The following is a 72,089-nucleotide window of genomic DNA, read 5'->3' as shown; positions in this document are numbered from 1 at the left end:
TAATTCATAATGTATTAAAAGATATGAAATGCAAATAATAATACTTGCAGAAAATTAGGAAGCCAGTCAAAGCCTTTTCAGTCCTGAAGCAGAAAACTCATATCTAAGCTGTCCACACCAGCTTCTGAGATGTTGTTAAAATGTATTTGCCTCAAAACTTCTATGTAGTCTTGCACTCTGCATTGCAGGCTAGAAAAAAATTAACTGTCCTATATGCCCAAATAGAGATATGAACATGAGCAGGTATGAAAATGTTTTCAGTCTTTGTCTGTGGAAGGGTGTTTTTAAAGCAAGCTGATTAAAGATTGCAGATTCCATTGATTTATCCCTTAAAATTACCGCTGTCGTTTCAGAACAGCTGTGGTGATTTTGTCAGCTATATATGCAAAATTTTCTAGGCTAATAGAAAAGTCTTTGGAACTCAAAGTCCTTTCAGGTGTTTCATGGCAACTATTTGGGAGACTTCAGTGCTTTGAGTGGTGGCTCTAGTTTGGAAGAAACTAGATAATGACAGTAATTTAAAATATCACAAAACATTACAGTACCTTGGGTGCATGGACATTCCAAAACTGTTGCCTGAAGTGCTTGTGCTCCTCTCCTTTCTGCACCCCTGCTTGCTGTAGAGGTAGATGGGACAGGAATGCAGTGCCTGCTCCCCTCCATCTTCTACAGCTTTTCACTTAACATTGGCTGTCTTGGGGTGCTTAAGTCAGGGAACTGGTGTGGGTGTTGGTTTGCATTTAAGATGTAAAGTGAAATAAAGTTGTATTATAATGAGTTACTGCCTCCCATGACAACTGTTTATTACCTTCAGTGGTGTGCTGACACTTCTCTTGCAGAGGCCACTTTAATCTTTGGGCATTTTAAGCAGCTTTTACTTTCCTTAGCCACTGGAGAGCTCTCCTGTTGCTGCCTACTCTCCTGACTTTTTTTTGTGTTTGAGGATACATTTTTGATTCAAGCAGTTCATTGTTTGTGGCTCCTTGAATATGCCTTATGGCTTTTCACTGGGGGACTGGCACTGACACATATTTTCTTCCAGTAGCATCCTGTTCAATTAGTGCTCTATGACAGGTTGCAGTCCCTACTCAGCAGCAGCTGGAGAGTTGAAACATAAGCCTGTTTTTTGCTTGGTAGCCCTACAGAGGCTTCTCCATCAAGATCTGAACCTCTGGTGAACAACTTCATCTCATTACCTGCTCATTTGTATTTTATGTGTAGTATCTTACTTCACATTCATCTATATTTATGATACATCACAGTATCACAAAAAGGCAAATCCTTTCAGAGCAATTTTTTTGATGTCATTAGCCTCACTGGCAACTTGCTAACTGAATAGCAAAAGGCTTTAGGAGGATTCAAATAACAAATAGATAATTATGCCTACAAGAATAACATGATATTTTGCAGCTAGACAAGGGAACAGAAAGTGGTTCCAGTGATATTAGCAGAAGCATGTTTTAGGTGAATACCCAGAAGTTTAAGAAATTCTCTAAACCAGCTGAAGTTCCATGAGTCTTCACAAACCCTTTATCTGCCCACAGGGTCCCATAACAGATTTTTTATTCCTTGCTCTCAATGTTTCTTACTTTTCCAATAGTTAAGGCCTTCCGAGATATCTGCTGGTACTCTGTCCTGAAGCTGCTCTCCCTTCCCAGCAAAACCCTCTAATACACTTGGCTGCAGTTTTGACAGATGTCAGAGGACAGGCTGCAAGGGGCCACAGGTCCTTACCAAAGCTCAAAGTGATCTCAAACATGTTGCTTTGTACTTGTTATGCACTTTATGTGATAGTCATTACCAGCTTACTTAAAACAAATTCAGTGGTAAGCAGGACAAGAGATCAGAGCCAGGCACTCCTTTTCAGACTGAGTTTAAACAGCTTTACAAGGAGGGCAGAGCTGCTTCTAATGAAGTCTACAGTGGAGTTGTACCCACAAAACTGTGACAAACTCCCTAGCAAAGTCACTGAATCATAAAATAATTTAGATTGGAAAAGACCTCTAATATCATCAAGTCCAAACATTAACCCAGCACTTTCAAGCCCACCACTGAAGTGTGTCCTTAGACACTACATGTGCACATCATTCTGAAGACTTTCTGGGGATGGTGCCTCCACCACTGCCCTGGGCAGGCTGTGCCAGGACTTGTCCACCGTTTTGGTGAGGGACCTTTTCCTAATATCCCAACTAAATCTCCACTGGATCAACTTGAGATTGTTTCTTTGTGTTCTATCATTTGCAACCTGGGAACAGATATCAACTCCCACCTGGCTACAGCCTCCTTTCAGGTGGTTGTAGAGAGTGAGGTGGTTTCTCCTGAGCTTCTTTTTCTCCAGGCTGAACACTCCCAACTTCTTCAGCAGCTCCTCGTAGTACCTGTGCTCCAGATTCTTCTCCAGTTCTATGTTAGTCCTTGCCCATATGTGCAGTTTAACCATTGGAACTACTCATGTTTTTATTCAGAAGGAAAAAAGAGTTTATTCCTCGAGTGGGAGGCTATTGCAAACTATATTTGTTTTTTAGAAATAGATAGATGAAAGATATGCAAATGCACTGTGGAGAGGTTGAATCTTCATCACATGAATATCTGATGTCAAATTCTAAGTGTCTATCATATTTTGGTTAAAAATTCCATGAAACAATTTAATCCTCAGATCGTAAAATAGATGGAAGATATAAATGGATAAGCCTGCTTCCAAGCTCATGTAGATTTCTCAAAGAGACCTTTTCACCACCAACCTGTTCTTGGAATTTAATTTCATGAAATAATGGGGGAAGTGATAGCCCATGCAGTGTAATACATATGTATGCAATTGTGCAAGTAACAGCACCAAGATCACCATGAAACATCCATAATGCAGCTTTGTGGACAAGGACAACAGAATGAGGATCCAAGTAAAGCATTCACCTTTGGACCTTTCCACTGGTGGAGATGAGGGACTAGATTTTTGGTAAAGATATTTAATCAGTTAAGATAGGAATTATTTCAAAGACAGAATTTCAGAAACATTTGACAAAGAACTCTTCAGAATCTCCTGAGATATTTGACTTAATATAAATACATATAAATATTTAAAGATATGGTGTTATATGGTTAAAGAAGTTGTCTCCCGTTACAGCAGTTTGTCTGGTTGGAACAGAATAATCAACAGGAAATGGCTCTTTAAAGGTGGTTGCTGGTTGCCCATCTGCTACAGTATAATCCATTCGACAGAAAAACTTGCCAAGTCAGCTTCTTCCTCATGCAAGGGTAATTTGGAAGCAAAGCTCTAAACTGTTTGTATGTGCTCAGGAAGGAAAAGGGGATGAAAATGATACCACCTGGAGTAATATCTCCTCTACTGCTTTTCAGAAGAACACAAGTAGGGATCAGATCCTTCTCTAGCAGGTGGCATAAAACCAAATAAAATAAGTCTCTACTTATAATATGGAGCCATGGTGCTACAGAAAGCTAGAAGTACACCAGAAAAAATTGCACAATCTATATTGGGTGGTCCTTCAGGCTATTCATCACACCACACTGCACTGATTACTGAAATAATAGAATAAAACTGTTTTTTTTGGTTTTTTGGTTTTTTTTTTTTTTTCATTTGGAGCAGTTAAAAATCTAATCAAGTATTCCTATAGTTTAATCTGACTGCTGCCAAACTCACCTGTCTATAGGATTTCCTCTAGCAACAAGTAAGGATGTGTTTGTGACACAACAACTATGTTCTAATGATGTTCCAAGAAACAATTCTTTTTCAGGTTATAGAAGAGAATCTCTTGCAGTTATTATGACACTTAGTATGGCTGGCCACATTCTGGAGGGTTTTCCAAAATGGAACAAATTAACATTGATGACAAAATATTCTTTCACTTAATTTTTGGGCAGAGAAAAGGAAAGAAAATGAGAATAAAGGTGTTTGTGGCAGTATTGAGAATACAATTCAGAACTTCTTTTTCATGTTCTTTAATCATTCAACTTTCATTTATTTTGTGATCCTCTGTATAGATATATAAAATTGTGGCATGTACGTATGACTTCTTTACTGACTCTGAAATCTCACTGAATTACACTATGGTTTCTTGGCACAAAGTTCATACCTTCCACTACTTTGTGAAAAAAGTGCCTTCCATCTTGTCGTACTGCTGCCAAAGTCACAAATCAAGCAATACGCAAGCTGCTCCAAGATTATCTAGGCTGAGTTTCTTAAATGATTGATTTTAAATTTAACTGTTAATTTAGGACATTTTCTAAATTTCTTTGTGCTATGATGCATGCTAAAAAGACGTTTATACTTAAAAAGCTTAACTATAAATTCTGACATGTTTTAAAATCTCCTGAAGCTGCAGCCTTAAGTAACACACCAAACAGTTTACTATGAACAATCACCTTGTAAACTGCCAATATTGCAAGTGATACCCAAACCTTAACAAAATATAACAGCCTAATTTTAAATTCTGGTAAAGAAGTTTCTTGTATCTGAGCAATGTTAGTTAAAGGTTAGACAGCTGTAAGTGTGATAAATGTGTCTGTTATAGGCAGTTGCATCAAAGGAATCTCACACAGGACCGAACATCTGCAAGTGCTGCAGCAAGTATCATTCATCTGACAGACCAACTAATTTGCTGCAGTTATCCCAGGAGGATTTTACATCCAGATAGCTGAAGTTTCTGTATAAAATGTAATTTACTGCTGAAATGCCCTAGGAGGAAACTTCACAATTCAGTTGTGCCTATTGAGCCTTTGCCAAATACCTCAGGTCCTTAAATAATAGGGCCAAATCTCCATCTGGTTTAAATTAGCACACCTCCACTGGTGTCAGTGGAATGATTACAATTTACACCAGCAGAGAGTATAAGCATCTGTGTTTATTCATGAAAAATAAATGATTTCATGGAATGATTATGAAAAAATTAAGCCTGGAATTTACTGGCATCATGTAATTGTATGTCATCCTGTGTACCTGCAAATACAGGGAGTTACATACAGAGAGTACTCAAGCTGAATATTGGGTTGAATTCATAGCAGATAACTAAAGAACCAGTGACACAATTCCCTGCTGTAATGAAATGTAATGAGGATGATGGAGAAAAAGAATTTTGCAGTCTACCTTTCTCTTCTCTTAATTTAATGCTCAGCGCAAAGTTACAGAAAATTAGTCAATTGATTGTGTCTCTTTCCACCTTTTTTCCATTAATAGTGAATGTAGAATCAGTTAATTCTTACAGATAGTGCACCGTAGACCTGCTTTTAGACAATGCAGACAGATGGACTCTCTCTTCCCTGAAGCCTTTTTAAACTAATAATATATAGTATTTATTTCTTAATTGTAAATAGCATTTTATCAGCTAGTGTCTCCTAGTTTACACTTCAGTTGTAAAGTACAGAATTCTATTAAATCTGTGTACAGGACTCCTCCTTTGAAAATCTCAGTAGGCTTTGGTTCTTCATCTGATTCAGCATGGCAGGGGTGAGCTCTTAGATGCCGCTGTTCTCCAGGGAATTGTTAGTGATGATTAAGCTGAGAATCCCAGCCCTGATAATTAGCTCAGAGATTCTGTATCTGGATATGTGCAGTGGAAAAAAAAAAAAGAGAGAGAGAGAGAGAGAGAGGAAAGGAAGTGACTTTCAGAGCTGGCTAACCAGCTGTCTCGGATTTTATACCTGCCAGCAGCTGGTTGGACAAAGTAATTATTTACTGTATGGGATGGGCATGTTTATTGTCTCCTGCTTGATTTACTGTTTAATAGGTTTCTTTCTGAAAGACAGAAAAAGAAGAAGGAGAGAGGGAAAGAAATGGTGGAGGGGAAGAAAGAAAGGTAAGAATAAAGATAAGAAAGAAAGAAAGAAAGAAAGAAAGAAAGAAAGAAAGAAAGAAAGAAAGAAAGAAAGAAAGAAAGAAAGAAAGAAAGAAAGAAAGAAGGAAAGAAAGAAAGAAAAAGAAAGAAAGAAAGAAAGAAAGAAAGAAAGAAAGAAAGAAAGAAAGAAAGAAAGAAAAGAAATAAAGAAAAGAAAGAAAGAAAAAAAGAAAGAAAAAGAAAAAGAAAGAAAGAAAGAAAAAAAAAAAGAAAGAGAAAGAAAAGGAAGGAAAGAAGGAAGGCGGGGAAGGAAGGAAGGAAGGAAGATAGAAAGAACAATAGTTTTCAGCTATGTTAATCAGTTCATAATGAGCTCCCCCAAAAATGATGAATAAAGCTCCACTGAAAGCAATAAAATTGCTCTGTCGTAGATAAGTCAATACTTTCTGTGTGTAATTTTTCTTCTTTTGTGCAGGTCATTTTTACATGTCTGGTTTTTTTAATAGATCACTACTGTTGTTGAATGGGGTATGAAATCCAACCTGCTGTCCTTACAGGATACTAAATTATAATGGAGCATTTTAAATCTATTTATGGACATGGAAAAAGCAGCAGTAATGTCTTGCATGTTGCAAGGCAAGAATTTACCTACAGTAAACAGGATTTACAGATGGGTTCTTTTATTTGGAACTGCAGATTAAGGGTAACATATATGGCTAACACCCCTTTAGCTATGATAGGCGCTCATTTTAAATGGTCAGTGGAACATTTTCTTAAACAACAGATATTGTGCTTCCATGCCAGCACAAGAGATACTCAAGCCTATTACCTAATTTTTGAGATTTTCCAATTTAGAAGGTGTTATGAAAATCCAGTTAAGAAATGTTTTTTTTAGAGAGGGCAACAGAATACTTTTGTACTGTAATGTATTCCTCCTACCTAAGTCCATATTTTCCCATTAAGTCCATTTGTTTATTCATTCTAAATCACAAAATAAAGTTTTTTATTGAAAGATTTGTTCTAAATGTGAATTATACAGCTCAGGAGTCAATAGAGATGGGTCAGTTACTCAGATGAGCCTACAGAGCGAAAGTTCAGCTAATACATGGACCTTAACAAATCCTGACTGCCAATATGTGGATGTGCAATTATTTAAGTTTTGTCAGCCAAGACAAAGTATCAGGGAAAAAATAATAATCTCACCTTTGGTGCTGCCTAAAAAAAATAGTTTCAAATATCCACTGTGAAATAGGAATCTGAAATGTCCATATGGCATCTTAAAGGTATATCTGGCTTTTTTCGTAGGTACTACAAAGGTCAAAGAGGTTAAAGGACTGTAATACTTTAAAAAACATTTGTCTGAATATTATCTATAAATATGCCAGTGACCCAGTTACAGTGTGTGTTTTCTTCTCTCTCTTCTAGACCTCATTCCAAAACAATAAAACTGCTGATACAAAAATACGTTGTGACACCTGATTAAAATATAAACAGTGGTAGTGGTGATTTTAGAATTAGTCTAGGTATTTTTGAGCATGGGACATCTGTCATTATTCTTCAAGAGCAAGGTCAGTCTGACATATATATTGCACAATGTGTAAATAGTCAGGAGCTGCTGTTGCTTTGTAAAAACCCCACAAAACCCCACGCACAATAACCCCAAAACCTAGACAAGAAACTACATGGTGCAATAGATCACAAGCTTCTTAGAAGCAAGACATATCATGCAAGTTGGAGGCACTCTGAGGGAAAATTTCAGATATGCCCCACTTCCAAAACAAGCCATGCTCTTTCCCAAACATCATTGTAGTGGAATAAAGTCTGTATGGGTCTATTTTCTGCTTTGGTAGCTTCAAAGTAACAAAAGCATATTAAATTAAGCTAGCAAAGGAAAATCTGTTATTCAGCAAGATCCATGAAAAACATGAATAGTTCAACAAAACTGAAATAGTGGTGAATTATACAGAGCAGCAGAACTAAATCATGGAGGTTGTTCTCATTGTGAAAATATGGAAGATCTAATAAAATCCTGTTAAAGCCACAAGTGAGAACAATCAGTGTTGCACATTCTGAGAACCAAAGAATGACACTGCCTTGTCATGCCTGGTTTCCTAAGTCTTCTCATTTACCCTTCCTGAATTGTGAAAGCAGAAAAACAATTGGTTCTGATTATGAAAGAAACATATATGTGGGACTTATATTCATTTCAGCAAGAATTAGTTTCATACAACTGACACCATAATATGGTCCTTGACTTTTAAAAGGCCACAAACCTCTATTTTTCCCTGCTAAAATCTGTGTTCTTTTAAATACTATGAAATATCTATCCATACATTTTAATGAGGAAAGGCACCATATAAATTCTGAGAAATAATTTCAATACATTTAAATTAATTTCTGGAACAAAAGAGAATTTTTCTGGATCAAGCTTCCACAATAATATGGAAAATTAATCTTTCATTCCAGAATTTCTCTGGGGAGAGTGGCAAATGGTTTTCATTTGTTACTTAATGTCAATCTTAAATGACTCTAAAGACTGTGCCTTTATTTGTCATGCAACATGTTGTATATTCTTAATCTGCTGACTGAGGACATTGCAAGCCATATCTTAAAATACATCAAGCAAGTGCCTCCTTTCAAAACAAAGTAGTAAGTGTATTCTTTCTCAATTCTGTACATCTTCCTAATACTAGATTTTTTTTATACTACTTTTATATCAGTGCTGTATTACAAAAAATTCTAACTCAAAATACTTTCCTTCTAACCAAATAATCACACAGCTGTCTTTGATCAGAGGGAAAGTTCTGGACTCTAATTTGATTTCTTTCTTTTATTTTCACTTTGTGATGTCACTCAGATTTTATTCTGAATCAGATCACATTTGGGGCTGAAAAAAAAGAGAACTAATCTTCCATGGCTTATTTGGCTAATATGCATTAAAAGTAAAATTGAGTAACACCCAACATGCAGAATGGTTTCTGAGAAAAGAGAAATAGCAAATGCTCAAATTGCAGCTTATATATTAATCCAGTCAGCACAGGTGAAACAGATAATCATGATTTTTTTCTCTGTCCTGGGTTGGGTTTGGCTAGAAAACGCTGGTTCTTTTGGTTTCAATAGAAACACGAAAATAAATGGAAGAGAACTCAGATTATTCTGCTAAAACAAAGATGTAAGTCAAGTTTATATCATGGGAAATTTATCCAGGTATGGACTGATCAATAGTACTAGCAGTTTTACATTAATACAGACAAGGAAGAATTTGAAGATTTTTTTTCCCAAAAAGTATGCAGTAACTCTGTCTCTTTTATCTTTAAGTAAGTCAACTCAAAGTACAATCCTTTGATGACTTTTTTTACAGCTGGCAATACTTTTCAGTGTGTTGTTACAACTTTTTCTCTTTTTTTTCTTTTCTTTTTTGTTGATGGATAGGGAAGTCATAGTTCTGAGTCACAGGTCCTTCACAGAGGACTCCGCAGAGCACTGTCAGAGAGCCAGAGACAAAAGATACCTCTTGTCTTACCTAGTCTCATCTCAAAGTCCAAAGCTGTATTTCTGAGAGGTGTCAGGCCTGCATAAATTATTGTCAAAATCAATATAGAATGGATCACACAGAATAATGGCAGTTAAAATATTCTAGAAGTGATTAAATAGCCTTGACTTGTTGTTCAGTCTTACACTGGACTGTACTCAGTTCACTTACAGAGGCTCAGTGTTGGTGCCACAAGTAGCATCCCAGTTCAGAATCCTGGTGATTAAAACTAATCTCTTGTCAGAGCTGCTAGTTTCTGCCTGCCAGTGTAATTGATGAAAAGAAGAGTAAGATGATTAAATGGGGGATTTTGAGTGGTAAGCTGTATATGTCCGATATGGATTGTCCAATTTACTAACGATTTTGGATGCTACATCTGTGGGTTTGTTGCCATTGTTGTACTACTGAATCTGAAAAGCCACCAAACACAATCCACATACCCCTGAAATAAAAAGTCATGATGAAGGCATTGGTGAGGTTGAGAGAATTTGTGTATTGGAGGAATTTGAGGGGGAAAAATGGGAAAGAGGGACTGAAAATAAAAAAAGAGTGTTTTTAAATACCAACCTGTTTTTCTCTGCAGCTTCAGAACTTTGCGATATTTTGAACTCAATGGCAATCATGAGGAAAAAAATACAGAGGAGAGAGAGAAAGAGAAAGATTTATGGAATCTATTCAAAATGCAGGTAGAAAATAAAACAAAAGGAGTGTTTGACATGTGGAGGTGCCATCCACAATGTGGACAGTATGAGAAGGAAACACCTCCCCTCCCATTCTCTCCTCCCCAAAGTATAATAGACCTGAGCCTTTGGAAAGCCTATGTCATACCTCAAGGCTAGATCACCTAAAGTTTCCTGAGAACAGTAATTTTCTGTGCTAGACTTTCCTGCATTCTTCTAAATTAAACACTGTGATACAGTAGAAATGTCTCTTAGAAACCTGAGTATAGAAATATATTTATCCATATCAGCAAAGGCCGACAGATCGATAACTGATGCTGTCTCTGCTGGAAGGAGCATTGGAGTATTGTTACTGCATCATGACTACTTCTCTGAGAGTCACAGACAATAGAGCAGTGGTGAAGGTAAAGGTGAAGAGAAACATTAAGCACAATAAAGTCTAGCAGAACATTTCCTGCATAGGACTGATGCTCATACATAAATGGAAATGCTTCTGCATGTTACTGTAATACCTCCCTTATTTTTATTGACATGTTTGTTCCCTGGTTGGCCCCTTTTTCCACCCCCTTCAAATCTCTGTAACACAGGAGAGATGCTTTCTGACAGAAAAAAGATAATCTTACACTTGACTTTCAATATCAAGGCATTTTAACTGGCACACTTTATATTGAATAATTCATGGCTATTCAAGCTTTACTTCATTTCACAAAGAAAGTGCTTTCTCTTAGCAGTGACTAGATATGAGCAGCTAATTTATTATTTAAAGAGATTAAGTATTAGCAACTGGTATGGGCTCTTCAGGGCTTTTTTTATTCCCTTTGCTCATGTTGTTCCCTGCCACTTCCCTGCCTAGTACAGATTTTAGATTGATTTACCATATGAAAATCTTTTTTAAACATATCTCTACCTTAAACCATCACCATTTCAAGTGCTGCATTGTCCCATTTCAAAATGTAAAATAATAGGTAAAAACTGCAATATACTGGTGAAATGTTTTAAATCCCTGTGAACTCATGGGAAAATGCACAGATAGAATGGTTTCACTCTTGTTTAAAAAACAGCCAATAAAATCTGGGAAGTGGTGATATGTATTTATAACAGTCTCCAGGTTCTCACATCTTGGAGTGAGGAAATAAGAATGGACATTTGATTGAAACAAAACAAATTCTTCATTGTTAAATTTTGAAGAACAGTAGTTGTATAGATCAACTCGGGGATTTCTCTCCTATGGGAAGCAGACCCTTAAATGCTGAAATGAGGTGTGATGTTTAAATGCTAAAAGTTCTGCCATTGGATACTACTTTAGAGACAAATTAATTACTTCGAACTGGAGAGAATTAAGATTTTTCTATTTTAGCAAAATTCTTATGAGCAAAATTTCTTGTAGCTTGAAATTAAAGAGACCTTTTTTCTGGGACTTGATCAGACTTTGAAGCAGCTTTTAGTCTGTCATACATTACTTTTGATGCAAATTTATGGGTGCATAGTAATATATTTTGGTAACAAAAAGTGCAAATTTTGGTATAACTGGGGAAGATTTTTCTCCTGATAGTCCCCAGCAAACATGCCCACTGTATAGTCTGTGACATGAATATCATCACTGTACCGTTCTGCTGTTGGGTCCAATATTTATGCTAGACTCCCTTGCCCATGGCAGGAGGATTGCAACTAGAAGGTCTTTAAGGTCCCTTCCAATCCAAACCACTCTATGAGTTTGTGTTTCTGTGATTCCATGCATGGCCAACTGTGCATGAACATGTTTTATCAGAAAGAGATCCTCATTTGGTTTCTTCACATGATGCCCCTGCATGCCAAGGGCACTGGCATGCAGAACATGCCTTCAAAGGCTGCCATTCCATGAAGCTCCTCTGCAGCTACACATTTAGTGCAATTTACAGAAAACAGACTTTTTGCATCTTTCTGCTGCCAGTGTTTTAAATGTAACATAACAGCCTTAGCAGTGGTATAACTTTACTCTGCAAAGGAACAATACATGCGTAGACCTAGAAAGAAGAGTAAACCTAGAAGCCTCAGACAGTAAAACATTTTAAGCCCATTATGTCAATGTGAGTAGCCCCTGTGAAATGGTTATCTCTCCAGATCTAAAGCTGAAAACTTTTGTAGGTTTGTGTGCATCTCTGCATGAACTCTGTGCCTCAGCAGCAAAAAGATGTCTTTTGCTCACAGAGGTGAACTAAGCTGAGCTAGGATTTTTTAGTGCATGGGAAGGGCTTCTACATCTACTGTTAATGTCAGAACAATGTTAGTGTAATTAAAAAATGTTAGAAAGTAACTGTGCCATCAAAATGTAGGTTTCTTGCAGTTTAGTAATTTTGCTGTGAATACCATGAATACAGGCTCCAGGCCTGTATATAAATAATAAAACAAGGTGGATCAATTTCCTTTCATTTCAGGCATGGGTACCTGGGGAAAGGCAGCCTATGTTCTGTTCTGTGCAGCTGAAGAAGAGACAATGCACCTGACCAAGTGTTTGGACCCCAGTTAGCTTTAGTACACCACCCCTGCACAATGCTGATATGTTTGGGATGTGTCCTAATGCTTTCTCTTTCATCACTTAAAGAGTCATGGGAAAATTAATTAAACCTATCCCGTATGGACATTCTGTTTTAGCATGCAATTTCTTTACCTTATTATACAAGTGTGCTCTCATTTGTGCTAAGTAAGTCGAAGAAAAAGATAAAGAACTGTTTCTCCTCATACCTCTCTTTGCTATGGCCTTTTACATGGTTTTACAGTTTTACCTGACTTCACACAACTATTTTTTTTCATGTACAAAATTATGAGTTAGAGAATCTGTTTTATTTAAGCTTTCACTGATTTTTTAGCCAAATAGGTTGCAGCTCTCAGGATTTACAAGGAAAAACAGCAATACCTGAGGTCACAACTAAAATTTAATTCATACCACTTGTCTTCTGCTCTATTTTAAAAAGTCTTTTTTTTTTTATTAAAGGAAAAGGTATGTTTTTATTCCAATGTTTGGACTGAATTGAAAGGGTTTTGATATGATTCTTACAACTTAAGCCAAGCTTAATCACTGTTTTCAACTCCAAATGGTTGCTCATTGAATCAAAGAACTGTTACTGAAGAAAGTGCAGAGATCACAAGACTCTTTTACCTTAAGCAAAGCCACAGGTCAGACAAGCAAAAACATTTCCCAGAATAATTTCAGATACAGGATTGGAACTTTACCTTAGAAATATTTTTGTAACTATTGGTACTACCTACAGGTGGAGAAAGCAGGGTCAAGAAAAGGAGATTACTACTTTCCTTAACCCTAAGAGCTTCCTACCCTGAAGGGCAATACAGATAAAACATTAATGTAGAGAAATAAAACTGTTGGATTTGAAATATGGATATGCATCAAGTTGTTGACTGCTTCTTCTCCTGGTATTTCTGTTGAAGCCAGTGGAACTTCCAGCAGATAAACATATTACATCTGATTCTGACTCTAACTACAGAGATTGTATTCTGAGCTTTTTGGATACATGCAAGTATTTTTCAACCAGATTTTTTGCCTGTTTTTGAAAAAGTCATAGAATCAGACAATATCCTGAGTTTAAAGGGGCCCACAGAATTCAGTTCTTGTCCCATATAGGGTAGCTCCAAGAGTCACCATGAACTGTCTTCAAATTATTAAGAAATTTCTTCACTCAATGGGTGGTCAGGCACTAGATCAGGTTGCTTAGGGTGGTGATAGTCGCCTCATTGCTGGAGGTGGTCAAAATACCTGTAGACCTAGTGCTTAGGGACATGATTTAGTGGTGAACCTAACAAAATTAGGTTAATGGCTGGACTTGAGGATCTTAGAGAATTTCTCCATACTTTATGATTCTGATTCACAAATAAAGCCTCTTTTGTTTAATGCTTTCTCCTTACTATCTAGGAAAACAGTCAAAGTCTCCTTTGAATTCAGGGTAAACTTTCCCCAGTGCCTTCAGGGCTTTTGGTTGAGAAACATTCTTGACTGAGGGAAACTGGTCTTGAATTCAACTCCCAGGCTGCCCCTCTCCTGGGGACATGAATGGGGGTGGATGGTACTTACCTTACACAGAATATGTCCTTTTTACCTCTTAAGCAAGAATTACATCCTGTGCAGTGCTGTGAGATTTTTCTTGCAGCAGTAGTCTCTAAAATCTGTGCTAAATATATTATTTATATACTTAGCAACTTATATATATATATATAAATTGAAGATAAGGCAGACAGTAGTTCTCAATTTTAGATAAAGAAAGAAAGAAAGACAGTTTCTAATAAGAAGCATAAAACACTTGCATATTTTTCTTTCAATAATCCTTTGCATCAAAGTGGATTTTGACTTGATATCATGTATTAAAATACATATACACCTCTAAAAATAGATGGTAATTTTTGCCTTCTAAACTAGAGGCCAGTTTTCAAATATATTGGATTGTATATTTGTACTGAAAATTAATTTTATATTTGTAAAAATAATTACTATATGATAGACGGGACAGAAGAGTGGGCTCAAAAATTCTAAATACTTCATAACCAGTTCAAAAAACAGTTGTTTTTATTAGACAATACAAGACACGTAAAAGGGCAAGAGTTTTTTAACATATTTTGGTTTAAGATTATTGGTTTCCCTAGCTTGCTGTGTGAGTGGTCTAAAGCTAGGTCAAAAGGTATTGCATTTTCCTTCAGAATTTATGCACTCTTCTATAAAAGATAATTATCTCTCCTAGGCACAGATAACCTAGCCTAATTTTGTACAGAAATAAAGCAGAAGGTATATTAAAATCTGCGTTTGTGGAGATAAAACATACATTCCACAGTCCTTAGAATCTCTCTGATCCCATCTCTGTCACCACCAATTTGTCTTCCTAATTTATCTATCCAATATCAGGAATTTCTAAATTACATTATGCAAAGGTGATTATCTATATGATGAAATAATGTTTTCCTTGGAAAATACCTCTCTACTCCCTGTTCTATTCTCTAATCATTGTAAAGAAGTAAATTGCTTTTCTCATGTGTGGAATGCCACATTTCCTTCTGTAAGAAGATTTTTGATTTTTGAGGTGTTTTCCAACAAACCTTCTTTCAGATATGATCTGCAGAAGTCATTGAAGATTATTCTGAACTCTAAATCTGGTCACTGAAGGGGCTTCCCATCATCTTGAGAAAAGAGCATAGAGATGAAAGTGTGAGTAAGCTGAGAATTCCCTGAAAGACTTTTGAAGTAGAGCATTCATCTTCTTTTGATCTTCCAGGTAAAACACACTAATTAGGTCTAGCACCCTGAAAATCATCTCTATGGTACTACCCACCTGCCAGGCAAACTCAGAAGTTGTCCATGACACTTTTCAACTCAATAACTTTAGCAGATTATTTTTCACTCACAAGTAAGTGCATTCCACATATTGCAGATTTTCCTGCTTCCCTTCCTTCAGTATTCAGCAGTGGTCAGTGGGAAACCTCCCTCCACCAGTGCATGTACCAGCATGGATTTGAAAATATCTAAGTGGGCCTCATCACTGAAGAAGGGTAATTTCACTGTTCTTGTGAAGTTTCAGGTCAAGTCATTGCTTCTGAGGAAGTAGGATGCTACCTAATATTTTCCTGGTTAAACTACATTTCAGGGATTTTTCTTTTCTCCTTCAGAAACTAGTGCATAGTCATCAGCCACTTCTTAAAACCCATTATTCCATCTAACATCTGGAACAGTGTTGTTAGGGGAAAGTAGGCTTGACACAATAACAGCATGCATGCTTCTTTACTCTCAAGAGCAGATAGGCTGTGAATGGAGCTTTTTTTTTTTGTTTGGAAAATACATTTTGGAAAATGAGAAAACTTTGGAAAATAAAGAAAAATTTTTCCGCCATTTGTTATACTTTATTTTATATATGAATGTATATGTGTTAAAAATATATATATAACGTATAAAAGACATATAAGGATCTCACTGAAGCAAAAGTGATGATTATTTAACCACAGACTGGAACTTGTTTAGGTGAATATTTAGGTATCCTTAACTGTTAACATACATATATACATTTATAAGTAATTGCCTACTAAAATGTCTGAAATTATTAAGATTTTTATTTTATGACAGCATTAGAAAATGTGACACATTAAGTAAAATACTGTATTAGAAAATAACAGATAAAGAGATAAAAATCTTAAAACAACAATTGATATTTAAAAAGAAGACATAGAGAACTCTGAAACAAATATATAGTAAATGTAGTGTTAATGGAAACTTTCTGCAATAAATAATGGTTCTTAAAATTTTATGCATGCTATACCTAGTGGGTTGTGGATTTTTTTCATTATAGGCAGACAAATATATTTGGCTTTGAGCAATGAGATTAAGGAGAATTACCTAAAATATTACTATTCACATCAGGTGAATATTTTAATTCACAGGTGGAAAAAAAGATATTTCTTCTTTTCAGTATACAAGATTATATTAACACAGATTATTGTTTTTCAGTCTATAAATGTAGAATTTGGGGACTGGGGAGTGCTTTTGTGTTTTAATGAATAAAATAAACTAAAACCAATCTACGTATGTGCCTTGTAGCAGGGTCATAATGAAACTTTCCATGCCAAATCTTGAGACTTTAATCATCAATCAGGTCAAGGAGAGTGCTGCCCAAAAAAAGGAATTAGAGGATAAACCCACTGAAACTGACATTAGTACAGTTCAGTAGGTAAATTGTTTATTGAAATATTTGTAAAAAACTTTCTTCGGTTTTCAAGATTTGTCCAAAAATAGAATTTATTTGAAAAGAAGGCCATGATTTTGCCTGTTAAGATAAAACGGAATTTCTTTGTGAAAACAAGTATCTCATTGAGGAAGAAAAAAAAATATATATTCCTTTTTCCTTTTAGTATAAGACTTTTCTTTCACTTTTGGCATTAGAGTGTTTTTTCTTCTTTTTTCTTTGCAGCAGAGGTAGGATTCAGGGGCTGGAGAGTGGGAGAAAATGGGATATGTAGGAGTGTGTCAGCTGAAGGGCTATGTTAAAGGTGAAACCTCCTTTCCAAAGCCCTCGGCTTTCCATGTGCTTATCCTTAAAACCATAAACATGGTTTATGGTTTTTAAATCTAGCTGATTTAATGCTCCATGATTTTTGGGATGGTGTGAGAGACTGACATGTTAATTGATAATGACTCAAAGAGTTGGCCATTTGCAAAAGCAAAGTGTGCTTTTCCAGGATGAGGTCTGCACCCCCAAACTGAAATGGAAGGGGAGATGTTTTTCTATGTGGTGGTGAAATCTTTGATCAGCATAAGACAGCCAGAGTGAGTGCTGGAGGCTCTGGATTTTGAAGCAGATAAAGAAGGAGACTGATAAGAAGCAGACCCTGCTGAGGTGAGGTAGTGCTTTTTTATCATGCCAATGTCCTCTCTTGCACAACTGGCTCAGCTGTAAAACTGCCCCCCTCTCTCCTGCTCCAGACCCAGAGAAGGTCACATTCACACCAAGGCCAGAGGTTAATTCAACCCTTCTGATGGAGCATAACTGGCTCAACTATGCCAATGAGACAGGCAGCTGTCATCTCTTAGAAAGGCTCATAAACCATCAAGGACCCCCAAAGTGCCCCCAGACTTTCCTCCTGAGGCCTTCCACCAGAGGACTGCGCTCCATTCACAGCATAAAAAAGAAATGCAGTGCTGAAATAGTGCAATACTCCTTCCTCTTGCCTAGGGAAGGGACATTCCACCTAAACCTAAATGTACATTAACCAATGGATGGCTGTGTTTCATGGGTTTTCCCCAGACCCTGGCAGATCAAGACTGTGACCATCACCTCCAAAAATGGACACTGAAATTGCAACAATTAAGTCTTGTCATTGAATCCACAGGTGGTGATGTATTTCCTCTCCACTATCTACTCTTCTCATACACTTTCTTTCTTTTTCTGTCTTTTCCTAATATATTCTCTTAATTTTCATACTTTCATATTTGCTATATTGCTATAGATAATAAAAACAGTCAATATGGTTACATACCTGCTTTCCATTGCAAGCAAATTGTTCTAAAAAAAACCTTACATATATGCATATGTAAACAGTGGTAATTCAGTGTAATTTCACTCTAATCTACCACAAGGGATCTATTAAAAAGAGCCTCTGTTACATCACCTTCAAGGCAGGTTGTTACATATGGCTGGGCCAGCCCTGCTGGCTGGGCTGCAGGTTCTGAAGCAGTAGCTCCAGAATTTCTTGGTCCAAGGAGGAGGGCTGTTTTCCCTGGGAGCAGAAGTTTTGCTGCAGATATGTTTTTGAATGTGGGCACTGATTCCTTGGAGAGATTTAGGAAAAGGAAATGAAAATGGATTAATTTGTGCATGAACTCTCACAGCAATAATGAGTACTTCAGAGTTGTCCTGCACAAGGTTCATCTACAGGAGATAAAAGATTCTACATTACTAACATTGGTATTTCAGGAAAGCCGTGTATTTTATTTGTATCATTAAAATTTAGAATTCTCCTCTGCTGTCACTGTATATATATAGATGTCTGTCTATTCATATGTACATCCATCAATCTTCATGACTCATGTACCTACAAAAAGGCATTTTATAAATAATTTTCCACATTTCAAGTCAGACAATTTCTATTCTTGGAATGTGAAGTAAATATCAGTTTGTTGTCTTTTCTTTTTACTTTTCCCTTTCTCTAGTTCAATATCTGTTTTGGAAAGTGATAGATACCTAAAGAAATAAAACTCTGAGTCTTTACTGTACATGGAAGTATCTGGAAACAGTGTGATCTAAACAAAATTTCCATTTATTTTTCTTCTCTATGTAGCTAAAATAAAGACCAGACAACTCCATTCTATTGGTGTTTATTTTGACCTGTATGGAATTTACCTTTAAAATTTTCTTTTTAGTATTTCAGCTACTGTCCTCTTATTCAAATTTCAAATAGCTTTTGATGCTCCAGTTTCTGAGTGACTGCTTTTTCACTTTATCCAGACAACTTTTGTTTCCATGTATGCCAGATGTTTGCTTTTCAAGCACGTCACTTTGCATCTTACTTCCCTGGTGCTCACTCCACAGCCTATTTCATGCATCTGCCTCCCTGTGTGCTTGCACTGCACTGCACTTTGATATATTGCCCAGTGTTTTTGTGAACTTAAATAAACTCATTTTTCAGAACTTCTGTGGTGTGACTGTGGTCCAGACCTTACATTTGGATGTGTATGCCTTCACCTTTCCTTTGCTGTCAACAGGAACTTAAAGTGCATCTTTAGGCCACTCTTTTATTTTGAGACTTCATTTGGTAAAAAATCTAGATCTACATATGCTTTGCCACTATCTGCATGCAGTAATCTAGAATAATCAAGGCATTTGTATTTTCTACAGCAGTACATCAGCAGATGCCAACATGCTTTATTAGCAGCCTAATGAAGTTGAATACAAAGTAAAAGCACTTTTCCTGCCCACATCAAGAAGCCTTTCTTCAGGTTGAGCGCACAGAGAAGTAATTGCAGTTTTTGCTGCAAAAGGATTCACTTTGGTTGGTTCTATTTGCACAAGAGAATACAAGAGATTGGATTTGAGCATTGCAGATTTATATTGTGTATCTCTTATGATGATTCCAGAATTCAAACCTGATAATATTGGGGATTTTTGTTCAAAGGGTTAGATTTCAAGACTTTAGATGTAGTTTCCACCACAAGGAAGGCCAACCCAACTCAAATAACAAAAACGTTCACATGAATTAAAAAAGAGAAAGAAGTTATTTGTTGGTCTAAAAATCTTTTTGGCATGTAGTAGAAGCAAACAATATGGAAATTCCTTGCTCATAAATCTGAGTTGATTTTTGCAGGTCACTATGCAAAGGTGACATTGTCTCTTGGCCAAATGTGTAACTGTTTCTTATATCTCTCCCTGGCTTGCTTTCCTCCCAGAACCAGCTATTCTCCAGTCTGTTGTGTTTGCTGTTGCTCCCTACTAAACTCTTGAACCCATATGACTTCACCCTACCATGAACACAGCACCCTGGAAAGGCCTCCCAAATTTTGGGCAGCCCCTACATAGAACAGCTTTCTCACTTGCTCAAATTAAAATTCTCACTGATATTACCTTTATATGTCTCAATCACCTTCCAACTATATAAAATATTATTTTCCATTTGTGAAATACTTTCCTGTGATTTAAGATCCCACCAAATAAATGGAGAAATCAGTAATATAATTTCTCTGAGAAAAAGTTCTCAGCAGTCTGTGACGCCATTTGAATTATTGTCAAGGAAAGGGGACTAGAAGAAAAACATATTCACATTCAGACAGGATACAAAAGGCCTTTTAAAATTAAAATATTACATTAGTCATGTTGAAAGTTAAAATTGCTTCTTTGAGGCACATATAGCTGATGGTAAAAAAGATAATGAGGCTGTGGAAGCTAATACTAAGAGAATTTCACTATTTGGAAGTTTGAGTAACAGAAACCAAACAGTGCAAATATTCTGGCCCTGCACAAGGTACATAATGTAATATTCAAGAGTATCTCTACAGTTGCATTTTGTGTTTTGGAGAGGTGCCAGACAGGATTTTAAACTATCAAAGTTTTGCCTCCTCATTTCCTTTCTTTACAATATACAGTTTATTTCTGTGCTTTTTGATCTTTAAGCAACAAAACCAATATAAAAAATAGCACAGGGGCACAGCTGGGTACAAAATAACTATGCTAAAAATATACAAACATTCAAGGCCTGGTTTTATATATATATATATATATGTCATTGTTCTGGCTGTTTTCTGGTGGCTCTGGATTGATGAGTACAGTGAACAGTCTAGGAGGTTTGCAAGCTATTTAAGGGGAAGTTACTCTCTGCTTGTATAGTGTCCTGAAAGAAAACAAACATCTGGGACTGTTATAGTTCAATGGGATTTTTCTCTCACACATGGACCATGTCTTTCTTATATTGCTTATATATGAGATATGGATACGCACAAACATGCATGCACATGCACATATCTTCTGCAAAGCCTGCTGAGGAGCATCAGAGGAACAGATTGTAGGCACGGCTACCTGAACCTTGTCCGATAAAATAAATGATTTTCCCAGTAATCCAGCTTTTCTTATTGCCTCTCACTATGTGTAAAACACAATTGTAGCTAAGAATACATTAAAAAGTTCACAATGTTAGGCACTTGAAGATGAGAAAATAGAATAAAAATACACCCAAGCTTTATTATTTGTTTTTAAATTTTATGACCACATCTTAGTTTTTTCAAAGATCATTAAGTGACTGGAACTGTTGCTGATTAATTATGAGTTATCTGATTTTTTTTTTCTTTCCTCCATTTGCCAGCCTTTGCTTTGTTTAAAGCTTTGTTCTAAAATCACTATGATTTATTCCTTAACATTTTCTTGTGTGGTCGTCATCACTGCTTCACAAAAAAGGGAGACAAAACCCTGTAACTAGCAATCTCACATAAACAGACATTAAAGAAAAAAGATACCTGGAAAGATATGCTGTTTTCTGTTGTTTTAGTTCCTTTGGTTTTACACAGCAGTACAAACAGCTTTAACAGAATTCTTTTATGGTTCCTTTCTCATTCCTTGAGCTGTAAAATAGGCTTTTGATTTCAAATAAATTTATTATATTAAAATTACATTATATATATTTATATATTTTATATTAAAATTAGAATATTGTTATTTTTAATATGATTTTATATAATTTTTTATGGGTACAATTTCCCAGAAACAGTTAGAGTCATACATGTGATTCCAATGCCAACCTTTGTCAAAATTCAATTGCATTCCTTAGAAGCTGACAAATTCAAACTATTCAGAGAAAACACTGTGGTGTTTTTTTTGCTAGAAAATGGAAAAAAATATGGCCATTTTTTTCATTAGCCCAATCTCAGATGTGGTTAATGAAATATTCTGAAATATTCCCAAATTCCAACATAAAGTTTAGAAAAGATTCACTGAAATGATTATAATTTCAAATATTTTAAACAGTGAAACTGACAGCTTGACAGTGGAAAAATGTCAATAAGCTAATGTAGAGCATCACTGTAGAATTGGTGGCTTTATAGACAACCTGAAAAACTAAAAATTAGCCCTTAAAGGAATTTAATGTCTTAGAGAGCAAAGTGATTGGATCATTTGCATCCTTAGACTTTACCCTGTGCTCATTCTCATGCTCTTACTTTGCTGTTATAAGTCAAATGGCTGAGAAAAGGCAGGACTTGGTTCCAATAGCTGTTGTGTTTTATTATATGCTTCTGTGTTTTATTATATGCTTTATGAGTCTACGCTCAGAGATGCACTGCATCAAAAGATTAATGGCTATGGTTTTAAGATTGCACACACTGAATTACTTTGCTCTGTTGTGCTGGTACAGCATGTCTCTGTCTGGCCACCTCAGACTTTGCTTGTTTCTATTGGGAATATTTGATAATGTAAAAACAAAATAAAAAACAAGTACAAAAGGGAATCGATACTCTATATGTTCCTGAGTCCTTATCTATATTGTGCTACATCTGAAACTGCAGCAAACTGGGAAAGAGTAAGGATTACTAGTTGTCAAATCAGATTCCTCTTATAGATTTTATTTCCATGGCTGCCTGATTCTAAATCCCAGATTAAATGAACAATGTAGGGTAAATTTTCTTGATTAAATTAACTCATCAGACTTTGGTTCTGGTTAGGTTTTTTTTGTGGTAGAGTGACAAATAGCTTACACTTAACATGGAATATCCATGTGTCATGCAATGAAAACGCGTTTCAAGTTTTAAGATTAAAGGTGATGCATGAAACCTTTGATTCTAGATAGAAAAACAAAAAATGTAAATTTTTTTGTTAAAACTATGGAACAAGGCTTTATTCTTTGGGGGGAAAGGAAAAAAAATGGAAGGATGGTTATATTTACACACATGTGAAGAAATTTTTTTTTCAGATGAAACTGTAGTGTCGTATGAACACATAAGGTGATGTCCTTGGTTATCAGAGCTCTAAAGCCTTTCAGTTACTTCAGGGTGGGAGTAAACTGTAGCTCTCAGGAGGCATTTTAGCCCTAAAAATCTCTGTTTCAATCAGTGAGTAAAATACAGTTAATACATAGATGGCAAATCATTGTGGCTTAAAGAAGTTAACGTGTAGATACAGAAATCACTGTGGGTATCACTTGTGGTATTAATTAAAATTCACAAACAGCTAACTTTACTGTATTAGTAGGATTTCAGGCCATTCACTGGACTGAATGATATGACCTACAAGAACAAGATTTCGTCAATTTAGCTCAGTGGCTTTTTTTTATTCTGAAGTCTGAAAATCTGTTGCAGAATTTTAAATAACAAAATAAAGAAAATTTGCAGTTCACATATATATTTCAATGGTAACAGCTATGGGAGGTGACTTTTGAGATTAACCTACCTCCTAGGTGAAACTACTATTTTCATGCATCTCCATGCTGAAGTTTCTTTCCTTAAGGGTATTGAATATACACAGGGTACAATTAACAAAGTATTTTGTGGCAGATTGTCAGGGGAAAGGCATGTCTTCTGAGGAACAGTCAGAGCTATTGAATTTACAGACATAAATGAAATTAAGTACTACAATATGCAAGCAGAAAACCATAGTTTCACATTCTCCATCCAATTTCTTATATTCACTAATTAATTTTATTTTTAATGTCTCTTCAAAATCTCATCCTAATAAGCCCCGCTATGCATACTGGTTTCTTAACTTAAGGTGTACCAAATTTTTTTAGAGCATGTTATACTCACAGAGAAAACTCCTTCTTTTTCAAGAAAAATAAGACCATCTATTCACCTGGTTTTTTGTGACCATCATTGTTATGTTGATCATGATTTGCAATACAGACATCTCAGAAAGGTCCCATTGAGGCATGAGGGGGATATTTGATATGTGGTGGAAGAAGACATGGGCATGGTCATAAGTTAATGCCCTCTGTGGATCTCAAATTTCTGCTCCTCACACATTAGCAGGCTAATTTCTCACTGCATTTACTAAGGCAGTGAAATTCTGAGTTCAACAGAAGCATCTTACATGTGGGACAGGTTACATGGCACCTAGAGCACTGTGCTGTGGTGCCTCCAGGACACTGACACCACAAAATGTCCCATCCAAATCCCTTCCTAATGCCAATGAGAGTATGTCCTGACCCACTCTGTCCTGCTTGCTGGAAAGGGATGCATTCCTATGGACCATTCACTTAAGAGTTGAACTCAATGATCTTTGTGGGTTCCTTCCAGCTCAGAATATTCTGTGATTCTGTGATTCTATGATTCTGTGAATGCATTTCTAATTTCTCCATGTCCTGTATGACCTTTGGGTTGGGAGACTGTGGCTCAATCTCTGGCCGTGTCAGAGCTCACCTGTGAGACCTGAGGAGTTGTGCTTTAGCATCTGATCTCTAAAATAGTGATAACAGTATTTTCCTCCCTCAGAGGAGTTTAGTGATGATAAAGCCTTGAAAAACTTGAGAGGTTTTCTGGTACTACAGAAGCATATAGGTTTCAAAAATGGATTAAGAGATGAGCTGAGATTTTTTTGTTTTGTTTTGTTTTGGTAATTGTTTTGATTTGTTTTGTTTTGGTTGCTTTTATTTTTTGTTGGCTTTTTTTTGTTTGTTTTGTTTTTTTTTCCTATAAGCTCTAAAATAGTAATTCAATCCTAAAACTTCAGAATTTCAGCTTTCATTCAGAAAATCAATATAAAGTAATAACACATTTTACCTCTAATAAAACCTCACTTTTTCTCTGCTTTAATTCCATTCTCCTTTCTTTTTCTGATGTGTATTATAACACAATATGGAAAGAAGATTCAGAATACAAATAATTTCAAATAGGAATGTAATCTTTTTACAGGAAGCCTTGATTTATAAAGCCAGCTCCCTGAGGTACAGACAGGTTTATCATTCTGCTAAAAATGTCTGAATGCATAATGGAATGCAGACTCTAATTTCTATAATGTGTTTAGATGATGCATTGCTCATTGAGAACTGCAGTGAAGCAAAAGAAGAAATCTCAAACAAATTCTTCTGAAATTTTGGTCTTCTAATGCATTATTAAGGAGTTATTAAGGAGTAAGATAAGAGGCAAAAAATGCCGCCCAACTTTTGAAGTCTGAAGGAGGTTCATAAGTTAATATTTTATTGTGATTTAATCTGTAATAATAAAGTAACTTTTGCCTTCAGGCATTTACAAGTACCAACAGAAGTGCAGACCCCCAACGATTGACACTGGATACAGCTTTTCATTATAAATAGGAATTTTTTATGATTATGATATTGTTGTTTGAATTACGAAGTACAGAGACACTAACAAGGTCTAACAGAAAGACAACAAAGGTTTGGTATGACACACAATTGAATGCACACTTTGGAAGCTCTATTTTCCCACTGAAATTATTTATACAAATAAATTTTGATTATTACTGGATTTACACCCACTATTAGAAATCCATCCAGAGAGCTTCTTCTATTGTTTCAGCTATTTCAAACAGAAGAAAGTAACTGGTTTTAATTAAAACAGAGCTAGGATGTAAAAGGTTTAAGTCTTATGAAAGTGACTGGAAAAGATCATTGCAATGTATAGACACTGTTTCTAGCTCTTGTGGTATTCTCACAAGAGTGGTCATATTTGATGTTTTCCTTGAAAACTAAGGTTCTGTACATCATTTAGTATTTTAACAACATCAGTTTTCCCCAAAAACAAAAAATAGATGGTACTCATGTTAGATGGGAAGAATTTGAAAACTTGGTCCACTGTGTACCTTAGAAGAGAAAAAAGTTAGAAGATAGTGGAGAGAAACCAGCAGTCTTTTTTTTTTCTTTTTTTTTTTTTAATCATAATTTTGGGGCTATTTATGAGGCCTGATACATGACTTTGGAATGCCTGGGTTTGGCCATACTGCCTGCATTTAAATGATCTCAGAGTAGCCTTTTAGTCTGCTGCTGTACTTAAAACAAGTAGTTAACAACAACAAGAGCAAGAAAATTTTTAAAATAAATCCTCTTGCTCAAAGAAAAATTGGCTGTTTCAGGCAAATATCATTGTGATGGGGGAAATATCATCTTAAGGTGGGCAAGAGGGTCTTGAATACACTGGACTGCTGGTGTGTAGGGTGCAAGGACTACAGCCATGGTTTGGGAGCTGGAGAAGTATGGACTGAGTAGCACTCTCTTGAGAGAAGCACCTCTTTGGATTACTGCAAAATACCCCAGGATGGATTTGATACAAGGGTCATGCTTGGCTTTCCTAAATAGCAGTTAAAAAAAAAAAAATCACGTACTCCATCACACAATACAACGTCCATATCTTCTTATGTCTTGGAAAAAGCTTTTTAATTAGGAAGGGCCAAAGTAAAGTCTGGAAGTTGCAAGATGTTTCTTTCTTTGCTTTCTTCTGTACCTTGCCCTGCTGTTCTTCTGTACCTCATCCCTGGCAACTGATTAAGGATGATTAACAGCACAGCTGACAGTTCTACCCTGAAAGTTAAAGTGATATAAAACTAAGATAAATCTAATGTCCATTGGTTTAGAGGTCTGCATTTGGAAATAGTCTTAGAAATTATCTATAACTGCAACTATCCCTTCTAATAATTTTACTTTTATTCTGGTTTATTGTAAAGTATTAGCTGAACTCTTAGACATGACACATTACCCAATTCTTATGTGCCATCCTTTAAAAACTGTTGCTTGTCCAACTGACTCACACCTGTCCTCAATGGAAGATCTCTCTATAGAAAAACAGACAGGTCTGTTGGATCCCAGAAAGAACAGAGCTCTCAAGTCCATTACTGTGCAAGGAGATTTCCTTGCACATTCATGTGCAAATCAATTCTTTATCTGTGGTTTGAAAACCTTTTGATCTTGTTAAAGCCTGGAAGAGAAAGGAGGAAGAAAAAAAGGAAAAAAAAACAAAGAAGAGAGAGAGAGAGAATAAAAATGAATAAAGAAAAAGCATAAAAAGAATAAAAAGAATAAAAATAAAGACAAAGAAAAATGAAAATGACAGTGATCTTTCTGCTTGAGGTAGAGGTGTGGTTATAGAGCATTTAAAAGATAAGTTAAAACAGGGAATAATGGATATGCATATCCATATTTAAATTAAATGATTCTCTAATATAGTAGTCCAGAAGATTTTGTGCAAGCCATTCCTATTAATGGCTGTGACGTCATGAAAACCTCACAACCTAGGAAAGGATTCATAAATTGGAAAAAAGAAAAGAACAAGTAATAGGTCTAGGAGAGTAGGCTGAACAACACAGACCTTCATGGTGCTGAAAAAAACTTGAGATTGTTGCCTCTTTGTTTTGTGCTGAGTTAGAAGAAATGGGTTACAGGCTTCTTCTTTGCACTCCAGAAACTGCTGGCTTTAACCTTTAAGTCCTAGAGATCACCCTAACCACTGGGTAATATGGTTGCCAGAAATACATCTTCATAAAGAAGTCTGCTTCTATAAAGTGCACAAATATTACTTACTTTAAGATATGGCCATATATATAGTATTATCTCTTAATTTTAAATTAGACATAGACTTCCAGGTCAATTAGCAGTAGAAAAGCTGTTCATTAAAGATGTTATTTTTTTTTTAATCATGTTATATTTGTATTACTGATTTCTTGTCATTATAGAGCTTTGCACATCATCTGCCTTGCATTACCTATTTTTTATTGCATGGAAACTATTTATATTGAGCTGGTACAGAAATTCTGCTATATTAGGATAGTAAAAATTGTTATTTTCAACAGAAACAGGGAAGTCTGAACAAACTTGGAGCTTTCAGCTAGTATCTCTTCAGCTTTCCAGTTTTAATATCACTACTGAAAATAAAAATGTTTAATTTGAATTAAGTGGTTCTGGACTATAGCTAAGTACTGATCTTCCAGTTTGCATATGAAGTATACTTGTTAGCTATTTCAAAAGAAAAATAATATATCATTTTCCATGTGAAGGTAATGCTTTGTGAGTTTAAGGTTTATTAGTTCTATATTTATTGTTAAATTGATTTACTGGGTTTTGAGCATACATTTTCTCTTTATTGGTCATTCTTGTCTTGAATGATGAACTACTTAATGTAAGACATGAGAGTGACACTTCTTCTCACCAGCTCAACCATCTTACCCTTTCCTCCTGTTCACAGTGTGTATGTTCCCGCAAGTAGAGCAAGGCAAGGAAAAGCAAACCTATCCCTGAAGTGTCTACTCTCAGATCATGTGGCATCAAGAGATGGCCCCTGTTTGGACCTTTAGTAGTGAAGCAGCACAGCTGGGCACAAAGCTGAAAATTATCTCTAGTTTGAGTGTGACCTGGGTTGCAACTCATGCTACAACTCTTCTTGGATCCCAATAACAGCATCCATGCATGCTCTTCTGAGCAAACCCTTAAATGGGAAAAAAAAAGCGCAGCAAAACCAAGTCCATATAGTCTGTTTATATAGCCCTAGAGATTCAGATAAAGAAAAACAAACATAACCTTTTCAGCTGTTCCTCACAAGGGAAAAAGAAAATGAAACATTTGATTATAATTGTTTTAATGAGCTTTGATTCAAAATGAAGTCATAATGGTCTGGTTAAAAAATATTCTGTTAATGATTGTATATTTCTATCAAAGTATGCAAGATGTAAAATTCTCTGAGGATAAAATTAAATAACAAGAAATATTTATTTGCTGATTAGTAAAATCCTGCTTATTCTTTGAAAAAAATGTTAGCAACAGTAGTAACAGTAGCAATAGTGATGACAGTGAGATTGGTAGGAGCACAATAATTATAATATAACTGGATGGTCTATTTTAGGTTACACCTTGAAGTTAGAGAACTGATAACAAGCATACCACTCCTGCAAGTCTAAAATCTGATTTTAGCCATATAAAACTCAGTAGGTCACCTTTAAACAATGTAATTGTCCTTCCATGAATTTCTTTTTTTATTTTAAACTGCTATTTTTAAGAAAGATGCATAAGATAGCTACAGTAGTATCTGTTGAAAAAAAAAAGATAAAGAAAAAAATAGAAATAAAAGGAGACATGGAATGTGCTAACAGGGGGAAGCAGTGTGTAATACAAGTGAACAATACTAGCTCTGATTACTGCACACTTAAAGTGTTCCTGTGTAGTTTACATTTTATGCTGTTATAAGATCTGGAATGTAATTTTCCATATCACATACTCTAGTCAATAGCAAAGCTGCCTCCTTTAATGTTTCCCTGTTTGTATTCTGCAGGGACTAATACTATATAATGCAGGAATATATATACATTCTGACTTAGACTGTTTTTATTCTCATTCAAATAAAATTAATTTGAAATCTGAATACTTATTCTTCCCTTAGATTTCCATGCCAAGATGTTTCTGAGCATTGTCTTGTGCAGCCCATTACTTCTTCAGGGCTACCACTTACTCTCATGTCAATTCATTTGACTAATCAGGTCTGGTGAAACAATGTGACTTGTCTTATATAAAGAGACAGATACGATCTGTTATGTTTGTTTCTGTTTCAAAAGGAAAACAAAAAGCCAACATTAGCAGAACTGATTTCAAGATTAATTCTTACTTACATTAAAAATAAAATTTAATTAGTGAAATGCAAGGAGAAAGAAAAATTATATGCAGGGCTCTTTGAACACAGTAATGTTACAGAGGCATTAGCTGTAAATACAAAATGTTGGCTGGATTACACAGATAGAAGAAACATAGAAAACCTTATGAAATGGGAAAAAGTATTAAATTGACTTTGTTTAATTAGATGCTGAACGCCCATAGTGAAAAGGATATAACCATCTTGCAGTTGTGGGTGTGTTGATTTAGCACAACCTGGTTTGTGTTGCGAGGGGGGCACAGAGGTAGCTTTTGTGAGAAGCTGCAAGAAGCTTCCTCCAAGCCCAGCAGTGCCAGTCTCTGGTTGAAGGTGGACATGCTGCTGGCCCAACTGGAGAGGTTGGTAGTGCCTCTGTGATTACATATTTAAGAAGAAAATCAAAACAGCGCAAGCACAATTTTTTTCCAGGGGTGGTGAGGCGTGGTTGCCGGAGGCCATCTCAGAACAGCCCATGGAGAGCCTTGCCTGCCTGGTCACCCCTGGCCAGCTGTACCATGAGCAGAAGGGTAGGGGTGGCAGAGGCTTCCCCTTCCTAGCACACAGTGTGAAGGAGGTGATAAATAACACCAGCACTGCAGCAGCCACCACAGCCCACACAATGATCGTGGGGCCAACTGGCTGGTGGCCGAAACATGGTGAAACAATTCACCAACATAGAAACTCAACATGATCATCTTCTCAGCCCTGCAGGATCATGCAAAAATTTTTGAATTGGTGAAACTTGTTGGCAATGGTACCTACATGCAGCAGTTTTTCTTCTAGTCAGAGAAGAGGAGGAAGTGAGGATGTGTGAGGGAAAGCAACATGGTGACACCAAGGTCGGTGGAGAAGGAGAGGGGGGAGGTGCTCCAGTTGTCAGACATGAGATTCCTCTGCAGGCCGTGCCGAGGACTGTGGTGAGACAAACCATGCCCCTGTAATTCCTGAAGTCCACAGGGCATCCAGAGATCCACTTGCAGCCCATGGGAGAAGGCTCACACAGGAGTGGGTGGCTGCCAGAGAAAGCTGTGGTCTAGTGAGAGACCCGAATAGAGAGAGAGGGCCCTTGCTCCCAAACTAGAGTAGACTTTCCTTTGAGGACTGCACCCCATGGATGAGCGACCCACAATGCAGCAGTTTTGGGAAGACTGCCCGTGGGAAAGACTCACGTTGCAGCAGTTTTAGCAGGGCTGCTCCTTATGAAATTAGAGCCATGCTGGAGAATTTCATAAGGAACTGTTTCCTATGGGAGGGACCCCACAGCATAGCAGAGAAAAGACTCCCCTTCCTGAGCGAACGAACGGAAGAAGATCTCAAGTGACAAACTGACCAAAATACCCACGCTGTGTATACCTGTGCTATCAGTGGGAAGGAGGAGGGGCTAGGGAAAAAATGTTTTAAAAGCTTATTTTACCTCCCATTATCCTCTTCTTACTCTTTTAATAATAAATTATTTCATACCTTTAAATTTGAACCAGTTTTGCCCTCTAGGAGTGTTCTCTCCCAGTCCTCAACACATTAGCCCTTCACTAATTCTTTTCCCCCCTCATCTGCCCAGCTGAGAGCAAGAAAGGGTGAGTGAATGGTTTTCATGGGTGCCTGGTATTTGGCCAGTGTCAAACCACTACAATAGATCTGTTATTTTGGGGTCTTTTGCCTTAAATTTCTTTCCAAACAAATATTTCATTATTGATATATATGCATTAATTTGCAATAAATATTACCTAGAGCAAGGAAGTGGCTCTGGACCTTAGGACTGAGATATGACTGCCCTTGTTCCAGGCTTCTTAAGAGGAAACACATTTGCAGGTATTCTTTTTGAAAACCTGCTGGGCTTAACTGTCCCTTAATTACCATATTTTACAGTGTCTGTTCCTGGTTGTTCCTTGTCAGAGAGGAACTTTGGGTTTCTTTGTTTTATTTTACTTTTTTGTGTGTGCATCCATATCACCTTCAACATTTTCTTTTTCCCTCCACCTCAGAACATGTTGTCAGGACTATTTCTGCCCCTAGCTTTAACCATCACTTAAAATAAAGAACAAACTGCTTCTAGAATGATAATTCTACTAAGGAATGGATAGACTTTCACAAGCTTAAGTCCTGAAAGGTACAGAAAATGATGTTCTTTAAACTACATGTTGCCATGGTTACATCCTTCTGCAGCTCAGATGAGGATGGGTCCAATTATCAAGTTTTGTTTGCTTGATTTTAAGTAGTTAGTTACCTAGATACTCCATAAATAAGAAATCTGAAAAAAATACTTCTTTTCTTCTCCCTTAACTGATGGAAAGAGAAAACAGTCATACCTACATGTTAAAAAAAACCAACAAAATTCAGATTCTTAGTTATGGGGTGAAAGTACTTCTGAACTGTCTGTTTTAGGGAGTCTTGGTGAGAGGCCTGCAAATAGATTTTTGCATGAGCACCATAATGTGAATTGTGGAAAAAGCAATTGGTCACATAATATAACAGTGAATCATGGACAAGTGGAGAGCCAGGGTTAAATGATACTGCTTTTTTACAATTGTTTAGAAGAGTTTTTCTGTGGGGATCACATGGTACCTAATTAATGAAGGAAAAGATCCTTTCTCCTGGGTTGAGGCACAGTGATTCTTAACTGATGTCACTGATTCTGCTTCTTAAAAATGTCTGGAGCATGTTGTGTATGGTACCCTGTTGCTGTGCTCAATCAGAAACTTTGCCAACAAGCTGAAGATGGAAGAGTGAAGTTGGACAAAGAAAGAAACTCAAAAGAGGAAAAAATTAAAATACTATCCTGTCAGTGTCTCTAATAGTTTATGTGGGCAATGACAGAACAGTATTTTAATTTTTGTCTGGGTTCCTTTCTACTGATTTATTCAATCTCCTGCTTGTTATTGAAGTTTCAGATTAATCTTAAAGATATGAATGCATTGCTGTAATAAATTTATAAGAGGATATTTAAAGAACAAAAATTTGAATGACAAAAATTAACTCAGTGTAGCAGAGTTGAAGAAAGGATTTGCAGAGATGCTGCAGCTGTAAAATATGACTGATGAAAAAACCTCCTTAATTAAAAAAACAAAAAAACAAACAAACCACCAGCCTGGAATACAATGGGCACAGAAGGTGTTTTGTATGAATTTAGGCTTAACTTGAAACTATTTCAACTAATCTTTAAAAAGGTTAAGAACAACTAGTTTAAAGAAGATTATTGAAATATAAGCTAGCTATTTGGGACATGAATGCATGGGAAATATGCTAAAAAAGGGACACATAATTTTAAAATGCACCTAAAATTTGAATTGGTTTTTCTTCATCTCTATTTCATCAAGTATTTCCCCAAATGGCATGAAAAAAATATATTTAGACTGCATAGTCTTCAGATTTGCTATTGTTTTTTTCTTAGTTAATAGGACACATCTGTCTTAACAAAGCAAGGACGTTTTAAGGCAAAATCCATTGGTTCTTCCTTTCTCAAATGAAAGATGGTCCTCTTTAGGAATAACTGGTTTGCACTTTGCTTAAATTACAAAGGAGAGCCAAAGAACATAATTTTCCTTTGTAAATTAAGTGAAATTGATAATGACAAAGAAGGCTACTAGTACAAGGCAAAACTCTGCATATGCCAGGCAAGCAGTGAAAATGTGATAAAAAATGTATATGAGTTGGTAGGATCTTGCAATTGGTATTTTTGTTCTGTAACCCTGATTGGAAATTAATGATTTTTTTTTTTAAGTAAAACAAAAAATATTATCAGTACTAGACCTGTAAGCTCACTTTTAGATAGGTAGAAAATATCAGACAGAAAATCTGCTAAAATGTTAATGCAAATAATTGTAGTTTATGATAGTTCATTTTTGGAAGCAGGCTATGACACAAAAGACCTGCTAAGACATTTCGGGAGGTGAAAAGGGAAAGGGCTCCTGAAAGGGAGGCATAGGTACTCAGGAAAGGGGAACAGCCTCATGAAACTTAAGGATAAATCTAGTGTGTCGTGACTTTAGGGAAATTTTCTAGGTGCATCCCTCCAAGACATAAAATTTCCAGAAGGGTTAAGACTTTCTACTTTTACTTTCAGCTGTCTTGTGGAGCAGAGAGGTTTCTCCTCACTGGTGCATGTCCCAGCAGAACTCAGCTGAATAAGCCCACTGCTGTAAGAAATGTTACTTTTTAATTTTGTGCAACAATGACAGAGGGACTCAGAAAGAGTTGATGAAGCATTGAGAAAGCAAAGGGAAGAGAATGGGAATAGCCTCCCCAAGAGTGACGTGAGACCAGACACACAGGAAGAAGAGTTCTTGAGCAGCACATGGTGTCTCTGTGAGTGAGGCCAATGGGGGTCATGGCCATGTCTGGCTGTCTGAGCTAATATTATGAGCCTTTCAGCTTTGCAACAGGTTTGGAAAAACAGGCAAGCTATGTTTTCAGGGGACTTGGGAAGGTGTTAGAGGAAAGAAAGGAAAAGCCAAAAGGGATTGCATCTTGGTGGAATGTTAAAATCTTCCATGGGGAAAGCAGAATACAACACACATTATATCTGGATATGCCTAGAGACATAATCATGTCTGTATATATACAGATGCATACAGTAGTAACTTAAGCAGGTGGCTGAGACTGGGAATCATAATCACAATTATTTAATAAATTGATTCTTCCCACTGCTTCAGTGTGGACTTTATCCTGGTGAAGATTTCATAGTTTTTCTCAGCTTTGCCTGAATGTGATCTGCTTTTCCAGCAGAAAGTGTAAAAAAATATATGTTCAAATGCTACAGCTGCAGAAAGGAGAGATGGAAGTAAGAATCTTTCTTTCGTTTACATGGCCATTTTTCATGGTGAATGTTCAATTGCCCAAAGCCACGGATTCTTATCATGGGATAAAATAATATCTTACTGTGAATACTGCTCTGCAGCTATGACAACACTGCTGGTTTTCATGCCCCTTCTCTGCAAATAAACACGGAGTTTTTATTAAGATATATATTGTTAATATGCATTTTTGTAAGGGATTAATATCTATAATTTCTTTGTGTTCATGAAATCATCTGCAAAGCTCTTTTGGGGCCATATTTTTGCTTAGCAAACTCAGATTTATTTTTAGGATTTGAGTTATCCCGTAGACAGTGAAATCACAAACAGCAAGGACAGAATAAAACATAATAAAGAAATGAGCCAGAGGTTTGGTTAGATACTTCATATCCAGATAATCCCCTTCTTCCAGCTCAGCCTTTACAGCGTGGAAATACACACCTCACTCCTTCACTTAATAACAAACAAGCAGACAAAATCATGCTGCCTGGTTGGGTTTGACTTTGCAAGGAGAGGCACTTGTGGACCTGAGTTATTTTTGTGAAGACGGATGAGTGTTTGCAGATCCACAAACATCAGGGAGTTTGTCCATCCTCCTGCCTAAGTCCATTGGGGGTGATAAAATGCCACTGTGAGGTGAAGGGGAAAGGGGAGACACCCAAATCCAACAACAGCTTGTGCCTTGAGGCTGTCCTGCACAGGAATGGGAAGAAACCCATGCTTCAGCCATGGAGGCTGCAGCCAGCATCCAGCTGAAGGTTGTAGAGCAATTGCAGTGCATTCCTGGAAATTGCTGTGCTGGGCTGTTGTCAGGAACCTCGTGCCTAAATATTTTCTGTGGCTCTGTTCCTTAGCTTATGGAATTTGGTCAGATCATTGGCTTGTTCTGGATTAGCTTTACCTTTAAAGCTGGATTGGACAGCACTAGTGGAGAAAAGCAGATGTAATTTCTAATGGATTGGACAGCACTAGTGGAGAAAAGCAGATGTAATTTCTAATGGCATAAGAAATCCAGGAACTCTGCAAATATGTAATTTTCTTGAAAAAATAAACCTTATTTTTAATAAAACTAATTTTAAAAAAGACTATTTACCTTTAAAAAGAAAAGTGTTATTTTCAGGGATGTAATTGGCATGTGATGGGCCAAAGTGACCCCTGAGTGATATGATTTGAAGTGGTTGTGTTTGCACCATGGCTTAATTTAACCTAAAGTGTATGATAGCTGGATGTGTATGGTAATCATACTGCTCCTAAGGAAAAAAATGTGGCAATCATATACACATAAAATTCTTTTTCATTTCTATGATTATCTCTTGTATATTATGCTTGCATATATCTCAAGCTGTTAGTTGACTGATGATGTTAACAGTGATGATGTTAGCATTCAATGTCTACTAATCATACTCAGGTTTAAGCTGTACAAATTAAACTGGAAGCCTAGACAGCCTCAAGAAATACACCAGCATTCCTGACAACTCTGGTCAGTGATAGACACTTCAAGGCTTATTCTGATTTCCTTACTTATTTCAGAAAGCAGCTAATCACTGTAGTTAATCTTTAGCGATTTTGTTTGCTGCACTGCTCTTTAGCAAATCTGATTCTTGCTTCTGATGTAAAATTTCTCAGATAAACAAGGTATAACTGAATGAATGTGGCATTTCAACGCTAACTATTAAAGGCTCACGTAGTGGAGCCTTTACTGAAAACCAAGGAAGAAAGAAAATAATTAATGCTCTCTGCTTGCATACAACCCCTTCCTTCTTGAACCCATAACTCCTTTCTTGCCAAACTTGCAGTTGTTGTTTTAATCCATCTGCTATCCATATGCGATGCTAAACAAAGCAAATCAGTTGCTTGACTGCAAAATTAAATGAGAAAAAACTTTTCTAATACAAGTACATATCATTATTTGTATTAACATAATTACTGACCCAAAATACTACTACTTTTGACACTGAATTAGTGTACCTTCCTGCATGGCTTAGAAAAGGAACAGAAGTACTTATAAAAAGCTCTTCTAGCATGTGTGACTTTTTGGTAGGTACTGACATATTGGTGCCCAGTGTGAAGGAGGTGCTTTTATGTGTTGCTGGAGAGTCACTGCAAAGCAAGGCTTTTCAACATCTGTAATTAGGGTGAGGCAGAGAGATTTCTGTTTAGGAGCCAAACCAACTGGTTTTCTAAATTACAACTCAGGTTCCCTGACATCTACTTCCTCATAACGTCAACTCATGCTATGAGTTGATGCTTTCACTATGTAAAAGCATCCAGTGTGTCACATGGGAGGTCTACCCATGAGCTGTAACTGCTAATCAATGATTCTTATCATCACAAGCATTTTTTATTTTTTTTTTTAGAGGGAAATATCTACATCCCACTGTAGTAGAAGTCATCATGATAGGAAAAAATAGAATCATCTCCAAATAGACATTAATTGAGGGTGATATAACAGAAGGCAAAAGGCTCAAAGATTGAAACAGCATTAAAAACAAAATAGAGATTAAACTTCTGGTATTGTTAGATGTCCCTGTCAGAAGCAGGAAAATAGAGCAAATATGCCCAAGAAGTAGGTCTGGTGGCTCTGAATTATTCTTAAGATCTGGTATACATTTGATGTGTAAATACTGTGATACTCATTGTCAGTTTGTTGTACTGGTATTGCATCAAGTAGCTGAGGAACTCTTCATGGCTTCCTGTTACCATCACATCAATGATAATTGTATCTATGACTGTTGGCATTTTCTAAGGAAATGAGGAAAAGAAGGAAAGCCACTGACTGCCCTTTCCTCAAATATAGCATTCAGCAAATCTTGACTTTTATAATGCTCCTTTATATTTTCTAACATTCCTTAATGCAGCCTTAAAAATGTATCTCAATGGAGTGTTAATTCAACTGTTTTAAAATGCAGAAGACATTTAACAGACATCAGTGTGTGGCCCCCGGTTAGTGAAATAGACTGAGCAGGGAACCTTTTTCAGCATTGTTTTTGAGCTATGGATCACTTGAGTGATCTTCTCTGACAGCTACAGTCCTTACTGCTGTCCTGCTATGTCTCCCTCCTTGTCGCTATGATGGCAGGGCATGAAGGGTATGGAGGTGTGCCACTTGAGGGCCACATAAACTCAGGGCTACTCTTGATCTCAGATGAATTACCCGGCTAAACTCATCCCTCTTTGCTATTGCTGTGAGCTGCAATAATTTTTCTCTATAACCTTCCATAGGTTATAGCACCATCCATAGAGAATAGAGGTGGGAAATACATTTAGCTTTCCATCTGCCACAGATCAGATCTGCTTGCCCTGGACGCCAGGAGAAATGCAGTGTTTCAAGCTTTAGAAGGATGCAATTGCTTCTACAACTGCAGAAGGATGGGATTATTTATACCTGTTTGTACAACCACATTCAGTTCTAAAGATGGAATGCACATTAAGAGTTTACTACCATTAAAAATAGATATCAGACAGACCAATGCATAGATACAGGCACTGTAGCATTAACTATATTTTCCTCTCTTGATAACAAGGATTTGGTTAGAGAAGGTGCACATTGCATAATCCACAGCATTAGAGTTTATTGTGTTGGGGAAAGTCCCTTTCAGCACATGACAAGAAAAAGCTGATAATTATGGGGCAGCATTTCCAAAATTTTCTGGGGGAAATACCCAACTTTCACAAGAATTTATTTTTTTCTTCATTTAGGTGAAGGATTGTGAGTTACTTCTTAGAACCCTATTCTATCCTTGTGCATTTTAAGAGTTCTAAATGAAAGTCACTATTGTCAAATGTCCTGTAGCTTCATCTGATCTTCTCAAATGTGACAGCATTTCCTCATTGTCACAGCATGAGCTAGCTGGGTAGTACTCCTTCAAGTAACACAAATGCCTGAATGTCAGAAGTACCTTCAAATAATAAACCCTGTGCCTTTAAGAGTGGTTCATTTGGCATTAAACAGACTATTCAGCTAATAAATTTCTTGTGTTACAAGAATAATGGCCTTTTTAATCTTAGAAAGAGTAATTAAACAGATATTTGTTATTAATGATGTTGTTAATGGCAGTAGATATTGATTTTTCAGTGTAGATAGAGAGTTCTATGGTGATTTTTGAAGGGTTTTATTAACTTGATTGGACAGTGAAGCTGAAAGCATTTTTTTTCCTTCTCCTTCCAAAGGTGTTCATTTTCTCCCTGTTGTGAAGCAATCTTTTTGCATTCTGTTAGTTCATGTTGGAGATTCTTGTCATCATCTTCTTTTGTTGCCCAGTATGATAGCAAAAGGATCAAATTCTGTTTACTTTCACTCTTGAATTGCCTGGAAGGAGTTTTGCCAAAGGCATGTAACAATGTCTACTTCTGCAGTGCTTTTTCAATGCTTGCTGAGAATTCTTGCCTGTGTTTCATGCCAGGGAAATATGAGTTTGTTACCTGTCCAGATAAAAATCCCGGTTTTCCAGCTCAGATTAAAGAAACTCTTTTTGACTGTTGAATCCAGAGTCAGCAAAGATAGCAGACATAATACCTTCTCCTTGTTTGTCTGTCTTTTTTTCCTGTTGCATTATACTGTCTTCCTGATCTTCCTGATGCCACGCAAGGTATGGAGAGCGACAGTAAGTTAGTCTGCAGCTCATATTTCATGTGTCACACCATTAATTTAGTCTCTGCTTTGGAGCATTGCTCTGAACCAGGGACAATGTCTGTTTGTTATCTCCTCTGAGTCAATACAAACCCTCTTGGGAGGGGTTTTGATGCACATTTTCCATCAAAGAATTGCACAGCTTTGCTCAGTATTGTGGAACAGTTTATAACTGGAGAAGGTGCCTTCATTCTACTTCCTTTCTTATAAATAAATTCTTAGTATCATGGCTTCAGAATTCCTGCTCCAAGCTTTACATATCTTTCTCTTGGTTTTTAGAGATCACCAGCAGCTAAGTGAAATCACAACATCTCATGTGTTTTCTTACCATCATTAACCAATTCTAGGACCAATGCTGAATAAAGAGTGGGGTTTTTTACAATATGGGATTCTAAACCCTTCCTGATGAAAACACAGAATAACAACTTTTCCATGAAATGAAAGACTTTTCTGACCAGGCTTAGAAAGACCATTTTCAGTGGCACAGGACCCTGTATCACTCCTTGTGTTTCCCATGTCTTAATTTCTCCTGAGAAAAATGCTTGACAAAAAAAAAAATAACAATAAAAAAAACAAACCCCATCCCCTGAAATCTAGAGACCAGAATTTTTCTGCTTTTCGATTGTGTCTTTCAGTAGAGGCTTTCCAAGACCTCATCTTTCTGTGAATTCCAATTTGAACCTTCTAAAAGTGCTCCTTCTTGCTTGGTTTGTTGTCCTCCAGGGCTTGGTCTCAGCTTGGAGCCTCTTTCAAATCACAGTCTTAGCCTGCCTTCGCTGCCTCTTCCACGTATTACTTTAAACTAAAAAGACAGGGAAAAACACCCCAAACAGAACAAAAAAAGCCCTGGCATCAGTTGCTAATTTCCCTTTCTCTGTCAAGATTATGCTAGTAGCTCTTAGTAATTTGGTCTCATTTTCTCAAGGGAGTAGTACTGAAATAATCCAGTGTTTATTTTTATACAAATTCTCACAGTGCTCCAACGTTTTAGAGACTTCCTGGGTTGTTTCTAGATTTTTCACAGGCTAGAAGGCCATTCTCAGAGGTAGGTCCTTCATGTAAACCTAAAAATGGCACTTTCCCACAATACAGCTTATTGGGAAGTTTAAAGTTCAATAACCCTCTCTTGCTCTCTCTCCCAGTCTCACATGCATGAAAGTAAAAAATAAAAAATGAAGGGGCTTTCCAGTTCTGCTGAGAGTTGTGTTTCAATCTTTTAATTTTGGTCTGCTGCCTGATTGTGATAATGTGATGGGGTCAGTGATGATTTGAGAATAGAAGCAAGGAAAATTAGTAGGAAAAAAAAAAATTAGCTTTTATTCAGTGAATTTTGTCTCATCCATGTAGCAGCTGATGAGGGAAAATTAGATGCTCTCATCTTTCCTCATGCTTCAGATTATGGAAATACTCCTCTATGGGCATAGGCACAAGATTAATTCCATACCAAAGCATTAAAAGTGGAATAATTTGCTTCTGCTATGTCTAAAATGCATAATTGTGTAACTTTTATATTCTCAGGATGTGATTTCCAAAACTGATTTGGTTTTAATCCCATTGTGATTGTTAATAAAACTCTTGAATTTGGGGACGACCAGGTTAGAGGTGGGCATATTTAGGCAAAGACTTGGTAATCCTGCCCTTCATTTCTCATGTTAAGGAATGTGCCTACTTTGTGGCATAAATGCTGGTTTCAGGATCACAATAAAAGAAGCCAGTTTACTTTTTCAGTGATTCGTGCAAGGTCTTATTGCAGTGCAGATACATAAGGAAGAAGTGGTTTTTGTTTGATTACTTATTTCCACCCCAGGGACCCTTGCTGGTTGTTGTTAAAACAAGATTGTCTTGCTGGCATTGTGTTCTGACAAGCAATTTATGCCTCTGTAAAATGATTAATGCAGTGGGTTTTGTCATAAGAGCAAAATCTTGTTTCACATTTTAAAGAACAGCTGAGGAGAACTTTTTCTGTGCCCAAAGAAACAGATCTATCTGGTGAGGATAAGGAAGCTGGAACATGAATTATCTAAAATAAAAAAGGTTTGAGTATGCAGTCCTTTCAGACATCTACAGGTGTGCAAACCCCCTAAGTCTGGAAACAAATTTTCTTATTACAAATATTTTTTTGCAAAACATAACTGGCAGAATGAAAACAGAATTCCATTTTTTTTCCCTCCAGTAGATTACAGCACCCTACAAATAATTAGGAAGAGGGGAGAGAAACTATGTGGGTACTTTAGATGTTGTGTGCAATGAACATTATAGAAAGGGGATGTAAAAACAATGAAGAATTTCAGACCTCTGACAGCCAGCACTGAAATGAGCAGCTACTGGCACAAAGCTGGTGCTGCAGTAGCCAAAACTGGGCAGATCTAGCCTTGGAAGAGGTAAAGCAATCCACAAGAAATGGGTTTTGATTGACCCCTTGAGTAGTAATTAACTAGGCAATAGTGAGTAAAACCACAGCTCAAACTGAAAGCTTATAAACCCCAAATTTGTCCCAGTTACATTCATTCTTCGAGGTGGAGTCAGAAAGGGGAAAACTGCAGGGTGACTTGCTACAATAGGAATGGGGGGGTGGAAAGTAATAAAAACTTCAGGACAAGGCTGAGACAAACACAAGAGGAAGGTAGCAAGCAGTGCTAAATAGATATTTGATAAAGGTGGCAACCACACCTATGTGAACTTGAAAATAGTGCCATTTTTGTATGCTAAAAAGCCAAGAAAATTGAGTAATAGCTTCAGACACTAGGAAAAAAAAACTTAATTCAGGACATAAATTCTCATGTTTACCAATTCTGCTTTGTAATATTCTGAATACAAAGTATCAAACTAGGCAACTGAAATAATTACTAGATTATGTCTTCCAGTTAGAGAACGCAGCATGCTTAATATCTTATAAATTTAGAGGAGTTTGAATGTTCGTGAATAGGATTTATCTTTCTGAACTGTACTCCTCTTGAAGTTCTATATTAGTCTAGTTTCATTTAACCATGCAGGTGTTTTCACAGACATGAAATGACAAAGGCTTCTCCACAGGTCCATTCTTTCACAGATCCATTGTGTCTGGGGAGAAAGTCACCAGGGCTGGTGTAATTTTTTTGATCAACTGAAATGCTTTGCAGTATTAACTACAAGACAAAGAAATATACTCTGCAGACAAGAAGAAAAATAGTGAGTGGAAAAATTAAAGATAGAGTAAAAAAAAAAAAAATCAATTGAGAAACAAACTTTCAAAATGTCTTCCTAAATATGTCCACAGGTCTCCTTAACTAAAACAAAAATTCTGTTTTTTTTCAAAAATTTAAAAATATTTTTCCTGAACTTTCCCAAGTCTTGTCAAACTCCAGAGGTGAAATCTTGAGTGTCTGTGTTTCCAGGTCTGGCTAGTCCATGGCCTGGGACTTGATGGAGCTTTGTCTCTTTAACGCTGTATCAGGTGAACAGGCTGAAAGTCACATGGGATAATTTTAGAAAGCATCCCAAGTAAGGTTTTCAAAAACAGCACAGCTCCAGTTTTCTTGGCTTCAACAAGAACTTAGTTAAAATCATCTGTTCCCATGGATCATCTATATTTTGACAAGTCAGCATTTTCCAGAGGGAAAAAGAAAAACAGACAATCAGTTGGGACAGTTGTAGTAATTTCTTGTAACAACAAAGCACTGGATAAACTGGAGAACATCCTTAGCAGCACTAGGCTGAGCACGATGGTCTACCACATCAGGTAGTTTGCTCAAATCTTGTGTTGATGTTTATCTGTTTCTCTGCCTAAATCCTTTCAGGAAATAATCTTTTGCTTCTTGGTGGCCTTTGTTTTCAAATCTTCTTTGTGGATTTTAAAAAATGATGTAAACTTGTAGGGTAAAGGAAGAGGTTTCTTTATCTTCCTCTTAATCATTTCTATTATTTTGTGCACTGAAGTGTCAAAGTATGTATTTTTTGTTGCTGTTATAATGTACAAAAATGCCTAACTAGAGTTGGTCCATACACTTAGTGTCCTAGTGATTGAGTTGATGAAAACAGAACCTCTCATCAAGGCAACATGAATTTCTAAAAGATGTTTTTGGGAAATAGGAGTCAGGTGCTGTGTGCATTACTGGTTTCTGACAAAGAGGAGGTAAAGTAGCTATTGTTCATTAGAAAGTTGCACAAGAAGCCACTTCCAGCTGTTCCTCAGGTGAGGCTCTTGATCAGTAATCCTGGTAGAGGTAATTATGAGTACAGTCAAAGGCAATTATAGCAGAAACCTATTTTATGTGTATGTATTTATGATAGAATAAGTAACTTTGGATAGGTTACTGGAAAAATAAACACCTATACTTGATTTCAAGCTGCTGTTATTGTAAAAGGAAAAAAAACCTACCTTAATATAAGATCCCTGGCATCTGCAGGTTTTCTCAGCTCTTGCAAATTTTTATTTTCTGTAGCTGAGAAAGTAGCCCCTCTTTGGGAAAAAAAACCAAAGGAATTGGCTGAATTTGAATCTAAACTCTCATCCATCACTCTCTGCTGTCAGCTGTCAGGGACGATATTGCCTTCTTTCTTACCATATTTGGGAGAAAGAAAAAGGAAATTTTCCTTGTAAAGTCTGGATGCAAAATGGTATTTTAGGGACACTGTTTTAGAAATGATTCTTGACCTGAAATTTGCCTCCTTTTCTCTCGAAGTCAGATTCTAAGTGTCTGCATAGGAAGGACTTGGCTCCTGCCCACCCACCCCTTCCAACCCTCCCCAATTACCCCCCTCTTCCCCTCAAGACTTAAAATACAATCAGGTTTGCAATTATTCATATTATGGTAGCATATTTGATATTTTTCCATAATATCAGAAGAAAACTCTATAAGAGAAGGTGGTAATCCCAACAAAAAAGGTGGGTGAGGGGTGTATTGCATATTACATTATTATTATTTCAGATTGGGAATTGAGGCATAAAGAGATGAAATAACTTGACTTAAACCACACAGGAAATTTGTGATAAGCATGAGAATCAAACACAGATCTCCCAACCCTCAGTCTGGTTCTCCAATCATTAAGCTATTGCTCCTCTCTCCCTTATCTCCTAATTGGGTCCATATCCAACTTCTGTCATGCTAAGTATTGCACCTGTAGGCAAAAAATCCCTCACACTTTTTTTTATTCAGTGCTGATACTGAACTTTAATAACTAGGACACTCTTCCACTTCTTTTTTTTTTCCTGAAGCCTCGTAATAATGGCTCAGTAATTACTGAACTAATGTTATCAATTCCAACAGAGATGTTATTTATTACCAGAAAATTCTATGCTGCTGTTCATCAGTTAGGAATGTGTATAATTGAAATACTAAAATGACGTCTATATGAATACGCATGATTCATCATTAATCTGCATGCCCTACACGATCTCTTCTTCTCTTAATGAAGTTGTCAAAAAGAAAACTTATAATTATTGCTACAGCATATTTTGTAGAAGTTCTTTTCTACCCTCATATAAAGTTCGACTCAGTAGAAACATCAAAAGGATTGCATATGTGGATTGTGCATTCCTGTCTTATTAAGCAAAGATTTTCCTGTTCATATGAATGTTTTTAACCTGTTTTTCAGGATCTTCTACGAAAACTGAACATGAGATTAAGACTCACTCGTTACTTTTTTTCTGTTCCTTCCTACATGCAAATAGTAATTCACTTTCTACCAGAAACTCACATTACAGACCTACTAGATTATTAAACCCAGTAAATCAAGACTGCTCAGTTTGGTGCAGTTTGATTTCCAGCCTGGATCTAGACTGGTGCTCACAGCCCAGTGCACCTATGAACTGAGGACTTCTGCACTCAGGATATCTCACATGTTTCGGGACTGGTTTTAAAACATCTACACCTAATCAAACCAGAGATTCAGGCAGTGCTGGGTTTTGCTACAGTCTTCATTCTTGTATGAGAGATAAAATGAGCACTGTATGTTTCACTTTCATGCCTTCCCAAGGTGGGATCAGAAACATCAAAGTGAAGACCCATATGCTCTGCATGTGCAGTAAAAATAACACAGCCCTTTCCCTAATTGGTTCCCACATTGAATTTCACTGGTCCTTGTTTGCAGGCAGTTTGAGAAGCACTTTGCTGTGCTCATCCCGTTGCTACTCATAATAGATAGTGCTTTAAAAGCATATTCTTTGGCTTTTTATACAAGAACCTGAGTTGTTTGGAATATTTACATTTTCCACCATAAAGCAGCAACCTCCAGTGGGCCATTATCCAGTCAGGAAATTCACAGAAGGGTTTGAGAAGAGAGCTCAACCTCCTAAACCAAGCCAGGCAGCCCTGGATGCAGGTGTGATGAGCTTTCAACCAGGGGTCAGCCCTGCTTTTGCCTTTGCTCCACCACCAGTCATGTCTTGGTCATTCATTCTCTGGTTTTGGTTATTTTGCTTGTAATTTCTTTTATGAAGGCACCTTATATGCAGATTTTTTTTTTAATACTTTACATCTGATTATAATTGTTTTCACTTTAATGCCAAAAGACAATACCTAAAACAGTGTCGAAGAGGAGGAAGACACAGGAATTTGTGGGCACTGGCAGCTGCCAAATAGAGCAGCTGCATTACTGCAGGTGCTTGGGAAACCAATTAGAAACACATGGAGAGACAAACAAATGTATGTAACTTAAGATTAAAACCGTGAATGCAACCACATTCTGTGCAACTTAGGAAATATAGGGATGGCACTCAGCATCAGGAAAAGTAAAATGCAGTTAGAATGTCTCAAAGAGAAATTAAACATCAGTGCTGGGAAATAAGGAAATATTCTCACTGTAGCTTAAGTACATGGATATATCAACGTCAAGAAATTTGCTTTTAAATGTCACATTTGCTAAAAGCAAATGTAGTGTTCAAAACTGGGTTCTGTGGGAAAAATACTACCTTCAATGACACCCTAACTTTCTGACTGGTACAGGTCAGAAGCCATGAGCCCAGGCAGAAGGTGTTTCTTTTAACCTTTACTGAGAAATGAATCAGAAAAGATGAAGGAAGGTGTCATGAAAAATATAAAACATGTCATCTTAACATAAAAAAAAAAAACCCTGAAATTTGAGGAATCCTATATATTCATTATCTGGCATTATATTTACAGGCACTCAGAACTTTTTTTAATACGTCAGAAATGGTCAGGTCAGATATTAGTTTATTCATTTACACAGTGTTGCAGAGGAAGCTGTGCTTTCTACTCTTCTTGTTCTTTATGACCAATAAGGAAGTTTATGCAGTTTTCACTTCAGATATGTGTTGATGATCCAAGACTTTTTGCTCCAAGAATAAAGTTCTGAAGATGGCATAGCACTTAGGATATTTTCTCTCTTTTTTTTCTTGCCAGAGGCATAGAATGGAAAATATTTTCTGACAGTGATGATATGCCCAAAATTTGAAAGGTAAGTATTGCAAGGCTTGAATGCCAAAAAAATACTTTAATGCGTTTACTTGGTGAGAGAACATAAACACAGGCTACAGAAAACTGATTAGTCAAAGGAATAACCAGAATGATAGGAACAGGAACTTCTGGGTGGGAGCACAAATGACATTCTTCCAGCAAGCAGGGTTAATTTATTTTTGTGAAGAAGAATTATATAGAAGAAATTTTCAGGGCCATATTTTTGTGGAATTTGCAACACTCTGTTGAGGATTTTTTTTTGTGTTTGTGATTGTTTGTTTTTCAGTTTGCGTGTTTTTGGGGTTTTTTGTTCGGTTGGTTTTTTAAGGCTTTTGTATGGTTGGTTATTTTGTTTCTTTGTTTTGTTTTTGTTTTGTATGTGTGTATTCTGTGAACAGTTTCATTTTTCCTCTCAGGGAAACAAGTTCAGTCTTCTCACAAGTCCTCGCCCTTCTTTGTACAATTAACCTGGCCAAGTACAGTACATGTCCTTTACCAGCTCCCAAACTTCATTATTTCATGGTGAGTGAAGAGTTATACACTCTTGGCAAAGCAGTTGAAACTCCTTATTTTTTAAGCCAACTGTGTGAGCTGTGTCTTTGTCTTCCACCCTGTGTGTCCACGAGAAATGTTTTAAGTATGTAGGACACTTACTGCTGCTAGCAGAAAATGAGCAGGGAGAACAGGCTGCATTTAATCTTTGCCAACTGAAGAATAATAATTATTAAGGAATGAAATCTACAAGATTTTCACAGCCTTGAAAATTGTCTCCACCTCTACTGCCAGCAGGAAGCTTGCTGCATTCAAGACTGACAAGCAAGGGTGAGAACTTTGCTGAGCAGAATACTTACAGATTTCAGTAATTTGCCTGTTCTGGGGAACAGAAAAGATAGATGAAGGAAAGAGACAGCACTATGTCCCATCTGTGCAAACCATAAATGCTGCTAGTAGGTCAGAACGAGTTGTACAACTGCCCCTGATAATTAAATCTATGGCCTCCATAAAGCTTCTTAATAAGATCGTTTTACTGTCTTGGCCTTACATTGCTGGTAACAATTAATTTGCATTTTAGAATGTTTCTATTTATCTACTGTTTGCAATTTTAATATTTGTCTTTACAGAGTGAGGTGCAAAAGTCTGATTTGTTTGCTCAGGATTTACTTGTCTCGTTTTGACTACCCAGATGGAATAGCTACACTTTGAATGAGAACTTCAGTTATATTTCAAAATGGATGAAAAATGTTTTTCTTGGTATAAATTAAACTGGAATTTGAATATGCAGCTACACAGAACTTCGAAAAACATGCTGGTTTTTTGATAGTCATCTTTGAATAGCTTATCCTTAGCTGTTTCTATTGTGATGAAAAAATAGCCCTTGTACTTCAAATCTATTCTGCACAGGACATGCTGAAGATGTTATCCTGATACAGTGACCGAATTCCAGCCAAGATCGAAAGCAAGAACTCTTTCTTTGAGTCACTGAAATCCCTTTTAAATGGTGCAGTACAAGAGCTAATACTCATAATTTTACATTCTTTGAAACAACAACAACAACAAAAAAAATTAAAATACCAGATGCGGATGTTTGCTTAGACATTTGTAGAAGTGAGAATGTGTCTGGCTGTTTGGAGCATTATTTCTGCATCATGATGTCTTTTGTGCCATGGAACCTGCTGTGAAACCTGCTCTCTGTGTAACAGCTCATATGGAAAGATCAAGAGTGCACTGCTTTGCTGGCATGGCTGCAGGATAAACAGTTCTTAACCAGACTATCACACACTACTGGAGTTTCTGAACAAAAAGTTAGGAAGTTAAAGACACTGGGTTTTGCCCTCATTTAAAAATAAAATACTGCTTGGAAAAGCTGAGACTGGGAAGGGAAAAGGAGGGGTTTGAAATCCACATCTGAATCTGGAACCTTTTTCTCCTACTAGTGCCTTTCTCTCTACCCAAGTATAAACCCTGCAGTAGCCAAACATCACACTATTTTGCAAGAACAAGCTACAATGAGGACAATATTAGGGTTTTGTGTAGCCCTTTGCTGGTCAGAATTTCACAATGATTTTACTTTCAGCTATGTCTAAACAGGGAAGCTCCATTTCAATTGCTAAGCATTGAAGTCTTCTTGCTGGAGGGATTATTGCTTATCTGGTGCAGACGTTTTTTCCACACGAGCTCTAATAGATTGAACAGTAAACCCAGAAATCTATCCTGGCTTTCAGGATGGATCATGTCTACACGTGGAAAGATCAAGTTCTTCGGGCTATTTGCTTTATAATAGAGTGATAAGGAAAATAACAGGAAATGTTACATTTGCTGTGGATTTACTTGAAGATGTGTTGATTAACTGCCACAGATTTGGGTAATGACACCTGAATAATTCCTGTTTAGCTTTTATAGCACTTCACTGATTCCATGCCAGCAGATTCACTTTAATATAGATAATTCTTACGAGTTCTAAGCTGGGGAGTATAGAAGTCTCAAAACTGAGATAGATTCAGCAGAGTATCCTGGTTTAGAAATGCCCAAAGCTTTTTTGAACCCATTGTTTAGACAGAGATCCCCCATGCTTTGCATGAAAGTTTCAACATTATTCCTCCTCCACTGAAGAAAGATGGTAATAAGATAAATTGGTTATCTCCCAGAATTCACCCAAACCTTCATTTTCCTACTACCCATGGTCTTGTGAAGTAGGCACTTGACTATGAGTCGTGAGGAAAATGCATCTTCTGATGCTAAGGTTGGGTGATAAATGTCCAAACCAGCATGGAACACTTCAGAGGAAGTGCCATAAATTTACAGCTGAATCAGCTCTAAGGAAGAGAGCTGGGGCTAAAGAATCACAGCTGTCATTTGGCTGTGGGAAACAGTTCAGGGACCATTAGTATTGGTCATTCCCACGAACTTGAGGTTCACAGTGGGGAATGCTGGGAGGTGACACTGCAATCTGTGCACATCTTGAATCCTAACAATGAAAGATTGTTGTTAAACAGGTTACATTTCATACTCAAAGCAAAATGTATTTCCGAGTTTTAGTTTTGCTCTATGTCCTTTAGAAATAGTATTTTTTTTTTTAAAGTTAATTGGTAAAATTAAGTGCAAGGGAGAAGGATAATTGTTGAAGTTTGCACCTTAAAATCATATTAGCACAGTTCTGTTTTGTATAGAATTGCCTGCCTGTTGGAAAATGTTGCAGCACGGTCAGGCCTTTAGTATTTTATATTACATATCAAGGTAAGTCTGAGCTTTTTTGGTAAAATGACTTTTAAGAGAAATCTGTTTCCACAGTGTTACTCCTCCCTCTTATCTCCTGAATGATACTGCAGAGAGAAGCTTGGAGACACACAAACATAATCTTGCTGGAAAGTTGTAGCTTTTACCTTTAAGTATCATTGGCATTTTGACTTTAAATTTAAAATGTACAGTTTACTCTTCAGTAGTCACTGATTGCAATGGCATTACTTCTAGACTTTACTGTAACTGCGCCTCAAAACAGATTGGGCAGTGCTGTGAGTAACTAGGACAGATCTATCAAGTACCAGGGTTGATGGGCTGCCACAATGCTATAATGGGACAGAGTTAATTACACTGTCCTAGGGAGCTGCATGGGTCTGTCTGGGGCAGAGAGATAAACCCTTTGGGTGCTTCATTCCTGCTGTCACCCCAGCAGAAGGACAGCTCACGGGAAAGCAGCTTCCTAGGGGAAGGAAAGTAAACCATCTCAGTCTTGTCAGTGCGGGTGATGGAAAGCTATTATTACTATTTTATGACAACAAGAGAAAGACACAAAAGTAGAGGGAAGGATTGCATGAAGGACAAAGTTGGTACTCACTAGCACCAGAAAGATATTTTGGTCTCACTGTGTCTACAATTCAAATGTGTCAGGTTTTTTTTTGTCTAATTTTTTTCCACTTAATGTGGAATAGTTTTCACTTTTGTACAACAAAAATATAGAAACCATGTCCAGAGTGACATATGCTTCCTTGCAAAAAACTGAGGCAAATCACAGGAGAAGGTTAGGATCTCAGCCCCACATGTGATTTTCCCACAAATCCGGTTGCAGTTTTAGCATAGTGAGTTGGATGTACGTTGTAGCTGTAGAGAGAGGCTCAGATGCACTGACAAGCCAAGATATTTAAACGTGTATACTTTATTTAATACATCTGAGAGTCAGCATCTGAACAATCTGCTTCCACTTTCAGTAGTAGTCTAGGCGAGGTGCATTTTAGAGTCTCTTTGAAAGCAAACAGCACCTGGGTCTCTGGGTGTTGCAATCACTTCTTAGTCTGCATGTAACTTTCTGGCTTTCCTGAATTAAACCAGAATAAGGCCTTCAGCAAAAGAGCTGACTCAAAAGCACAGAAGAGGCAGTGTAACTGCTGGTGTAACTTCTTTATTTTAATGAAGACTTCTGCACAGAAAGGCGTGTCATGCTGCTTGTGAGGTTATACCTTAATTCCAGTTATTCCTTACCCATAGAGACAATAGAATGGATAAAAGATGGGATAGAGTCCTGGTTTGGAATTACTTTAAAAGCTGAAAACACCTTAAGTTGAACTAAGACAAAGTGAATAAATCCTTTTCTGTTTTATTCTTCGTGGTGCTGATGAAAAGTAGGATATCTACCTTTCAGTACCCTCTTTTTTTTCACACGTGTTTTAGCATTGGGTCAAGAAGATTAAATATTTAAACTGGGTTCAGATAGTAATACTTTCCAAAAGTGTTTTTAATGTTTTGGGGGATTTTGTTGTTTTGCTTTGGTGGGTTTTGTGTTTGGCTGATTGGTTGTTTGGTTGAGTTTTCATGGGGTTTTTTTGTTTCTTTTTTTTGTTTCATTCTCAGCCTGTTGATTCTGCCCATTTGTGCTAATTTCAGTTTAACAGTTTAGAGAGAATGGAACGGCACTAGCTGATTAGAGAAAGGTAGGCTTGGACCTTCATCCTGAGGGAGTGGGACTTGGATGGGGATCCTCAAAATTTGCTGAATTATTGGACTTGAAAGCAGAAGTAGCTTTAGGGCTCAAGAAACCTGGGTAACTGCTTCAGGCAAGAGTTCAGAACAGAGCGGGTATGTCCTAGCTTGCTAGTGGTACATGCAACCCTTTGTTAAGGGGTTGCAAAGAAAAGGGTGCCAATCTTTAATTCCTGCCAGGCTGGGGGAATCTTTATTGTGTTTGCCTAGATTACCAGGTCTAAGAAAATTAAATATTGCTTTTGTGTTCTATGCAGCAGAAAGGGGGAAGGCATGCACTGATAAAACCTGTTTGCAATTACAAAACTGCCATTACACAATGAAAAAAATCCACCGTCAAATGTTTGTTTCTACCTAAGCTAATATTACTAAGATTTATTTACAAATACTTATCTGTCATAAATTATTATGAACTGTATTGTTTATTAAACATTTGTGATTTTTTTAAAAACAGTCTAAGTACCTACACATCAAACAAATGCAAAACTTCTGTGCATCAGAAAAGTGACTAGGTATTAAAAAAATACTCCACTATTTTAAATGCCATAATATCAGCACATGAGTTATTTAGACATATAACAGAACAAACAAGCAAACAAATTACAGAAAAAAGAAAAAGGTGAGAAATTCAAATCAACATGTAAGAAGAAACATGAAAAATAAGAAAGACAGGGACTGAGATGGAAGGAAGCTTTAGGTTGCTCCTGTCTTTAATCCTGGGTTCTTTCAGGCAAGGTCATCCTGCCAGTTCTGGAAGAAAACTATCCCGATGGAATAATTTTTTCTGTGCCTTTCTACTTTTTGTGTCATCCTTGCCTTTGAAGAAAAACCTGTAGATGACTACATGTCATGCCTTAGAATGGATGCTAAAAGATGGCATGCTGTTTTCCCCATGCATGAGAAGCATCGTCTTCTCCAAAGGAATGGCTCCTTTGATAATCCCTTTAGGTAAAATGATGGCCTGAAATTCTAGGGTGTTTGATTCTCTGCTAAAACACCTGTTTCAAAATTCTGTAGATTTTCTAGAATTAATTTTTCTTTTAAATATATTTTAAATACTATTTAATAGTTCAAGTGCAGCTGGAAAGTTTAGATTTTCTCCCCTTTAACTCCTTTATCATTCATATTTTATTCTGTGCAAACTTGTTTCTGTGCTTTGCAACCCAAAGTTGTTGCCCTTTTCCTGAATAAAACCTGGTCACATCCAACATGTGATGATTACTGCTAAGTCTTTTGCTGTTTTTTATCTCTGCTGCAGCAGAGATATTCCTACTTAGATAGCAGAAAAATAATCATATTATTTCCAAGGGTCTCTCCCTGGTCCCTTTCTAACTTCTGGTTTGTTTGCTTGCTGTTTGAAGGTATACATGCAAAGACTAGGGATATGTCTAATTAGTGAGTAATTTAGTCCTTGCAGAATGAAGGACAATGGACAATGCTGCATATGGCTACGAGGAAGCTGAAAGAGAAGCCAGACTTCCTTTTCCATGAGCTGAGTTTACTATGCACTTCCTTAGCCTGACATTTGGGTCTGTCTTGGCAGATGAGGAGGATTTTGTTTTCTGACCCAAGGTGTTGTCTGCAGTGCATTGTGTGACACCCTCACAGTGGTTATGTGGCCAGGACCAGGGATATATATGCTCCCTGATCTTACCCAGCACAATGTGCCTGGGTAAGTTAACCAGTGAACTCCTGGGACTTCAGAAGTCAGCCAAGGTGCTCCAGGTTTTAACAAAAGTTGTTAGCAAAAGGGCCTGGGTGGCTTGGATAGATCCAGTTCCCTCCTTTTCTTCAAAGTCATCACTGGAGTCCTTCTGTGGGTGAGTACACAGTCCTGTGGAAATATTACTGACAAAAAAAAAAAATCACAAAATTCTTTTTTTTTTTTTAAGAGATGGATGGGGGTGTGACAATGAGAGATGGTGCTTAGCTTGAATGTTGCTGTTGAATGAAATCCCCAGGTGCCTTATTCTGGAGCTTTGTGTTACCACCATCCCTGGAATCATCTCAGCCCAGGAACCTACTGGACTCATCAGGCAGGAAGAATACAGAATGATAACTTTTTGCAACTTTTTCGAGCCAAATTTCCTCAGATAAAAGCTCGTCAGAAAAAAAAAGAGAGGCAGGGCAATGATAACAGGGCAAAGCAGAGAGGTCTGAGAAGATTTTCCCTTTTCTGAACAGACTGAGCTCTGCTGCTTGGAAGATGGTATAACCAACCTTAATTTTATGAAACCTGTGGAATTACTGTTTATGGGTTTTTTTTTTCTTTACTGCTCTTACTCCCATTCTCTACCTCACCATCCCCTCCCCTCCATCACCAAAAAATAATGATACTCTGTATAAGAAATATAATCAGAAGGAAAAGGTGGGGATTTTGCTATGAGTAAGCTAGCTTTGATGGGAAAAAACTGATTAACTTTAATCTTCATCTATATTTTGAGTCTTTGGGGGAAAACTGTGTCTTAAGCCCACATACTATCAAGAAAGCAAGATCCTGGTTGGACCTCAATATACTATCCATGGCTGTGTGACCATGAACATTGCAACACAGCAGAAAAGAGCTACTGTTCAGCATTTGCTACACTATTTAATCAAAATTTTAAATGCTGTGTGACCTTAGGCAATAGCAAATAACTAGCTCCTCCAGTCCTTGGCAGGTTACTCACCCTGCAAGACAGCAGTTTGAGATATTAGCCATTGACTTCTTAATTGTACCTCTCTTATCCTTTCACCCTTAAAATCTGTCTGCCTAACATGCAGCTGGAAAGATTAAGAGATTTTTCCAGGGCTGTATCTGTGCTAAAGATACTGGTAGTCTTTTTTTCATACACTGATGCAAGCTGCTGCTATAAGCTGTAATGTCCAAATTTGGAGGAAAATATAGTATTATATTATAATATAAAATATAATGTAAAATATAGTATTATATTACTTTCTGAAAGAGTAAGGTTGGTTTGGAGGGTGGGGAGCAGTTTCTTGCTCTCGCTCACTCTTGGATTTGGAGGAGGAAGGTCGCTGCTGCTACGGCCACCATCCCAACGCCGGGAACTACCTCTCTGTCGTTGGACCCCCCCTTCCCATGCCCTGCTAGGACGCCCTCCCACTTCGGCTTGCTGTTGTCCGAGCGTCCAGCCTCTCCTCCAGCCCTTCCCGTGTGGGACCGCCGCCATCACCCCAGCAGCCCTGCAGCTGTGCGGGATCATCGCACCGACCCGCCGGGAGCCACCAGCGCTCCCTGCCGGCCGTGCCGGGAGCTGCACCAAAGGGGGAAGAGCCCGCGGCCCGGAAGGTCCGGAGCTGGGGTCCTGCTCTCTCTGTTGTTGCATCCATAGCTGATGTTGGTTTGTTTGCCTTGTTATACGTACTAGTAAAGAGCTGTTATTCCTATACCCATATCTTTGCCTGAAAGCCCCATATTTTCAAAATTATACTAATTCAGAGGGAGAGGATTTATTTTCTCAATTTCAAGGGAGTAGGCAGCTGTCTTTCAGACAGGGACACTCCCCTTTCTGCCTTTCATTCTAATAATAAATAAGTTGTTTGCCTAACATTTTTTTTTTTCCATTGCAGAAAAAATTCTCTTTGAAAATACATTAGCAGTCTTGGAACAAAAGGTGAGGAATGAGGAATTTCCCGGTGCTTTCCACCACCCAATTTTTCTGATCCGTGTTGAGAACCAGTTGGTGTGCTCATTTATAACTACACATTTTTGTAGAGAGTCATCATGCTGCTAAGTGGAAAGCACAACAAGAACTTGTGCGAACAAAGAGCATCTTGAGAAGAGCTGAGTGGAGCAGTTGGATTGCACGCTTACTAGCAGCCCCTAAGCATATTCAGTATATCCCAAAAATGCTCATGTTTGGGGTATGTGCCCCTGCAACAGGTATTTTGTCATTACAGCCCAGGCACATTTGTCATTAGAGACACACACAGGGGAAATATATGTTTTCTTAGACACAGCAATTCCTGTGTTTATTAGGTTATTTGACCAAAATGCCACACATCTTTCATGACTTTCAAGAGTTCACATAACTGCTGGGAAGAAAGAAAGAATGCAGGTTTTATTTGGAAACAGTTGGACAGACTCATCCTAGCATGAGAAGGAGTTCCTTTCTGGTTACTGTAATAAGAGGTCCAAGCTTAGTGTTTGTGAACTTCAACTACTTTTTCCAAGTCAGAAAGACATCCAGTGGTTAGGTGGCTGAGAGGTATTGTCTCTCCTATCTTTGCAGTCAGGTTTTTTAGCCTGGAGAAAAGAAGGCTCAGAGGAGATCTTGTTTCCCTCTACAAGTACCTTAAAGGAGGTTGTAGCAAGATGGAGTTCAATGTTTTTTCCTAGACAACTAACGATAAGACAAATTGCATTAGGAGAGGCTGAGGTTGGATATCAGGAAAATATACTTCACTGAAAGGATGGTCAGCATTAGAACAGGGTCCCCAGGGGTAGAGTTACCATCCCTGGTAAATTGATGTAGCACCTCATGATATGGCTCAGTGGACATGGTGGTATTTGGTCAAAGGTTGGACTTGATGATTTTGGAACTCTTCCAATCTTTATGATTCTATGATTCCTGTGGCGATTTTTTTCACCATTGTGTCTTTGGCCCTTTGGTGGAGGAGGACATCAGATGGTGGTAGTAGAGATGTAAGAGTCAGCACAATTGCTGAATGAATCCTGTTACTGACCTTGCAAGCTTCTGAGCTCTAATTCTGTGGGATCAGTTATAAGCAGTTTATGTTAGCATACATTGAGATCAGTATATCTAGAGTCTCAGTGATGTGAATGTAATCGTGCATTCTATAATCTCTGCAAGTTTCTGTAGGAAAAGTGCAATTATTCCTCTTAAAAATCTGGTTAGGTTGTCTCTTTTACTGATTTCAGCTGGGGTAGGGTTCATTTTCTTCACAGTAGCTGGTATGGGGGCTGTGTTTTGGATTTGTGTTGAACACAGTGTTGATAATATAGAGATGTTTTTGTTATTGCTGGACAGGACTCCACAGAACCAAGGCCTTTTATGCTTTTCATAGACTTGCCATGCTGGTGAGGAGGGTGGGAGGTGCCTGGGAGGCTGGGATGAGACATATCTGGGACAGGTGTTCCCAGCTGACCAAAGGGATATTCTAAATCATGTGAACATCATGCTCAATATATAAAGTGAGGTAAGGGACAAAGCACTACAGGGGACATTTGTAGTGATGACATTTGTCTTCCCAAGTAACTATTACATGTAATGGGGCCTTGCTCTCCTGGACATGGCTGAACACCTGCCTTAGCCTGGGAAGCAGTGTATTAGTTCCTAGTTTTACTTTGTTTGTGTGGACTTTGGTTTCCCTATTGAACAGTCTTCATCTCAACCTGGAGTTTTTTGGTTTTTACTCTTCCAGTTTTTATCCCTGATCCTGCTGGTGAAACAGTGAACGAGCAGCTGTGTGGAAGTTGGTTACTGGCTGGGGTTAAACCATAATGCTCTGCAGATTCATGTGAAGAGCTTTCTGCACCCCATGTCCTCTGGAAGCATTAGCTTTCAGAAAAAGAAAGCATGAGCTCCAGTACTTTTATTCTTCTCTTTTTTTTTTTGTCATGGCTGGTATATTAATTCTTCGTTGTGTGTTATCTTCTCCATGTGATCTTTTGTATGTTCAGTGCCATAATGCTCCAAAATATTTCAATTGTCTTTCCATCCTGGCAAAGTGTGATGGTTGCCATCTCCCTGAGACTTGGAGCATCTGCCTGTGAATACGTCCCTGAAGCAATGGGAATCAACTTCTGGCAATACTTCCTGAGGCAGAGATGGAGTTTGAAGGAACATGACTGACTTCTGATGCTCTCCATCAGGACCACGTGCAGTCATTTCACATATCTGTGTGAGTACAGGAGGTGTACAGAGTTCCAACAGGAGTGCTGGGGCAATTGTTCATCTTTCAGGATGCACTAAGAGGAGGAGAGCCACAGTAACACATCTCTGTTGTGGAATACACATATTCAGAAAGCTGGTGAATGAACTAAGCAACTGTGTTCTATAATTTGGAAATGGCTACTCTTCCTTTTCAGTAATTAATTTTCTTTTATAACCTGTGCCACGTTCCCAACTCAGGATCACTGCAGGATGTGCTGTAGATTCCTTGGCCAGGTAGTATCCAGTAAAGAAATTTTTCCTAACCCTTCAGCAGGGCTTTCTGCACAGCAAGTACAATGTGAAGGAGAAGCATGAATAAGAAGACTTCAATGCTCAGAATTAGAGAAGACCTCATCCACTGATTCAGATCCCTGTTCTGTGGCTGACTTTTCTTGGCTTGTAATAGGGTTGAAGGCTAAAATTCAAACCCTGCAGTTAGCCATGTGGTAAATGATCATTTTCCTGTACTCTGTGAGCTTTATTTTCTCTTCCTGTGAAGGAAATACAGTAAGGTTGTAGACCTATTCATGCAGACTGCATGAAGAAATCTAAGGAAAAACATAAGTATTTTTTCACCCAGGAAAAAAAGATGAATAGAGTTAAGGATAAAAAGGCTGTTTGGAGAGGCACAGTGCAGTGTGCAGGCATCAGAGCAGTTTGCCTCTATGCCCACAAGACCAGGGATGCAGGTCTGAAAAAGCAAGCTGCATGGAAGTATTTCTTTAACAGCAGGTCTTCAGGGCGAATCTTTGGCCAAAAAGGAGAATTACTAAGAGTGATTCTAAAGCTCAATAGGGCAACTCTTGTGACTGAGAAACATTTCAACTTGGTGTGCCCAGATCTGCCAGCTTTTCTGACAGGGTTTAAATGTGTAGAGGAAATGCCTCAGAGCATAGTAGGGACACCTTTTGCAGGGAAGGAGTCTGACAGAGGTTTGATGGGGAAGGTCTGTAGTTCAATAGAAGCTCTGATGTCTGATTGATGCAGTCCTTAGAGGTCCAAACCTGCTGGTGTAAAGTAGAACATCTTTATAGCAGTTCAAATTTGTGCTGATGGCTGAGTTGGCCTCTGGCCAACTCATAGCTGGGGCAAGCAGAAGGAAGGCTTGCAATCACCTCTTCCTCTCCACCAAAGCCGATGCTGTGCTGAGCATAAGCTTGGCTCGGTGTGGGACTGTGTCACGGAATCAATCCTTCATAACAGAATGCACTGGGTCCAAAGCATGCATTCTGGTCTATCATATAAGCAATATGCCTTTTTAAAATTGTCACCGGCACCTTTATACATGCCAATTCTGGTGATAATTGCTGAATTTCTACATTTAGAGGAAGCAAGTGCTTCATTAATATCACAATGTGCTATTGTTTATTGCATGTGTTCTGTTACTTCTAAATATAGAATTTAGGTAATTATCAGTGTGGTTATTTATTGACTCATTGCAGTTCAAAAGTAGATACATAAGATCTTGCAGTAATATTTATTTTTAAAAGTTTGGAATCTTTGAAAAATCTCTCCCTTAGATGGGTTCAGCTCCTAACTTCCTATAAAAATTTCATATTGCATTTTTGGATGGCCATCTGGTTTGTTGAAGCCTGGAAAATCTGCCTTACACCAACGCAGAAATTGTGCTTAAGGAAAAAAAAAAAAAAAAAGAAAAAAAACCCACCCAACACTCAAAGATATCAAAGCATTTTTTTCTTCAGTTCTAGCAATTAAAGTAACTTTGCATCTATATTTTGATGGTTTTAATACTGGAGGATTGCAAGCATTTCTCAAAATTAACATACAGGAAATAGGAGAGTCTAATATTTTCTTTTTCTTATATTTTTTGGTAAGAATACACATTTTTGGGGGGTCTAAATTACCAAGAAAACTTGGAATTCTTCAATCTCAAGCTTCAGTTGCCCTGATAGGCATGCTAGCCATACCTGTGCTTACAAGATCTGTCTGGTCAGGAGTTGACAAGAAAGTCAAGAGGGCCTGCAAATTGGAATTAGATGCTGTTTTTTTCTTTCTGCACACTGTTGGATTATTTTTCCTAACAACTCAGCTGTTCTAATCAAGAATGAGTTGCATCATGTTGTGGCAAGAGAAAATTGTAGATAATATCTCCTTGCATTAGACTATGCAAACATAAAAAAAAAAGCTCTTGCTATTAAGAGGCTGCACTTTGTCACCTGCTTAAAAAATGCTCACATCTAGAATGGGGTTGCGTGAATGAGTGTGAGATGCTGCGATGTCTTTAGACTTGGCACTCCTCACAAGTAAAATAAGAATTACAGACTCACAGAAACACAGAATCACAGAATGAAGGAAAAGACCTTTGAGATCAGGTCCAACCTATGACATAATGAAAGAAGCATCATTCCAAACTCTGAACTGTGTTGACTGTTAAAAGCACGAATTATGAACAGCAGCAAATTGATATTGGCACCCTAGCTGCTGCTTGTACCTCTGAAAATTTCTGAAAACTAATGAAATGTTTTTGCTGCAGAAAGTACCATTTAATATACATATTTTGCAAAACAAACAAACGAACAAAAAAAAACAAAGAACACAACACAACAGAAAAGAATACAGAAGCATCCTTTTGGACAACTTGTCTGAAATAAAGCCTTCAATAATTTTCCAGTTCTGGTGAAAGATCACTGTCTTCACTCTTTGGGTAGGTAAAGCAGTAGTTAATTGCTGTCAATTATTTATATAACTCCAGAGAATTGCAAAGACTTTCTTGAAAAAAATTACAGGTTAATGTCCAAAGGAGTATTAAGATCTACACTAGCATTAAAGTTAGTATGGTTTAAATTGAGCAGAGGATGGAAGGGGAAAACTGGATTCCTGGGAAAAAACGCTGATGGGACTCTTGCTGTTCCCTGATGAAACTGTGTTGTTCCAGTCAAAATATAGTCAAGACTGTACCTGCTTTTTATTCAGAGACCCTCCTGAACAGACCCCAAATATGTCCCTATTGGAGATCCTATAGGTACATAATGGTTAAGTGACCCCACTGATTTCCTGTGCTTCTGCACAGGTGTGTGGATAGGAAACACAATACTCTAACCCACTCTTTTTAAAGGCTGATGAAGATTGATTTCAACAAGACCTGATAATGGCTTTGGGATTTGCCTAAAAATAAAGGGTAATTAGTCCTTGCCTCATATTGACTTACTTTTCATCAAAAAAGGAAATCTGAAAGCAATACCCAAATGTGTGTTAATTGTGTTTAAAATATATTTTTTGTTTGTATTTTTAGCAAATTTTTGCATATGAATTTATTTTTCTTTTGCTACTGTACTGATTGATCAGCTTCTCAAACTATTACAAGTTATGTTGTATTTTTTCTCTTTTTATTTTTGTTTTGAGCATTGAAATTATTTGTTCTATTATTTATGCATTTATTCTTTGTCTTAGGTACATACAGAAAAAATAAACATTCCTGTGAGGCATTGCCTGTTCATGCTGGGGTAGTGTGTTCTGCTTCTCTTTGATGTATGGCCTTTAAATTGTTTGCTCACCTCTTTTTTCCCTCCTGTCAACCTCCCATTACCATGAGCTTGTCCTACTTTTATTGGAACATGCTCAATTGGAAAACTTCATGCTCTTTTAAAATCTGTTCTGTACATTTTTATGTACATTTTGAGTATTTCTTTTATATATCCTTTCTTGTGATGATGTTATCAACACTTTTCCAGTTCCTCAAAATTGCAGAGAATGTAGTGATATGTTGCAGAAAAAGAGTGTACAAAATATTGGAAGCCGTTTTTTTTTGTTTTTAAAATTTGCTCCTCTTCAGTTTTACAAGGAAAAAAATTAATTTCAGATTGACAACAAATAGTTTAGAATCGGGTATTTTTCTCCCTGATTTCCTGTTCCAAAATCAGGTAGCCAATAATTTGTTTAAAGGTATGGCACTTAGAGGCATTTTAATTGTCATAGATGTATATCATTAACATATTAATGCTAATTATTGTCAAGAGATTTTGACAGCTCCTTACAATTGATCTAAGTTAAAACTTAAGACAAAAAGCAGCAATCTCTTTGGAAAATCGTACTCAAAGCTGGTTCAAATGATTTCTGTCAAAACAAGTTTCTGCAAAAATTGTTCTTGATCTGCCACTAACAGAAACTCTGAAATCCTGGATGACCATGCATCATGGTCTTTATACCTTTCTCCATGGCATGGGAGGTTGAAAAAGCCCTGCAGGCTGGAATTCAGAAAAAGAAAGAGTCTTGGAATAGTTGTGATGGTGCCAAGACTACTGTTGATGCAATGCAATAAGAACAAGTATAAACATCTACAATTGGGCAAGGTTAAATATCTGTATATGCCTTATATCTGGATGATACAGGGGATGTGGGTTGATTTGCAGATGGAATGAGCTGCCTGCATGATTGTGTTACAGAAATGAGAAATATAAAAAGGACAAAAAATGCAAATCTATACTGAAATTAAGCTTGTCTAAAAGAGAGAAAGAAAACATTTTATTATGTTTGATGAAACTGTAGTTGAAGTAAAGTCCAATTATTTGTGCTTTTCTCCATGAAAGGCTGGATTGATGGCTTTTAGTGTGGCTCTTTGTGAGACAGTGATTGGAGATCCAGAAAATATGATCTGCTAGGAAAGACTGAGTGGTTTGGGCTTATGTAACTTTGGATGATATCATTGTAGCAAAAGGTTTGATAAGACACCAATTTTATGTCTTAGTGAGAATGTTGACAAATTTTATAACAAACTTTATATGACAAAGCCGATAAAATGTGAGCATTTAAACTGCAGAAGATTTTAATTGTTTACTAGGACTGGGATAGCAGGAAAGGAAAATACTGAAAAAGATATCGTGGTCCTTCCAGGCAAGATCTTTCATCAAGGACCTTTAGGTGGTAAATTTGACACAGGTGCCAGGTGTGATGAGGGAGAATGGCGCTTTTGCCATCACAGAATCATTGACCTGCCACAGCTCCTACTGCTAGTGCATTCCTAATAGCAAACTACATAGCTGACACTTACTGACTTTGCACTGCTATCTTCAGATGTTTTAAACTCAGCCCTATGAAGGTAGTTATTTTTTTCCCAGTGGTTGAGAATTCCTCCAAATCAGGTGTCTTAGTACACTCTGAATTGCATCTTAGGAGACTTTAGAGGGATGTAATAGATTAGAGCATGTAGTCAACGGGGTAGGTCTGTTGAATTATTTTCCTGAGGGCCTGTCAACATTCAGATCTTCTTGAGTTTAAGAGAAATTCACCATGATTTTCACCTAAACAACTTACAGAATAATTATTCTTCTGTGAATAAAGTAGCATAGCTTTGACATGAGGATACAGATTCTGGCAGCAAATGGACATATCCAAATTAATATAATTTGAAGTAATTAGATAGGGAAAAAATGCATAAAAATTTACAAGAAAATAGGGTGGTCTTGTAAACAATGTAACAAATCAAGATGTTCTTTGTGAAAGTTTCACATTTGTTAGTGATTGGTGTTTTTTAAGTTAAAGATTTTTATCACTCAACATTCTTTAGATTGAAGGTAAGGTCTGTTTAAGGACTGAAAACTGGATTTTCACAGGGGTTTTTTGGTGTTTTTTTCTTTTGTTTTTGTTTTTTTCATTAAAAACTGTAAATAGAGATATAAATTTTAAAGTTGGAGAAGTTGAACAGATGTATTTACTATTTTGTCTCTCTGCTCTTTCCCCTAAGACCAAATTTATTTATATAACCTGTCAGCTTTTGCCCTTCGGTACTGTAATTATTACCTTGAAAATGTACATTTAAAAGATGATCTAAAATTAAGATTGGTCGCATTCAGTTGCCTATTAAAATCAAGATATGAATATAAGTTTTCAGTGAACAGAGCTAAAATATGCCCGTCCTTACTTCTCTCTTTGCATAAAATAAGATTCTGTGATCTGAGGGATTAAATGAAATTTCTGCAGATGTTGTTCTTCAAATAATGAATGTATAATTTTCAAGGTAATATTATGTAAAACAGTTCACTCTGTCAGATTAGAAATTACTGTTTTTCTCCCCTTTCTTTTCCATTAATTGGTTGGTTACTGAAAGAAAAAAAACAATGCAACTTTATTATCATGAAAATAAATATCAGAACTTTCAGAATGAAGTCTTAGGTCTTTGGATAGCAATTTGAAATCAAATGTTTTCCAGACTGAAAAAGTTTAGTATATGTTCATTAATATCAATGCTATTTTATTTACAGAACCATTACTGGGGTAAAATATTGCATTTAGATTTTATATGGATGTAATTAATATATTACCTTTTTTTTTTTCTTTTTTTTTAGTATTCATGGATATTGGAACTAAATTTGATATTACTGGAATATTTCAGGGTAGATCATCAGACTTTTCTTCCCATGTATTTTATGACTAATTTTATAGCTAGTAAGAATAAAATGACAGTATTGGAAGGTGGTAACCTTATTTTAAATTTACTATTAACAGGAATAACATTACACACCCTTTCTGACACAGCTTCTGTGTCAGTTTTGAATTGCCAGTTTGTTGAACTGGCTGCCAGTTTGGTAGGAAACAGCTTAGGGGTTGCTAGATAATATGATTTTCTTAATTCTCTGTTGTATTTGTAAATGAAGTGCCTTCATTATTTAGGATTAATAAACTCAGCATTTCTTTGGCATTTCTTGTCCCATGGTACAGCAATATTGCAGCTCAGAATATTTACACACAAGTTTATTCAGGACTGGGTTAAATTAGCAACTTTGTTTACAAAAATACCACCCCTCTCTAATCAAGTGAAAGTACATGCCAAATCACTAGTGCATCTGAGTCTTTTATGTTGACCTTAATGAGGCTTCAAAATTAATCCAGGAAGCATATGGTATTTTTGTTCTTTTAAATAGCCTTTTAGCAGCACTCCTCCACACAAAATGTTCCCACATTTACAGGTAATACAGCCTTAAATATTAGTCCATGGTGGGGAATGGAGTTAGGAGGAGGGAACTGCTAGACTAGGATTGAGGACCTTTGCTTTGTTCTTGTCTCAACCACTATATTGCTATATCACTATAGGAAGTTACTTATGCATCCTATTTGAACTCTCTCTGCTGTAAAATCTTCCCTTTTTTCCCCTATAGCACCTAGCATTAGCACCTAGCATGTCCTGTAACACCAGAAAGAATGTTTGACAAATTATGTGGCACCTTTTCTCCTTGTATCTACCAACCTGCTCAAAGGAAAATCGTGCTTGCAATGGGCACTGGTACCAGAACGGAGATGCACGTTCTAAGGGTTTTGTTAGCTTCATGGTCATCTGGCGTCCATATATAGCATCATTTATAGTTTTAAATGCAACAAATTATCTCATAGAAGAGTGCATTGCAAGGATTTTTTGAGGAAAAGCAGTTAATGTTCAACTGCTGCAATTTGTATATTCGAATTCAAAGTGCAATATCCTTTATATGTTCAAAGAGGAAGTCCCAGCTTCACTGCTACAAAAAAATGCCATGCTACAAAAGCCAAGTTCTCCCCTCTGGAAACAATGTAGCAGAAATATTAATTCTAGTTTATCTACTAATTTTAATTTGTACTGTTTCTTTTCACTTCTCTTCATTTGATTGCATTTAACCCCTTACTTTCATCTGATAAAAATTCTAAAAAGCTTCAGAAATTACATTTGGTTCTCTGGGAGAAAGAGCTAACCCTGAGAGGTGCAAGTCCTTCTTCTGGAAGGCACAATCTTCTTTGTGACACTGATATAAGACTATTGGAAGTGAGCTGAATATATGGAGAATAGTCTTACTCTTACGGTAAATAGACTGTCACTCTGCTGGCAGCTCTGCTAAGTATCACACATCAAAGCTTCCACACTGAACTAGTACTAATTCCAATGTCCCATATGCACTCACTGTGGGAAGGGTGTATGTGTATGCACAAGGGGAGATGAAAACATGGGAGAAGGAGGTTAAATGAATGCAACTTCTGGCTTTTTCTTTGCAATAAAAAAACTTCTTGTAATAACTGGATGTAGGCTTTGCTTTCCTTAGTCCCTTTTTATTTTTTTAAATTAAGTTGTCAATAAGTAATTCAAAATTGACAGAAGCTTTCCTGTGTTTTAAGAGATTTTTTCCTATGTTTTAAGAAGAAATCAGGAATAAGTGATTTGAAACAGTGTACTAAATATCAGTCTCAAAAAAAATTAGTGTTATTCTTTGGGTGATGGGAACTAATGTAAGTGTTTTCTGATTGCTGTAGTTGTTTTATTTTCCCTTCGATCACAATGGGTTTGTTTTGCTATTATCATTATGTTGCAATGCACGTTTATGGTTTTGTGTTGCACTGAGGATGGTTTGCTCTGTTTCCCCCTCGGTTTGTATCTTGGTTCTCCCCTTCCCTTAACCCCTTCCCTTTTCCCCCTTTCCAGCCCTGAGTGGCTGTGAAACGGGGTTCCTCCGCCCCTGAGTTGGGGTTGAAAATACCCCGCGTTTCCCATACTGTCTCTCTTCTCGCTGGAACCCTTCAGGACAATAAACTTAGATCATCCCAGGAAGGAGAGCCTCCTTTGGTCTTTTACCTTTGTCCATGCTGGATAAAATCCCCAATCTCTCTGACCCCAAGCTAGCCAAAGCAGGTCAGAGAGACCAGGGGTACTCCGGCATCATTACACACGGCAAGGATGGATTGGTAGAAAAATCCAAATGAAAAGAATAGTGCGATAATATGCAATAGCTGTGACGCTGATTGCAACTTGGTAAATAAAGTATGTGTAATTTGAATATTTTGTATGCAAAACACATGCGGCTGTGTGTGGTGAGGATCTGAGAGATGTGTGACACTGCTGCTGTGGTGCGTGTCCCATGCCCCAGAGGATGGAAGGTCCTTGTAGTCTCACTTACAGCTAAAATCTACCCCTTACACAAGTGTCAGGCTTCATTGCATGTGAAGATATATGTGCACCCCCCTCCATGCTTTGCAGATTTTAAAATCCTAGGATTAATTTAAAAAAAAAATCTCTTTAGAAGTTATATCTGAGATCTAAGTTTTTTTTCTCAAGAAACTCAGTATGGCTGACTTGTTTTTAAACCCTTAAATTGCTGAGGAAAAGAGCAACAAAACCAAGAACAGCCAGAATAAATTCCTATAGTCTGTATTTCTAATTTTACCATTTACCTTAAAGGAAATAGTTTAAAGCAAACAAGTTCCTGGGCTCCAACACATTTAATATGTAACTTTTTTTTTAAGCTTACCTGAAACTCAAATGCTGTAATGCTGACCTTTGAGAAAAAAATCAGCCTGATTCTTCTTTCCATGCCACAGTGAAGAATCCGTGTAGTGGTTTTGTTTCTTTTATTAGCTGTATAAAGAAGCATGTTTATTTCCTTTTGTAATTTTAAAGCTAAAGCAAATTCAATTCTCCCAGGCAAGTAAAACTTGTTTCTCCCTTTTTCTACCCAAGATCTTCTAAATCAAAGCATCCCAGAATGGTTCAGGTTGAAGAGGACTATGGTTAACCATCTGATGTAACCTCCCTGCCTCAAGAAGAGTCATCATAGAGCAAATGGCACTGAGCTGTGTCCAGACAATTCTTAAATATCTTCACTGAAGGGCACCTGGCAACCTCTCTGGGCAATCTGTTCCAGTGCACAGCCACTAGCAGAATAAAGAACTTCTTCCTCAAACTCATACTGGTTTATAGCAGTGACAAAAATAAAATCAGCCACAGTAGTATCAAAGCATTTCCAGAAGTTTCAGACATTGCTGTCTCATACCTCACTGATTCTTATTTGCATTATTCTGGTACCTGAGCCTCATTACACCCAATTATTTGAGTGTTGATCAATACCAGGTTGTGATCCTCCTGTGACAAACCAGCTGCTGGATCAGGCATTGGGGTTACCAGGTTGTAGAAACTCTATTACTGGTCTCAGCATAATGGGAATTATTCAGGGTGTTGAAGCTGGCCAACAGCCTGTTTATATTTGGTTTGGTACTAATACTGTCTGCTAGCATTGATGGATATTCTCCCTGACTTGTGCTCATTCTTTACAATTAGATTCAGCAGTCTTAGCACATAACAGCATTTTTATTTGGCTAGTGAAGATGTTTTATGCTCTCCCCTGCATGGCAGATTTCTCATAATGCCTGTCTGCATGTTCTGCACTTACTTAAGCTGACCTTGAGCTGCTTTGGATACAAAGAATAAAAATGGGCTGTCTTTCTCCACTTTTTCATACTTCTATCTGACTAGTTTCCTTACCTTGTTCTACTTTTTTTCTCTCTGAAATTTGACTTCCACTAAAGCTAAAGCAGATTCTAGGTTTTGGGTTTCAGATTACAGTATTAATGAAATGTCTCAGATGAGAATAGCCTAAGGAGCAGCCCTGTGGTGCTTCATAGCAGTCACTCAGATTCCCCTACTGCTGCTCTTGAATATGCAGGTAACATTCAACACCTGGCAAATAATATATATGTGTGAAGGGGAAAATACTGGTAGGCCACTGTGCTCATTCCCATGGATGTAATATCAAATCTGGGCTGTTCTTAGCCTCTTCTCTTTTTCTGACATGGAATGAAAGTTGGTTCAAGCTGATTATACAAGTTTCAATTCAGCCTTTTAACTATTGAATTAGAGCTAAAGAGCCTGCCAAGGGAGGCGGGGAAGACAGATTGGAGAAGGAGGAGGTGAGAGGTAGGAGAGGAGGAAAGCAGAGAGAGGAGTGTGGAAAGACTTAAAGCCAAGAAATTTGAAGAAATGGTGGGGGGGGGGGAGGAGGAAGAGAGTTGGTAAAATAAGTAAGAGTTATTTTCAGATAATTTTCAACTAATTTTTTTTTTTTTTGCGTGTACACTGGAGAGAAATATTTAATGATTTCTGCCCCCAGTCCATCATGTCCAAGACCCCTGCAACAGAGAAGGTGCCTTTTCAAAATTGTGGTAGCATTGTAGGGTATGCTTGATTTGAGTTATTTCCCTCTTTCTACAGGCAAAACTCAATGCTCTCAGCAGCATCTGTCCTCTGGCATCATCCCTGATAACCCATCTGAAGCTTAGTGATAGCCTGGCACAACATATGTATTCTTGTGTCATCTCATGTGGAGCTACATTCATTCCTGCTGAGTGACTTTCTGGAGACAGTAGCTAGAGGTCCAAGTCTGCTCTCTAATATTAGATGTAAAGAAACTTCCTAATTTGGTAGGCAAAGGCTGGGAGGAATAATTCTGGCTCTCTCGCTTGTCTGCACAAACCTTTTCAATATTATCTGTATCTGTTTGATTTGTTTGGTTATTAAATAAGTGAAAGGCTGAAGGTTTCTTTATAACTCTCATCTTAAGTAGGCTCATTCGCTGGAGTCACTGGGAGCATTAGCAAGCCATAAAACCCAGGTGATGATCCTGCCCCCTGTATTAAATTGACTAAATAATGCTTTCAATCAGTGTCTTATAGCACCTGCGATCACAAATTATTTTATACACATAATGGAATGATTTACATTTCCACAGAAACACACTGCTGATTGAAAGAAGGTGGATAAGTCTGAGCTGGGATGTTGCACACCATTTTAGTGCAGAATATAAAAACAAGTCAATTAAACCATTCAATTAAACTAAAGAAAGAACATAGGTGGGTGGAATAGAATTACTTCCGTTTGGCACAGTACATGGGATAATACCTCTGCTATTGATGTTTCAAGTAATTTTAAAGACTGGGAATGGACAGAATTTTCGATGATGTATGGCTTTTTTTTTGATTAACAATAATCCACAGAAGTGGTTTTCGAGCTTTCTGGTTTGAAATATGGAGTGTTTTACATTATTATTGCTGTTCAGAAAAACATGGTGATGTTTGATAGTAGAGCACTAGAAAAGCAAATCAGTCTAGTTGGTTTCTTTATAGAATTTTAGAGTACTAGAAGCTAAATGTAACTAATAGGACTTCACTCTGCAAAGGTACTAGGGGAAAGATATCAGTCCCTTTCAGAAAGATGATGTCTGATGAAAGAAAACTCTCTGCCAAGAGCTTGAGGGAAACTATCTCCTCAAATATACTGCTATTATTTAATTCAATCTCAAATTGTAGGAATACTATTAGTGTTGAGTATTGCTCTACTGTAAACCATACATTGTAGTGAAATTGGTCCTTTCTAGAACACAATATGTTTTCATACCACTGCACTTACTTGTGCACTACTTTGCTTCCAGTTTGTAGTGGAAATCATATCCTTAAAAGAGGGATCTTTTGTGAGAATGGGTCGTTAAGGATGTGCTAGAGCTGCTATACAAGATATATGCAACCTTCTCTAGTTCCCTTCAGCACTTTTGTTGTATTAAATGAAACTTTTCATTGTTGTAAGCCTGAGGAAATGACAATTGGCCTCACAAAAGTTCAGTGATAATTCATTCATCATATTTCTGTGATGGTAAACATGTTGCCTTCCCCTGATTTTTCCTCCAGTGCTGTTGCTTTTCACATTGTGCAATGTGTATGTTATTACACATTTTCAGAGGCCAAATTAGAGTTATCACCAATTTTCAATTTACAGGAATCCTCTACTGAAACCTAAGATATTTACCAAAAAAGACAAATTTGATCAATAATACCTCTACATCATGCTGGATTATAAACACCCAAAAAACCCCCACAGAGGCAAATATTTTTCCTTTTATTTATTTTTTTTTTTAAATTAATGTTCTAGATATCTACTGGGAACTTCATAAGGCACAGGTTTGTGACTGAATGAAAATGTTACATGCAAAATCATCATGAGGTGGACCTTACTGCTCTCATCATGTTAGCCCCATATTGCTTGTGCTCAACACAGTTAAAAAAAAAGGAAGGATAAAGATAGCTGAAAAATTTCTCCATTAACTGTCCTGATGGTCCTGTGATCAATAACTCTGTCTTTCTGACCTGTTTGAGACCAGAGAGTTGATGTCTGTTTGGTGCCTGTTGATGTCTGCTCATTCCCATCTTTTTTAAGAGTAGCAGATAGATGTAGGAGATAATTCTTCTGTATAGTTCAATACAGCTAATAATGGGTTGCATCTTCTCTATGTCTAACTACTACTGGAAATTTTGATTTTTAGTAAACAGGGTTCCTGTGAAATTAAATTAAGTTACTGCCTTTACCTTCTCATCCACTATTACATGTAAAAATCCCCTCAAGAGTGAAACTTAAATATTGTCCCTGCAACTTACATGTGGTTGGGATTGGTGGGACCTCTTCTTTGTTTCTCCACCCTGTATTTAAGTTAATAGATTAAAGACCTTCAGCGAGAAGCATGACTATGAACCTTTTGAGCTTGCTTGGTTTGGGGAAGATAAGATGTACAGAAGAATTGAAACTTTTAAGGAATCCATTGCTTATAAATCAGAGTACTACTGACCTTTTTTTTGGAAAAATTAGGTCCTTAAGGCCTAAATTCACAAAATAGACAAACTTCTTTCATGCCCAGGAGTCATGAAGACATTAGGAGGCATTGCCCATTACATTCTATGTGTACTAATGCTATATATATTTTTATACTAACTCCCGGTTCTGTAAGTTCTTTTCAATCCAAGTAGATAATGCCATCAAATAATGAAAAGATGGTGAAAACACCTTTCTGTTTTATAATGACAGCTTTGGAAGGATGTATTTAGATAAAATAAAAAAAAATAACCCCAAAACAACAACCAACCCCAACCACCACCAAACAACCCTTCAAAAAACTAACTTGTGAAAATTACTGTGGTAATTTTTTGTGGTAGTAGGCACAGGGGCAAGGGAGGGGAGCATAGCAGTTTTTCAAACTGAATATATTTATTTTAGTTCAGAATACTGTTATATATGTGATTAACAGTGGTCCACAAAGAAATAGCTATAGAAGAAAATCCAGCACAATCCTGGCTGTTAAAGGAAGCATTCAGAGTCAAAAGTACTTGAGCACACGCAAAAGCAATAACATGGCTTAAAATTGTTTTATGTTGTTTAACAACATTATGATGGACTGAGCAGAGCTGCAAAAATAATAATAATGAAAAAAGTGAATAACACTCTGTTCTTTGAAAAGGAAGGTGTTTTCTCTGAAATTCCCCTCTCCAGCACAGGAGGTGCAGTGCTGTGGTGCCTCTCATAGTGTAGCTGCAGAGACTGAATCTTCTTTCCATTCCTCACATGGACAAATTTCTCCCTCATTGAGTGGGTGTTTGGAAGCACAAATGAAAACAAAGAAAAGGAGAGGGAGGAATTTTACCCAGAAAGATTTGGGAGACTTTACTTCTGTATGGGCTATATAGTTAGACCATCACTCTTCAAAGAAAGTGGTGCTTTGGTGCTGTCAATTAAGTTGGTGCAAATCCCAACAGTTCAAGGTACACTGTGAATTTAACAATTTTTTTTTCTGACCCAACCAGTTTACTGAAGCATGAAATACATTTAAGATAGGGAAACAGGCATGATCATTTCTTTTTAAACATTGAAGTTTCCACTCTTGACCAGGTAAAGAGCAGGTAAAGAGCATCAGTTTATAGCTTGTCAAAAGTCCAAACATGAATATGGAGATTTTCAGGATCTGGGCTTTTTCTAGTTTAATTTTATGTTGTGCTCATCAGCATAGGCAGTGCTGGCCCTAAGATCCATCAATCTTCTGCCAATCTGAAATGGATGGTGAACAGCTGGCTACAGCCTCTGCTAACAGAGAACCCTTATATTGGGTGTATATGCTGGGTTTGTATCATGCAACAGACTATTAACATCATGTGTGCCTTAATGACAATAGCTTTCTGATTATACAATGCAAAAGTGTATATTGTTTGAAGATAGAAGGGAAAGATAAGGACTGTAACCTTTTTTGTTGAATATCACAAAATCGGAAAGCGCGTTCTTTACAACTGA

The sequence above is a fragment of the Cinclus cinclus genome, chromosome Z, assembly GCF_963662255.1.
Source record: "Cinclus cinclus chromosome Z, bCinCin1.1, whole genome shotgun sequence".
Lineage (NCBI taxonomy): Eukaryota > Metazoa > Chordata > Aves > Passeriformes > Cinclidae > Cinclus > Cinclus cinclus.
The sequence above is the reverse complement of the archived record's forward strand: the minus strand, read 5'-3'. Positions refer to the sequence as shown.